Source organism: Mus caroli, unplaced genomic scaffold (assembly GCF_978045245.1).
Source record: "Mus caroli unplaced genomic scaffold, Mus_caroli_1 scaffold_16, whole genome shotgun sequence".
NCBI classification, from domain to species: Eukaryota; Metazoa; Chordata; class Mammalia; order Rodentia; family Muridae; genus Mus; species Mus caroli.
Window position 1 is genome coordinate 67,845,916 of NW_028227271.1, and position 71,750 is coordinate 67,917,665.

General features: G+C 46.4%; 2 protein-coding genes across 3 annotated transcripts in view; both read left to right on the forward strand.

The window, feature by feature from the left end:
* The first annotated feature begins 5,079 nt into the window (after positions 1 to 5,079).
* Snx31 (sorting nexin 31) lies at positions 5,080 to 55,789 on the forward strand. Its single transcript, XM_085831673.1, is given in 14 exon segments — positions 5,080 to 5,215; positions 5,218 to 5,333; positions 13,314 to 13,428; positions 14,634 to 14,698; positions 20,153 to 20,263; positions 21,983 to 22,073; positions 25,226 to 25,313; positions 28,665 to 28,734; positions 32,003 to 32,095; positions 34,012 to 34,215; positions 38,219 to 38,332; positions 43,071 to 43,148; positions 52,774 to 52,830; positions 55,049 to 55,789. Coding segments are annotated over 14 exon segments (1,431 nt in total). The 3' UTR covers positions 55,142 to 55,789.
* Positions 55,790 to 64,103: 8,314 nt separating this feature from the next.
* Positions 64,104 to 71,750, forward strand: part of Ankrd46 (ankyrin repeat domain 46) — a 19,516-nt gene continuing 11,869 nt past the window's right edge. Inside the window, exons 1-2 of one of the 2 annotated variants that reach the window (XM_021183235.3) lie at positions 64,104 to 64,170; positions 64,890 to 65,007. The gene's annotated coding sequence lies outside the window, so the exon portion shown is untranslated. Of the gene's footprint in view, positions 64,171 to 64,197; positions 64,474 to 64,889; positions 65,008 to 71,750 lie in introns of those variants that run through there. The other variant, XM_029470034.2, reaches the window with a different exon arrangement.

Below are 71,750 nucleotides of genomic sequence, written 5' to 3' on the forward strand. Positions count from 1 at the left end.
TGATCTTCCTGTCTCCATTTAATGAAACTCTAGCCAGCAGCTGTCTTAGTTAGGGTTTTACTGCTGTGAAGAGACACCATGACCATGACAACTCTCATGAAGGACAACATTTAATTGGGGCTGGCTTACCATTTTAGAAGTTCAGTCCATTATCATCATGGTGGGAAGCATGGCAGCCTGCAGGCAGACACTGCTGGAGGAGCCAAGAGTTCCACTTCCTGGTCGAAAGGCAGCCAGAAGGAGGAGACTGTCTTCTGCACTGTGAGGAGCTTGAGCCTGTAGTGGGTTGGCTTAATGCTGCTTGTATCTAATGCGAACTTGGGGCCCCTAAGACTAGTTACCCCACACATAGGACACTCAGTGACCCTGCCCCCAGTTCATTGTGATTGGTAAATAAAGCTGCCAACAGCCAATAGCTGGGCAGAAGAGCTGTAGGTGGGGTTGAGGACCATGAGGAGGGGAGGAGGAAGAAGCCAATGCGGGGTAGAAGAAGAAGATGCAGGAGAGGAGAAAAGAGAGGAGAAAGGAGAGCAGCCATGGCATAAGAGAGAGGAGAGTGTGGGTCTGCGTGCTGCCTAATTGGAGCTAAGAGCATCCCAAATGGAACATAGTAAGTAAAACTCAGGTTATCGACAGGGAAGTGGATTCTAACAAAATGGCGGGCAGGCAACTGCCCCGCTATTGTGCTGCCTAAGGCATACTGCAAATACAAAGGCTGAGCGTGTCTTTCTTCGGGGGAACTCAATAACAAGAGGTGGGGTAAAGAAGCCCCAGGCTGGGATTTTTGATATTTTTACTACGGGAGCCCTCAAAGCACCTTCCCACAGTGACACACTTCCTCCAACATGGCTGCACCTCCTGTATAGTGCTGCTTCCCATGGGCCAAACATATTCAAACCACCACAGCAACTAACATAGTACTTCAATTTTCTTATGTATTTTTGAGACAGGGTTTCACTATGTACCCAGTCTGGCCAGGAACTGAAGTTAAGGCTCCTTCCTCAGCCTTCTTAGATAGGATTACAGACATGTCCCATCAGGCCATGTTCGGCTCAGCTCAACTTCAAGTCTTGTCTCTGTTTCTCCAAGGCTCCTCTCACCATCTACATCCCTCTTGTCAGCCAACCTCAGCTCACACTTCTGCTCTGAGTCCCTGACTCTGATAAACTTTCCTGTCCCTAGACTCAACTGTTGTGTCTGCTTCCGTGTAAGACTGTAGATGTTGGGACAATATCTAGCAGGTCCACCGAGGGTCCCACAGCCCAGGCCAGATTCCAGAGACACAGTAGATATATGCGGTATCAGCCACCTCTCCCCTCTTGGCTGAAGGCCAGGCCACCTTCTGAGCTCCTCACTGAGGAGCCAGCCTTCACCTTACCCCACCACTCCCTGCCTGAAGATGCAGAAAGGCCGGTTGTGCCCAGTTTGTGTGTATTTAACCCAAGTCACAAATGCCATAGCTGAATGGTTGCATTGGTTCAGCAGGTTGTCGTCATTTACAATGCACCTGGTATGGCTGAAGATATAATTCCTTGACCCCAGCCCCGACTCTCATTTCTGTTGAAGAATAAAAATCCTCTTCATGGGTGTCCACAGGTGGATAGGAGGTCTGCTCCTCCTGTTTCCCAGGATGCTGTGGAGCATCTGTAATCCAGGAGCATCCTCAGGAGCCAACCAGAAACAGTGACCTCTGCAGCAAGGAAGGCCTTTTGTGAGAGCCCCAGGGCTCAGAAAGAAGTTGCTGTGGTTCCCAGCAATGCTATGGAGGGAGGAGACCTGTCTCTGCTTTTAACCTGGTAACCTGGAAACCTGGATGCTATTCCCCAAAAATTACATGTTCCTGGTTTTCACTAATTTATTTGCAAAAACCAAAAATGTTTCATTTATTATTATTTTTAAAAATTAGGCCAAATGAGCTCTGATCTTCTATTGTTGGAATAGAGACCAAACTCACACCCAAGAACCCTGTCAGCAGCTGGGTGATGTGGAGCAGAGGGACAGAGACAGAGATAGACAGAGAGACAGAGGGACGGCAGGTAGAGTGTAGGGATCACAGACCTATGAGGCATAGTGTCATGCTCCTCATCCCCCACCCCGCTCCCCCCATCCCCGCTCCCCCCAGCCTGCTCCCCCCATCCCTGCATACCTTGCCAAGTGACCTAGTTTGGTATTCCCATTCTCCTCTCAGGGTTTGAGTGTTTGTCCCTTGACAGCTGCAGGTCCTTGTTAGGTTCCTGAAATGCACAGTACCTCAGCTCCCAAGAAGGGGGCAGAAAAGCATCTGTCTGCCATGGCTTTGGCTGGGTGACTAATGACCTAATGTGAAGATGCTAACTTTTTAAAGTTTACAATGGTGGAAAAGCAATATGCATTCAGCAGAAACATACTATAATAAAAAAAAAAGTAATACTTTTTCAGTGTTTTAATCCCCGTCCCCCATTTACTGTGATAAGAATATTTTGAGGAAAGCACCTTAAAGGAGACAGGTCAGTCGGTGATGGTGGAAAAGCCAAGGTCACAGGCGTGTGAAACAGCTCATCGCATCCCACCCACACTCAGGAAACAGAGAATGATGCACATGAGCCTACCTCTGACATCTTCTGCAGCCTCGGATCCTGGCTAGGGAATGGCAACACCCACAGTGGGCAGGCCTTCCCAAATCAACCACTGCAGTCAGGATAACACCCACAGGCATGCTCAGAGGCCCATCTCCCGGATGATTTTAGATCCTGCCAACTTGAGAATTAACACTGACCACCATAACTGGCTGTCAGCACATGGTCCAGCCCTCCCTGAGACTGTGGGCAGTGAAAGCTTGCACTTAGCTGCTGAATCATGACACTACCACATGCTGTCTCTCTAAGCTAAGGAACACACTTTAAATGCACTAACCACTTGCCACTGTGTTCCCAACTTACCTTAGACTTATGAGGACTTAATCTCACCACAAACTGAGTAGTATTCTTCCATAAAGTTGTAAGAAGTATTTAGCCTAAAGTAATACTTGTAAACTATTAATGATAAGCCCCAAACTCACTCTATGTAAGTAATCCAGGTGAGCATATCAGTAGAGCTAGATAAACACTCTGTGACATAGATATGCAGCGGAATACTACTTAGCAATGAAAAAGGATGCAAATTATAAAATGCAACACCACTAAGCAAAAATAAATAAATAAATAATTTAAAAAGAAGTGCAAACTCCGCATATGAACTAGAGGAATCTCTAAATAACTATGCTGTGCAGAGGGAGCTGGGCCACACAGTACACACAGCCTGATTCCACTTATATTCAAAATGGTAAACTAAGCTGCTTGTGCTGAGGGAGGTGGGAGGGATTGGGAGGCCTGAGCCTGGGACTCACAGAGTAGAAGGAGAGAACAGGGCTCTGTGAGTTGTCTTGTGGCCTCAGCACATTCTAGTAAATCCCATACAAATGAGTAAATCTAACTTTAACATAATTTAAAAGTGCCAAAGTCGTGTTGATAAAGTGATGGTACAAATACGATTAGTTTTAATTTTTAAAAAATATTTTTATTATTTTTTGTATATGAGTGTTTTGCCTCAATGGGTGTCTGTGCTGTGCACATGGCCGGTGCCCAAGGAAGGCAAAAATTAACATCAGATCTCCTAGAACTGGGGTTACAGACCGCTGTGAGCTGTCATGTAGGTGCTGGGAATTGAACCCAAGTCCTCTAGAAGAGCAGTGTGCTCTTACACTGGCCCGTTTCTCCAGGTTTCCAAATGTGGTCCTTGAAGAGGAGGTCTCTGGGCATTGGCGAGAGCGTCAGACCACTTCCTTTTTCCCCTGCTTGACCACTTTCAGATTCTGCAGTCAGGAGATCAATAACGCTGGTGCGAAGCTGACTCTTCGTTCCTTCCCGTCCCCTGTCGGAGGTGCCGCTCAGTCTGTTGACAGACAACTCACAGATGTACCCAGAGGTTTAGCTCCTAGGTGATTCTAAATCCCACCAAGTACACAATCAATTTTAACCATATTCACAAGTTAATAGAATTAATCAATAAACAGTGAAAAACCAAGAAGTCGGTGAAAGATCCTGGGAACAAAGATTCCTAAGAACCCAGCCATGGAGAGCGGTATCTACTCAAGAACAGGGCTTCCCCAGGTAAGAGAGACCCAGGCCACATCCATGTTTTAAATTTCCTATAATGAGAGAAGACTTAAAAAACAAGAATAAGACAACAAACCACATCCAATCAAAAATAAATAAATAAAAATCATATGTACAAAAGCAGCAACAATAAACCATCAAAGCAGTGTTACATATGGACTGCACACCATGATACATTTAAAAAAGGTTAAGACAAAGCAAAACAAGAAATAAACAAAACCCTGAGCCTAATGCCCCCGTGATAGGATACTTCCAAGGTATACCTCCTTCCCCCCTTTCTAATCTTAATCCACAGTATACTGTAGCCAGAGTTGGGGTGATGGGAAACTCCCAAATCATCAAGGCACCCTCTGTAGAAAATGCCAGGAGATCCGGTATGAGACCGATCTGAACGCCACCTCATCCCCCTCACTCTGGAAGTGGACATTCTGTTGGTCACAGACACGAGACCTGGCCCCTGAAGCGGCCCCTGGAGAAGCTCTGTTTCCTTAGGCAAGCTGCCTGGCTCTGATGATTTGAGGCAGGGTAAGATCAGTGACTCTCTGGCAGCTGTATAAAATGTTCATGTCGCTAGAGACGGGATTCTTATCTTTTGTGGGCTGAGCCCTTTGTAAAAGAATTCTACACTGTCCCTCCCTCCCTGCCCCACAGAGGCACGTTTTCCTCCTCAAAAAGTCTCTAAAATTCCAGCCTCTGGCCTCCAGGGTGACCCTGGCCTGAGATCTGGCATCCCTGGGGTCCCTCTGAACCCTGATTGTGTGCGCGCACGTCTCTAGTCCAGCCTGAGAATCAGGCTGAGGTTCAGTGGAGGGGGCGGGGCGGGGCGGAACCAGGCGCAGACCCCGCCCACCCTCAGACTCAAGGCAGGAGTAGGAGCTCAGGACCCAGCCCAGACTCTAGGTGGCAGGTCCTGTTCTCCACGCTGTCCCTGGTCATCGCCAGAGCCATGAAGATGCACTTCTGCATCCCGGTGTCCCAGCAGCGGCCAGACGCGCTGGGGGGCCGCTACGTGGTGCGTCTGGGGCCCGGGGTCAGTTGGGTGGGGAGGGGATCGGTGACCCTGCGCACCTCCTCCCCCAGTCCTTATCCTCGCCTAGGGTAACAGGCGGGTGTCTGTGCTTTCAGTTGTACTCCGTGTACTTGGATGGGTTCCTCTTCTGCAAAGTACGCTACAGCCAGCTGCACCGCTGGGATGAACAGGTGAGTCCAAGGGCTTGGATTGTGTTACTCTGAAAGACATTGGACTGTGTGTGTGGGTGTGGTGGTGGTGGTGGTGGTGGTAGTAGTAGTAGTAGAAGAGGAGGAGGGCTGGCTACAGGCTCCTGATTTGTGAACTATAGGCACTCTTTAAATCCCAGAGCTATCTCCTATACCAACATCTTCAACATCAGGTCAGCCTTATAAAATGAACAAGACCATAATGACCAGTTGCAGAGTAATAGCCTTCCTCTAGCCTCTTGTGCTCAGAGCCCTCAGATCTATCCCAGAGTAGAGTCAACTGGGACCAGTGTCCTTTGTACAGCTTCTAGTTCTAACATGGTCTCATCTGGCCCACTTCTCCAAGTCCCTTTGTTAGCAAACCCAAGACTCATGAGCTACATCAATGCAGATTGGCTTGTGGCAGTCAGAAAGTGTCACAAGACTCAAAAGTATCTTATGCAATCTAGGAGGGTTTCTGGGAGACTGACTGGGGCTTGGGAAGAGATTGGTCCAGGAGCTGTCTTCCAAGCAGAGGATGTGACAGTGGCAGATAGGAACAGGGGGTGTAAATAAGCAAAGAGGAAGAAGATAAAAGTCAGACAGGGTGGCACATTCCTGTAGTCCTAGCCCATGGAAGACTGAGGTGGGGGATAGAGAAATGAAGACCAGCCTGGGCTACATAGACTTGTCTCAGACCTAAAAGAAAAGAGTGTGAGGTGGATAGGAAAACCAGATTAGCTCAGAATGATGGGGGAGCTGGGGAGGCCGGCACCTGGCAGGGGGAGCAGGCAATGGTCTGTGAGGCTTTTGGAGTTCCCCTCTTGCTGATGCTCCCTGTGCAACCTGGGGCCCCCACAAGCTGACATTGCCTTCACAGGCTTCTTCAGAGCTGGGGAAAGTATCCCAGGCAAATCACAGGGGCGTCAGTTAAACTGACTGTATTTATCTAAAGGCGGAGAGCTGAGTCAGCCAGAGAGTTCACACAGCAGACGTTACCAGGGTTCAACATCAGAGGGTCAGCTGCAGCCCTTGAGGGGGTTTTGCTGGGGACAGGGCTGCAGCTGATGCTGTCAGAGAGCACAGGTCACATGGCACCTCACAGAGACCCTTCTTTTTGCCAGACTCAGCCTTTTATGAATTATCCTGGCTGACAAGAACTCAGGAATGTGCCACCTGGACAGGAACTCCTTATTCCTACAGGTGTCCAATACGTGGGATAGAAAGTCAATTCTTTAAATTTTTTTTGAAACAGTCTTACTATGTAGTTCTGCCTGTCCTGGACCTCACTATGAGAGATCTGACTCTGCCTCCCAAGGGCTGGGATTAAAGGTGTGTGTGCCTCTGTGCCTGGTTAAATTCAATCCTACAGCCAAATCCCTTGTTAGCAAAGTTATAACCTTTATTTAACATAATACACATATAGTGTCACACAGAGCTTATAAGGAAATAAACTGGCAAGGACTTTTATACCCCCCCTCTTAAGTATACACAGCCTTTCCTTTTTTATGGTACCTTATATTTGGTCAGACTAATAAGAATTTGGGGCTAGCAAGATGGCTCAGCGGCACTTGCTGCAAAGCCTGTTAACTTGAGTTCAATTCCAGGAACTCATGTAGAAAATCACTAACTCTTTCGAGTTGTCCTCTGACCTCACGCATGAGCTCCCACTCCACAATCAAATAAGTGGAATTATAAAAAATTAAAAGGATTTTGGGACCATTCCACTTCCACCAGAAAGAGGAGGAGGGGGAGGGGGGAGGGGGAGGGGGAGGGGAGGAAGCAGGCTGTGGTGGCCCACACCTGTAATTCTAGTACTAGAGAGGCAGAGAGAAATGGGGATTTCTGAGTCCAGCCTAGTCTACAGAGAGTCCCAGGGTAGCCAGGTCTCTACAGAGAAACCCCTGTCTCAGAGCAGAACAAAAGTAAAAGAAAAGAAGAAGAAGAAGAAAAAAAAAAAAACTGGCAGAGAAGGATCTGGAAAAACCCTTGGCAACTTTTGCCAGACTTGGAGAGGACACACACACACACACACAGAGTCACATACACACAGTCACACAACACAGTCACACAGTCACTCACAGTATTCTCTCTCTCTCTCATATAAATATGCACATGCACACGCACGCCCCCCCGCCACACACACACCAGGTTGAGGATGCACCCACTCAGCAGGTAGATCACTTGCCCAGCACATTTGAAGCCCTGGGTTTGATCCCCAGTTTTTGTGAAGCAGGCATAGTTCAAGATCATCCTCAGCTACGTATTGAGTTCTAGGCCAGTCTAGAAAACAAACAAAAACAAAACAAAACCCCTCAAACAGTAACGGAGTAGGGGAACCAAGTTTCCCTTCTGAGGTCTTTCATGGAGGCTTTGATGAGTCTGAGGTGAACTCTCCAAGTCTTGGGATGCTAGTGACTGCAACAGGCAAATCCACCTGAGACCGGTGAGAGGCCTGTGCTGGTAAAATTGGACCATGGAGATGAAGGTTGACTTTTGGCAGAATTTACTCAACTCACTGAATATTTCCCATCCCCCCACCCCTGCCCCAGACTTCCTTCCACAGATTTCTTGAGGAACCTGTCCTTGCTGTAAAACCTGCTGGGTGGTATTCTGCTCCATGTCAGGCCCTAGATTCTCCACCATGCTGACTTTTCCCACCTCCTGACCTCAGGGGGGTGGCGGGGGTGGGTCCCGTAGATTCAGACAGATGGGTGACTCAGGCAGCCCTGTTGTCTGAAGGCTGCTGTGACTAGAGTCGATTAGGGTCTAATGTCTGTGACAGTTATGTACACGATGGAAGATAATTCCATTTTTGGCATCACTTGATGAGCTGTCAACTAACCAAGACACAGTTGCATGCCAAGAAGACAAATTTCTGCTTCAGTGAATGGCAGCAACAGAGGTGCTGAGTCAGTGTCCCGGTTGGTGGAGCAGCTAGCTGATGGCGGCAGTCTTTTGAGTCTTTGGCATGGCAGGGACATTTCCTTGAGTTTAAAGGATACACAATTGCTGTGAGAATATTTGATACCAGGATCAGATGAGAGCTGGGTCTACAGGGGTGAGAGGCAGTGGGGCATGATGGGAGCTGTTATGCTGCCTCTCAATTGATAATTGCCTGAGAATGTGACCCTGTCACTTCAAGATCTTCTCATTTTCTGGAGAGAATCCAGAACATCAGGGTGTTTTTGTTTTTGTTTTGTTTTTTTTTAAATAAGCTTAATTTTTGTAGTAACAGTCTTAGTTTATAAAAAAAAATGTACCACAGTTTCCACACACCAGGCATTCAGTTTCCTCTCTTCTTTAAACCATTTCAAAGCTTTATGTTTTACATGTTTTAAACACATGTGCATGCTTTGCCTGCTGCGTGTGTTTCACGTGTGTGCTCCACCCTCAGGTTTCAGAAAAGGACCTCAGATTCTTTGAAAATGGAGATGTAGACAGTTATAAGCTACCATGTGGGTGATTGGAATCGAACCCAGGCTCTCTGGATGAACAGCCAGTGCTCTGAACTGCTGAGGCATTTCTCCAGCCTGGCATCCTCTATGTTAACACCACCTTTAGTGTGTACACTTGTTAAACTGATCCAGTCAGCAAAGATGCACTGTTATCAACTGCATCCATAACTTATTCTGATTTGTCTAGTTTATATCTGATATCCAGTTTCTGTCCAGGACCAGGGAGCACTCCACCCCGTGGTCATGATCCCTTTAACTCTCTGACGATGGCAGTTCTTTGGATTCTCTGTGTTTTTTTTTTTTTTTTTTTTTTTTTTTTTTTTTCCTGAGACAGGGTTTCTTTGTGTAGCTCTGGCACTCACTCTGTAGACCAGGCTGGCCTCGAACTCAGAAATCCGCCTGCCTCTGCCTCCCGAGTGCTGGGATTAAAGGCGTGAGCCACCACGCCCGGCTCTCTGTGTTTTTAATGACCCTGACAGCTTAGAGGGCTGCTGGTCAGATCTGTGGATGTCCTTCTATTTGGAGACTTTGTTTCCATCTGATAAAGAGTGAGCAGTGGGGTTTGAGAGTGAGGACTCCAGGGGTAACTGAAGCACATTCTACCCACATTGCCTCAGGCGTCTGCCAGGCTAAGGCTCTCACTGCTGATGTTGCCCATCTCATGGCTGAGGAGGCATCCATCTGGTCTTCCCATACAAAGCACCCCCATCCTCCCTGCCCCCCTCCCCTGCTCCCCCAGTACTCTTTGGAAGGATGTCTCTGTGCACAATGTATCCTTAAGTTAAGCAATGGATGTTTATGTTTCCTGGTCACACACATTGTCTGGAATTCTTCTACACAAGACACCTGCCTGTTCTCTCCTATTCATTTATTCAGGGTTTAGTTAGATCATCATGGAATGCAGGCTATTCATGGTTTGGAATATACATCAATGCTGCTTTGTTTTATTGATCCGGTTGTCTGAGCTGTGGCCACAGGAGTGGCTCATGTGGCTTCCATGTCTCTTTTACGCTCAGCTATTGAACACGTCCATACTTTCTGCTCCAAGGTGGTCCAGGCTCTGTCTTAGAACAGGAATTTCTCCATGAATCTGTGGTGGCTTTCAGTGAGGAGTGAAACTCGGATCTGTGTGCAGGTGTGCTCACTGCCGCTACAGTGTTGCTTCCAAGCCTCCCTGCAGAGCTAGGAAGGAGGCACCATGTGCAGTAGCCCAGGCTTTCCTACCCAGGTTTCTACCACTGTCCCTTCCCATTAGCTCCTTCTCTTACTGCTGCCATAAAGTTCAGACAGAAACAACTGAAGCAAGGCAGGGCTTATTATGGCTCCTAGTTTCATAGGGCATAACCCATCATGGAGTGAGGACATTCACGATGATGAGAGCATGCAGCCAAGGCTTTTCACATGAGCCATTGCAGGCCTGAGCCACAGTGTGTCTAACCCTCAGTGCCCATTCCTAGTGACCTACTGCTGCCGACCAGACCCTGCACCCAGATGACATAGAAAATACCACCAGCTCAAGTACAGGTGCCACTGGGGGACATTGCACATCCAATCATGCACCATTTGTATCTTTATTACACTAAACAGGAGTTCATAGTGAAGCGTTTACACTTCTAGCCTCCTGCTCTTATCTATAAATTCACTCCTGCAGCGAGAAACCTGGCCCGGACCCTGCCCCTCACCTATTGCATTGCTTGAGTCCGTATGCTGCACAGTAGCGTGAGAATTAACTCACACGCCCCTGGAGAACAGCTTCATCAACAGTGCAGTGCTTATGTGCAGTGGATTTTTGTGCATTTCTCTTGTGGACCCTACACACTTCTGTCCTGTCTTATGTATTGCTCTCCCCCCACCCCCACTCCTTCCATTGAAGTGGTATGGTGTGTTTGTAGTGCAGCAAGAGTGCTGTGTTCCACCCTGAGATTCTCCAGGCTACCTAAATGGTTCTAGAATATGTGCATATGCCAAGCTCGTGCTATAAAGTTTAGCTTGCCTGGATGAGTGTGGTATGCGCTGCCACAGGATGCGTTTTTTGCTCTAAAACGTGTGCTTTACCTGTTCACTACTCCTCTGTCCCACAGCTCTGGTGACAAGGGACCATTTTATTCTATTGATATTTTTGCCCCTTTCAGATGGCCCCATAATGGAATTCAGACTTTTTCAGACTGGCTTCTTTCATTTGTAACATGCATTGAGGTTCATCTGAGTCTTTTTGTGGCTAGATTACTTCTTTTCATTGATGAGCAATATTCTATTGTAGGAAGGAGATCACCATTTATCCATTCATAGTTTGAAGGGCATCTTTGCAGGGTTCCAGATAAAGCAATTTTGGGGGTTTATTTGTTTGTTTTTTTGAGACACGATTTCTTTGTGTAGCCCTGGCTGTCTTGGCACTTGCTCATACTGTAAACCAGACTGGCCTTGAACTCAGAGATCCACCTGCCTCTGCCTCCTGAGTGCTGGGATTAAAAGTCTATGCCCCACTACCCAGTTACAAGCATATTTTTTTAAAGACGTATTTTCTTGTTTGTGCATGTGTGTGAGTGTGCATTTGTGTGCATGTGCCCTTGGAGGCCAGAAGAGGCCGTCAGAGCCCCTGATACTGGAGGTACAGGAACTTGTGACCTGTCTAATGTGATGCTAGGAAATGAACTCAGTCCTCTGGAAGAACAGCGAGTGTTCTTAACAGCTGAGCACATGTGATTTTTATGTGTATGTAGTCTTTAAATGTGTTGAGTAAATTGTTTCAAGTGTGACTGATGGATTCTATAGTAAGACTATGCTTAACACTGTAAGAAATGACCCAACTGTCTTTTTTTTTTTTTTTTGGTTTTTCGAGACAGGGTTTCTCTGTGTAGCCCTGGCTGTCCTGGAACTCACTTTGTAGACCAGACTGGCCTCGAACTCAGAAACCCACCTTCCTCTGACTCCTGAGTGCTGGGATTAAAGGCGTGCGCCACTATGCCTGGTTCCCAAACTGTCTTCTAACGTGGCAATAATATTGTGTATTCTCTGCAGGATAAACTTTTAAAATTTAAATCACAAAAATAAATGCTGGCATCAAATATGGGTTCTCTAGGAATTGAACAACAGCCAAGCAGTAAGCAGCAGGAAGCCATGATTCGTTCATAGTCAGACAGTTTGTAACCTTTCCATACTCAGACCAACTTTTGGCCGGTAGAAATGTCTGTGCCAATGGAGATGCTGTATACATGCTCTGTCCAATAGCAACTTGCCACATATCCCTGTCCATCAAACACTTGGACTGTGGCTTGTATGACTTAGAAACTAATTTAATTTTTTTAATCTCATTTAAGAAATTTAAGTATAAATTTACTTACATGTCCTTCTCCACAAAAGCCATAGTTATGGAATTGTGGAAACCATCATTTGTAGTAAATTGCACCACACAAGTTCTAGGTCCTTGGAAGGATTCTGCCTTTGACCTGGGTGGTGAGGTGCCATGGAGGATTTTGAGCAAGGCAGTGTGAGGATTCCACTTACATTTTTGAAGTATTACTCGAGATGCTCTGAGTTAGAAATAGATAGGAGGCCACTCAGAGAAGCAGAGAGACAACTTAGAAGGCTGCTCTCATAACCCAGGATCTAGAAGGTGGTAGCTTGTCCCGGCTCAGTGGTTACTGCAGGGGAGAGAAGTGATCAGGTTCTCCATGTGCTTTGAAGTTAGGGATTCCGTGAACTGTCAGATACACACAGTGATCATGGCCAAGGCGACTAAAACGAAATAGAAGTTTAAGGTCTTGTCTGTTTGTGGCCTCTTTTCCCTTGAGCTGGTTTCAGCTGGTTTCAGTCTTTAAGCCAGGGGCTCTGGTCACAGTCAGGTTTCAGCCCCTTTGCCTCCCAGGTGCAGCACTGACACCTGAGTGGTTTCCTTTACTAAAACAATAAATAATTTTTATTTATTTTCTATGAAAGCGATTGTCACTGTAGTGTTCAGGTCTCTAGTCGGAGGAGGAAATGGGGCTGCCTGGACTTTATGCCGGCCTTATAGGACTTCTGTGATTAGCACCACCCCATAGAAATGACACAGAAGGCACAATTTAAGTTTAGGTGCCACCTTAATTAGAGTAAAAGGAGCCAAGAATGGTGGCACACAGCTTTAATCTGACTTAGAAGGCATCTAAGGAGTATCCTTATGAGTTTGAAGCCAGCCTGGTCTAGCAAGTCCCAGAACAGCCAGGAATACAAAGTGAGATAATTCAAAAAATAATCATCTGACTATAATCTCTGATCTTTCCTATATAAAATGTAAGGAAATGCATGTCATGAGTGGCAATCTTTGGCTTCCCCAAAGCAAGACTGGAGTTAGTGCTCTGGGCTGCTGCGGGGCACACACCCTCGAAGACAGTCTTCTGAAAGATGCTCACGGCCTCTTTCCCTTCCTTTGGCTACCCACAAGGTTAATTTTATGTTTTTGTTTAAATAAAGTGCTCTAAGACAGGGCTTTGTGTCTCACCAATTCTGCATTAGTGTCTCACAGTGGCTGTGTCTTGGCACTTTTCAGCTGAGACGGGTGTTTGGAAACTGCCTGCCCCCTTTCCCACCCAAGTACTATCTGGCAATGACTACTGCTATGGCTGAAGAGAGGAGGGACCAGTTGGAACGCTACCTGCAAAATGGTATGTGCTTGAACTCTGTTTTATAGCTTTATTGCAGTGTAAGTTCCTCATCACAAAAGCCGTCAAACCATCACCACTATCTAGTTTTAGAGTTTTTCCATTATCCCGACAGGAGACTTCATGTCCATTGGCAGTAATGTCTGTCTGTGACTTTAAATTTTCAAACCCTATTTTTAATGATGGTTCTTAAATGCTTTAACCTCCCTTCTAGCCCACTACCCACCAGAGGTTGTGGGAAAGAAAGGATACGGGAGAAGTAGACCTGTTCAAAAAGGTTATTTGGAGCAACTCCTGTCTGCGTTGTCTGGAAATTGGCAGTTCAGTTCACAGGTCAGCGACCACGGCTTGATCCACTCGCAAACATTTCACAGATACACCAGCAGTCCAGTTCGGCAGAGTTGGGATAGCAAACACGAATCGGGAGCAGTGGCACTACTTAGCAGAGACAGCCAGGCCTCAGCCTCAGCACAAGTCAGCAGGAGGGACCAGGGCCAAAGGGAAAAGTTCTAGGCTTCTCTCTCAGAGAAGAGAAGGTCAGTGAAGACTTAAGATTAACAAGCGTTTAGCTATGCAAGCAAGCCTAGCTCAGCCTCTGTCACTGTCCGCCGAGTCCTTTTTATACTCCCTCCAAACATCACATGTCCTCCACGAGTCTTGCCTTGCATGTGAGTCTGTCTCAGCTGGCATCACTCTGTCAATCAGCTCGAATCTGCAGAAGCAGCAAGAAACTACGGCACACCACCAGGTTTTTGGTGCATTTCTCTCTATGGAGTTCTGACAAATGGTGCTCAACTATGCAGTGTAAGGTGGACCAATTCTTGTGTTGTTAGCAGAGAGCTCCTACCATGTGATGAAAAACTCAATTGGGTCTTCGGGAAGACTTAAAATGTTCAGATTACCAAATGTCTCATGAAACTGACTCTCTAGAGTCAGCCAGAGATATGTTTTGGCTTCTTGTGATAGTTTCGTTGTTATCCCCGAGGGTAACAAGGTGACTTCTGAGCAGAGTGGGTGGCTGGAGAAGAGTGGGGTTCCTGAGTTGGCTTGATGGGCTCCTATTGCCAAGGCCACCTCAAGGGGGCAGACTGTCAATTGTCTTGCATCCTGGAGGGCCACACTTCTAGGGCAAGATCTCAGAGTTCCTGGGAGATGCAGTGAACAGACCTCAGCCTGTGCTCACCTGGTCTGCTTCCCATATCTTTCAGTAACTGCGGATCCCCGAGTGACAAGGAGTGATGTCTTCTCTGAGTTCTTAACACTGGTGCAGCTGGTAAGCTTGTTTTCCTTACTGAAGCTGTCACCCTCTGCAGTCAGTCTGTTTCCCAGGCGCACATGCATTTCAGAACTTGGGTAAAGTGGTTTCCTTTCTAGTAGTCTGGAGGCTGCTTCCTGTTTGAATCCTACAGGGGAGGTGAAGTGCGTCTCAGATTTTGGTTTACAGCTTAAGCCGATACCTTGTTCTGTAGCCTAAGGGCCTCGGATGCCCACGCTGGTCCCAAGAAAGGAAGAGAATGAGCTGAAGTTTTAGTACTTGGATCCCCGTACTGAGATGAGACCCAACAGCTGTAGCCAAGGTCTCCAAAAGCACTGTGGTGCAGACATGGGGCAACAGGCCATGCGGGCTGCTGCCTGTCTGTCTTTCTAACTTTAATGTTCATGGACAAGATCCAGCCTGAACCATGTGGCCTAAGGCAACCCTTTTCCAGGGACTCTCAAAGGAACCACAAGTCCCTCACGGTGTAGGCTGAAACTTTGGTAAGCCATTTGCTTAGGAAACCTTTCGCTCCTTTGTATGTGTGCAAGCATTTTTGTGCCTGTACTTGGGATCCTAACTGACCAGAAAGAGAATAGAATTACACAGTAAGTAAATCATTATTGGATCAGACTCTGTATTAATCACTTTCACACTGCTATGACCAGAATACCTGACAGAAACAAGGACAAACTGCTTTTATTGGCTCAGGAGAGGGTTTCTGTCCATCGAGGTAGGGAGGGCTCAGCATCAGGAGACTGTGCTGCTCTTACCACTGCAGACAGAGAGCAGAGAGCACAGCAGCGGAACCAGAGCTGGTAGGTAAATTCCTAAAGGGTCCACACCCTCCTGAAACAGGGCCCCCAGGTGGGAAGCAAACGTTTAAACCACGGGCCTGCCAGGGCCTCTTGTCAGCTCCAGACCATAGCATCGATCCCTAAGAGGGAGAGGAATAATAATACCTTGACCAGAATCACAAAGACTTGAGGAAGCTTTACAAACACAAGGATCCACCTCTGTGCATGTGTTAACTGGCCTAGTCAAACAGAGAAACGGCTCGAGGCCCGACCACGGTATAGTGGTTTGATTTTTAAGAACTCTTTTTCTTTCTTCATGATGACCTGTTGGAGCTCACTGTATGTTAGCACGTATAAACATAAACTTGAGGGTACATTACAGCTTTTGCCTTCCTGCATTCAGAAAATATCTCTTATGAGTTATTAGTGTTGTAGAATTTTGTTTTTGTGTTTAGTTCTTCCAGGAACTTTAAAGTTTTTTTTTTTTTCCTGATTCTGGATCTTTAGTACTTTGATTTCCCAAATGTTCTAGGAGAGCTTTGCCCAGCGACTGTCCTTTGTGCTGTCTCTCTTCTGAGCTCTGATGTCTGTCCCGGCTTCGTGCTTGTCTCCCACTGAGCGTTACCAGCTCACATTTATGTTAATTCCCCAACCTCTCAGCCGGAGCCTCTCTCTGCTCTCTGTCTTCATATGGAGACATGTCATCTCCACCACTGTCCTTATGTGCACGGGGCCTCCTGCTTCCTCTGCACGTGTGTGCCATGTGTTGGCCATTCTTTTCCTCCCTTGCATTTCTTTTGATTGGTCACAGCCCAGTTCTTGTCAGCTCATCGGCCCCGTCTCTGCAGCTCGCTGTGCGTGCTGCTAGAAGGAGGCTATCACTGAGTCACTGGAGTGGGTTAATTCTGGATCTTGCTTCTCATTTCTGAGCCTTTTCTCATTAATGCTCTGTCCTAAGATTAGTGCAGTCTGGTCTGTCTAGCAGCAATGCATAAGCCACAGTGTCTCTCAGGGACCCAGCAGCTTCTGTCCACTGCAGTCAGCAGCCCCAGACCCAGCCTGGTGACTGTGAATCTGGCTCAGGAGGCAGGCTCTGATGGTTAGATTTTAATTTCTGTGACTCTGGGCGATACATTTAGACTCTTCTTCTCCCCTTCCCGTTACCCTCCCTCCCCCTTCCCTTTTCCCTCCCTTCTTCTCTTGCTTTCTCCATCCCATTCACTCCACTTCCCAGTCCCCACTCTCCTTTCCTATTCTTTGAGACAGTGCTCACTTGAACTTGCAATCTTCTTGCTTCTGCCCCCCAACTGCTGGGATCACGATGGCAACAACACTGGGTTTGCTTAGCCTCTTTATGTATGGTTTCTGCAGCTGAAACCTGCCTCTTGGGGTTGCTTTGAGGGTTAAACCAAAGCTGTCTGGCATTCACTGGAGGCACAGTGCTCAGTAGGGGGTCAGCACCCTTGTGACTGAAGCCTGGCCCGTTTCCTTTTCCGGATCCTGCTGGAAGGCAGTTTTTAGTGATCACAAAGTGACACTTACCTCTTGTGATGGTCCCTGAGCGGTGCTTGGCTGAACCCTGAGATGGCTTAAGTAGAATGGATTGCATCCTCTGCTTCAGGTATCATGGCTACTACGTACCATTCTACTACGCTGAACACTCTCAGACTGTCCTGGGCTCAGGCCTGGGACTCTTTGACAATTTTCAAAGATGACTTTTCCTTTTGATGTTTTCACCTTAACTCCAGAAGGAGCACGAGGCAGAGGTATCTTCCTCCTAAATGTGCCTGCCCCTACCCCAGCCCTTCCCCTTTTTCAGAGCTGAGGTCTGAACCTAGGTGCTTGCTAGGCAACAGTCTGCCACTGAGCTAAGTCCCCAATGCCTTGAAGTTGTCTTTAAGAGAGGTTTATATTAAAAATTTGGAAAGGAAATTAAGTTTGAGCTGGGAAAGTTGTCCTGTTATGCACCATGTCTTGCTTTATCTCATATCTTCTACATTAAACCAATATGTATTAAGGGGTGGCTGTCCACCAGCCCTTCTCTAGAGACACAGAGGCACCAGTAAAGGATGCTCAGGATGGCTCGTGGACTCTGCTCACTTGGGGTGACAGAAAAATCTCCAGGCTGGCATGGTGCAAGAGGACCTGAGGGTCCTATATCTTCATCCGAAGGCCACTAGCAGAATGCTCACTTTCCGGCAGCTAGGACTAGGGTATTAAAACCCACATCCACAGTGACACACCTACTCCAACAAGGCCACACCTCCTTATAGTGCCTCCTCCTGGGCCAAGCATGTACAAACCATCACAGTTGGGAAGGTGTTCTAAAAAGGTGATGTCTAAGCTGGTCTTGAAGGTTTCCAGAGTGGGCATGAGGGAGAGTATACATTCTCTAGCTACCCCTCTCATCGGGTATAAGAACCACAAACAAAGGTTCTCGAGGATTCTTTGTGGGGCTCAGGGCTGGCACTTAAAAGGAAATCAGTAGTTGGTTCCCATGGAGTGTGGGTCTGAGTCTCACTGTACCCAGTGCTCAGGCTGACCGCCCACAGGAGCCAGGTGATGGTGTGATCTGCAACACACGGATGCCATCAGTGCAGAAAAGGAGGGACTGCTGAGCTCTCGCAACGAGGTTGCCTCACTGAGCTGCTGGGAGACTGAAGAGCCGAGATAAGCAGGAGTGTGGGGTCTGCCAGATGGCGGAGAAGCCCACCATGCAGGCACGAGGCAGTTTTGCTGCCTGGATATTTGATAAGTGTGGTGCCTGCTGCCTCTTGGGTTTAACACCAAGCAGTCACGTGATCCTTTCAGGGCTCAGGAGCAGGGGGAGAGCATGAGAAAGGTTCCATCGAGGGCAAGTTTTGTTCCCCGTCTGCACAAGTAAATTGGATTTGACCCTATGCTTGGTGCGCCAGGCTCTGGGTGCCCTCTTATTTCTCAGTCTGTGAGGAAAGAGGTTCATCTTGGGTTGACCTGCTCCTAGTAAGCAGAAGACCTGGATCCAAACCCACAGAGCCTCTGACCCTTTGTGCTGCTGAGTGTTTCTGGCTTGTGTATCCAGGATTCACTCCCCAACTGACCAAGCCCTGGATTTTTGTTCCATGTGTACGGAATCAAAGGGATTTTGAAAAGGCAAAGCTAGAGTCTATAGACTGAGGACCGCTTCATGTTCCTGCTTGACAAACCTCAGCATGCCTAGGAGCCATGAGAAGTGGGTTAGAGGACAAAGGAGGCCGAGGAGGCGTCTGTGCCCTGGGAACCAAATGCAACTTCCTTATTTAGGCAGTTTGCCCTACTGGGTTATTGTTGGGGACACCAGGAAGCCACAGGGCTCCCTTTTCCAAAAGCCACGGGTCTTCCATTTCCCCAGCAGTGAAATGATAGGGTGCATTGTGGAAGTAGCAGAAATGTGGCAGATGTGAAGTCATGACTGTGCTTTCTTGGATTAACTACCTCAGGAACAGACTTCTCCACTGTACAGTCTCTGAGATGCCGCAGATCAAGCCTGGAGCTTTGTGCCTTCCAGATAAGAACGATACCAACTGAGATGCCGGAGCTTTCGTGACTCCTTTATTTAATATCTGTCACCACTAAGTGAAACCAATGTGACTTTCTCCTCAGTCCTACCTCTAACAACAGAAACGCAATAATTGTGGCAACTGAGTGTCTGTGATGATTTTCTCCAGCATCTCCTCCTGAGCCCTTACCATATCCTCTGAGGTGGATGGCATTATTCTCCTTACTGTAGAGCTGAAGGAATGAGGTATAGAGAGGGAAGCGATCAGGCCAGATTTACACAAGGTCACATGATAGCTAGGGATAGACGAATCACCACAAGACACCCCAAAACAGTGGAGTTGAGAGAACTTCCAGGACAATGAAGACATGGAGGTGCTGAGATGACAGAGACCCCACAAACCTTGCCCTAAGTGTCTCTTCCATCTAGCTCTTTCCTGGACATCTCCTTTATAATATGCTGGCAATAGTAAGGAGAGTGTTTCCTCAGACTCCTCAACTCCTTCAAGCAAACTGTGGAGACCGAGTGTGAGTCGTGAGAGCCTCCAGAATTTGTAATAAGCTGAGAAGAAAGATGGGCAGCCTGAACTTCCCAGGTGCCTGCAGTAGGGCAAGCTTGTTGTGCTGAGACTTAACTCATAGTGTCTTATATGAATGCAAGGCAAATCATCCCAGCATTGAGCTGAATTTCCGAGTGCCCATCTGGTGTTCAGGTGCTGGAAAATTCAGCTAGGTAACATGGTGCGTGCCTTTAGTCATATTCTGGAGGCAGGTAGATCTCTGTGAGTTCCAAGCCAGCCTGGTCTACAGAGAAAGTTCCAGGACAGCTAGAGCTATATAGCGAGACCCTGTCTTGCGGAGTGAGGTGAGGTGAGGTGGTGTGGGGTGAGGATGGAGTTGGTTGCTGTGGGGACAAGCCCCACCCAAATGCTCTATTGTTTATTTGGAAGCAATTCAGACCTCACACTATTGCTCTGCCTTGATGCCTTTCCAGAGCCCCCTTCACCTCTTCTCAGTCCTACAAAGGACTTCCAAAACCTCTGCACTGGGTGCTGGTTCACTTCAGGCATCATGGACCTGCACACGATGGGGACAGGCAGGGAGTGCTAGGCCTCTCCATAATGAGTGTGGAAACTGACGTCTGTGGTTTTATTTATAGCACACATTGAATATCACCATCCAGAATGCCGAGCTGGCTGTATTCCTGCCTGATGGAAGGAGCATTAAAGTAGAAGGTCTAACATCAGATACGGCTGAAAGGGTCCTGGAGGTAAACTTTGCTTAGCCCCAGCTCCTAGAAATGCAGAAACAGGTCTTATGAGGCAGAGACTTGGATGTGGTGAGATTACCTTCCAGGAGTTCCTTGCCAATTATTTTACTCTGTGGACGATATATCTGCAGAGGTGCTGTATATAAATCACCCCCAAAGGGAAAACTGACTGAGGAAGCCAAGGTATAGCCCATCCTCAGGAGCCTGTTCGATTTTATTTTTCCTAAAACCTCTGAGGGTTTTCCTAAGGCTGTGGCTACCTCCCTGGGATCCAGCAGGCGGGACCCTGGCCATATACAGAAGATTCTGTCTCAGGATACCGCACGTGTGGGACTGGGAAGGAGGGCAGTGCCTGGCAGAGTCTGGAACAGCCATACTCAAGAGGGCAGGGGCAGGTCTTGCCTGGTGGAGAGTGGCAGGGGGTTTCTTGAAGACTTTTCTCTCACACACAGGAAGCCCTAGAAGCCATGTCCAGGGGTCTAATGCCATGCTCCAATGCCTGACTCGAGTTTGAGTCAGTTTGAGGATGACAGAGATAAGACCCTAGAGCATCCTCTCTGCTTCAGATGTGGCCGTCAGCAGCTCTGCCTTGCAAGGCCTTGTCCCTCTGCTCAGCTGCACTCCAGGGGCAATGCCTTCTCCCCAAGCCAAGCCTTGAGTGTGGAGGCTAGGTGGGGGAGGACAGAGGATCCTGTGATCCCTACTGAGGAAAAGTGAATGGAGGTACATTGGTGGGTTTTCTTTTTAAAATTTTTTTGTGAGACCACATTTTAGTAGTAAGCATAAAACCACAGATGTTGAAATGAAAGCGGCTGAAATGAAACGATTTCAAAGAGGAACATCCTGGACCTGGAATTGGAGGTTCCATGGAGTCATGGTTGCAGTAAGCTACAGTTAATGGTTTACACTGGACCAAACTCACAGCCAATCACACTTGACCATGGCAGGAAGCATCACAGAGAAGCAGGCCTGGGTGTCAAAACGACACCAGCATGGGCAATCTTATACACCACTGAGTCGTGGGAGATGCCTTTTGCTTGGTGCATACAGGAAGGCAAACCTCAGGGCTAGAGTCTAGAAAACAGTTGTTTGTGGAGAATGCTGCTGTCCCCCATCAGAAAATAAACTCTAGGACAGTTCAGGACACATGTCCATACCCAAGGAGGGACAGCCAGCCTCAGTGGGGCTCAGGTGGCACTGACTTTGCCTCTATTCACTTTGACTTTCTATTTTCCTAAGATTTCTAGAACCAATGTTTCGTTAGCTACTTCTCTCAATGGCCCAACAGAAACAGGTTCAGGGAGGATGGCTTTGCTTTAGTTCATGGTTCGGAAGGGTACCTCCATCATGGTGAAGCTCATGATGACAGGGATGTACAGCCGGGAAGCAGAGAATATTGGGCCAGAAGTGAAACTGGCCTAGAACCTTCAAGTCCCAGCCCTGCGAATTTACAATAGCATCATGGCCAAAAGTGTCCATAATCTCCAAATTCAGTGTTTCCTGCTGGCTACTGAGAGTTCATGACCCCGCAGAGGCCATTTCAGATTCAAACTGTAAGAAGTATTGAGCCATTTTTAGATTCCAAAACATTTCCTTGCATGTCTGCTGGCCTGCAAAAGCATTCGCTGTTGGTGTGCACCAGGCCCTTCCAGCCTGCCGTCACAGCCTGCAAGTATGGCTATTAACCCAATATTCCCCCTTTGCTTGTTCCTGGTTAAGGTGATGGCCCATAAACTTGGATTGCAGCCAGAGCTGGTGGGCTACTTTGGCCTTTTTCTTATCCGGTGTTTCCCAGAGGGCAAGCTCTCTGGTAAGTTGGAAAAGAGGAGCCCAGGAATTGGACAGGTATGAGCAGGAGCTTGGCACTGAGATGGACAACACAATGTGGAAAGTATCACAGAGGGACTGGCTGCCCTCCAGCTTGTGGTCTCTACTATGGTCTTCAGCTCCAGATCAAAGATTTGGAGAATGTAGCCAGGTGTAGTGGTGCTCACTGTTAATTCCAGCATTTGGAGGTAGAGGCAGATAGATCACTGTGAGTTCAAGGACAGCTGGGGCATATACAAGGACATAATGAACTCCAGGACAGCCAGAGCTACACACTGAGGCCCTGTCTTAAATGAACAAACTATTTGGAGAATAAAAGACCGAGTCATTGTTCAGAGACCGTGTATCCCCAGATAGGTAGCATGTCATTTCAACTTCATGTTATGGTGATATAATGCCTGATAGAAACAACATAAGGAATTACTCATTTTTCCCCCCCATGATAGGGAAAGCAACAGGGGGCAAGGCAGAGCAGTTCATATCATGGCAGATAGGGGGCAGAGCAGAGCAGAGCAGTTCATATCATGGCAGATAGAGGGCAGAGCAGAGCAGTTCATATCATGGCAGATAGAGGGCAGAGCAGAGCAGTTCATATCATGGCAAATAGGGGGCAGAGCAGAGCAGTTCACACCATGGAGGATAGGGAGTAGAGTAAAAAACTAGGGAGAGAAAAACAAAACAAAGACACAAGGCAGGAGTCCACTTCCTCCAACTATTCCATCAAGGACGGAAGTAATGCATTAGGCTAGACCCTTTATGATGTAATTGTGTCTGGAAATTCTCTCTCTCTCTCTCTCTCGCACACACACACACACACACACACACACACACACACACACACGTTGCATTGCTACAATCTCCTAGGCTTTTTTAATGTAATCAAACTGATGAGATTACTCCTCCCCTACCTAAACACATACACACATGGGGGGGGGGGGAGGAAGAAGAAGGGGGGGGGAGAGGGAGAGAAACAGAGAGAGATCAACTATCACACATGGTGTGGTACCTGCACTTGTGGAGTCTACTGGAGTTCACTGTGGTCCTAACCTCTGTGCCCTGTCATCTTCATCCTGGTTTAGTGGCTAGCTATACCACAGCCTCCTGGTTGATGGGATGCTAGACTCTTGGCACCAAGACAGACATCTCACAACAACACAATGCCTCTTTGTTAGGGACTATTCGCTATAATATGTGGATAATGAGGGAGTCCTTAGATTCTTTTTAAGAATTCCAACAGTACAGTGAAAGATGGCAGCCTCATGTGACTTTTGCTTTCTTTCCACTGCAGTCTAGATGGCGCAAGGCCTTCAAAGCTGTGAAGTCGGATTGGTTACTTTACAACTGTGGGAGATGGTTTGCAGGTAGACATCAAAGGACTTGGGCTAGGCTTGGCTCTAAGGGCTCACAGGTCCTGGCATGGCTCTGGGCACCTCTAGACCTATCTATTTATCTGAACCCCAGGGTAAAATACCCTGCCCGATAGGCTGGGATTTGATGAAAATAAAATATTAAATTTTGGGGGGATGAATTTCAGAAAGTTAAAAATACACACACATGCAAGAGAATATTTTTGCTCCTCCCTGCCACCAATAACATTGCCTGACCTTCTCGCTTGAAAGCTGTCTGTAAACTGTGAATGCTAATTAATCAGTTAAGACGGCCTGTCCTGAGCACGCTATTCCAGAACACACATTTGTGCCTTTTACAGTGTCAGAGTTTATGGAATGACACTCAGTTCACTCAGTTTGCTGGACTATCCTGCCTCCTTGGGTCTTAATTACTAATTTTTATTCTGTATCTTAATTACAAATATTAATGGTCACACCATACATCAGAGGACACAGTTAATACATCTCTGCATTTGTCTATATGTGGTTTCCATCCATAATGAATACAAGGTAAAGAGAATGTATCAGAGGTTGCAGAAGCTGGTAATAGAAATGCTGTAGAGTCAGCATTGTCAAGATGGGACACCCAGGCTGGTAGCGGGGAAGAAGCTGCTGCTGCAGAGATCAAGCCTCAGGAGAGACGGGGTTTTCAGTAAAGATGCATTGGGCTGCAGAGGAGGAAGGGTAGAACCAGCTCCAGACCAGAAACAGAAGTTCCAGGTCCAAGTGGGCCAACAGGAAGGCGTGGCCAGGTAGACAGCAGCCTCGTGTGGGCTCCATCCGCATGGGGAACCAAGGTGTGCCGAAGGCTTACGACAGTTAGCTGGGGATTCCTGGGAGTTCCTTGCTGCACACACAGGGTATCAGCTGACAGGTTACCATCACAGAGAAAGGAAGCATTAATCACTTGATGGGATCCAGGTGAGGGAGTTAACCTTTCCTTGGTCTGGAGTGGACAAGAAGTTTTGGAGCCTTGTTTTCCCAGTGTAATTTTAATGAACCCGTGTGTCTCTACAGCCTCAGCTCATCCTACTATGAAGAATAAGTCATTTATCAGTCTGTGCTGGGAAGCTGATGAAGACAGATGGCGGCGTGTGTGTGTGTGTGTGTGTGTGTGCACGCGCGTGTGCATGCGCGTGTGTATGTGCATGTCTGTGTGTGTGTACGTGTGTGCATGTGTGTGTCTGTGTGCGTGTATGTATGTGTGTGTATATGTGTGTGTACATGTGTGTATGTGTACATGTGTGTGTATGTGTGTGCATGTGTGTGTACATGTGTGTGCATGTGTGTGTATGTGTATGTACATGTGTGTGTGTTTGTGCATGTGTGTATGTGTGTGTGCGCACGTGTGTGTATATGTGTGTACATGTGTGTGTATGTGTGTGTGCGCATGTGTGTATGTGTGTGCATGTGTGTATGTGCATGTCTGTGTGTGTGTACATGTGTGTGTATGTGTGCATATGTGTGTATGTGTGTGTGTCTGTGTGCATGTGTGTATGTGTGTGCATGTGTGTATGTGTGTGCATGTGTGTGTGTACATGTGTGTATGTGTGTGCGTGTGTGTATGTGTGTGTGTGCCGCCACCCTGACTTGCATCCTCAAAAGGAAGAAAAAACCACCAGCAGAAGGCTGTACAGTGGAGTTCCCAAGGGCACAGTGCAGCTGAAAGGACAGTGTTACACAGTGTGGGGTCAGGCAAAGCAGAGCCAGCCTGGTCTTCACCCTGCCTTCTCCCTCCTCCTTCTAGTGGTGAAGAAGCTGGCCGACTTTGAGCTGCCTTACACTAGTCTGCAGAGTTCTGAAATGGAAAACTGTAAGATCGGACTCAGAAAGTGGTAAGTTCCTCTAGCATGAGAAGCCACTGTGGGTCAGAACCTGCCAGTCTCACCACAGCTCGAGAAACCAGTGTGTGTGTGTGTGTGTGTAGGGGTTGGGGGTTGGAAATAAAAACTGGCTTTGCTCTGGGCTGTAGTAGCTGAAGGAGTTGTTGATAATTACAAGCAGGTCTGATGGCTGTTGGACTGGGCTGTGCCTGGAAGGCAGAGGGGGTGACTCCAACAGTTCACACTGAATTTGACCCCTCATGTGTGTGGCTCACATTCCTAAGGCTTATGTACTGGGGCCACCACGTTAAACGGACACAAGTGTCCCTGCAGAAAATGCTGTTATTTTCCTGGGGAGGGGAGTCCTACTAAGAACAAGTACACAGAAAATCACAGGGCAAGGCAGCTTGCTTTCCTAGCCCCGCCCCCACAGGCTCAGCCCCCAGGCGCAGCCCCCAGTTATTACTGTGACTGTGTTGAACTGCTACTCAAGTTGGCTCTGTCCAGCTCAGTTTTTCTGTAATCTGAGGATACAAGCTTAAAAAAAAAAAAGACATCTTGCTATCTAGGGATAGTGATTTACCTGACCCAGTGCTATTTTGTTGGGTCTAGTTTGTGGCTTTGAATTTTGAAGGGCTAGTCCAAGCTACTCAGAAACTTTTGAGAAATCATTAAAACCTGTGGCTTGAGTACTTGAGAAGGGGAAAAGGACCCTGCTTCCATTTAAGGGTTTAGACAATAACTCTTCTAGTGTTGCTTCCAATACTGTGTGTCTGTGTGTGGCCTTTTCTAGAAGCTAAATTTCAGCTTGCCAAGTTTTGCGAGCTCCCTAAGCTTCAGTTTACATGCTTGTAAAATGGAAGAATATTATTGTGAAGATTAAAGCAATCCCAAATACTCAATAAAATCTGCTTGTTACTGTCATTGGTAAGAACAGCAACAATAACAGAAAGTCCCTGGGTGGGAGACTTCTCAAGTTCACACTTTCCTGAGGGCTGGAGAGCAAAAGAGTGTGGCCAGGCTGCTTCCCCACACCTGAATTTGTTCACGAATAGGAAGAAAAAAAGGCACACTGCTGGAGCTGAAGCTGAGGGTCAGATTTCCACAAGGGAACAACAGGATATAACACTCTGGGTGGAGTGTCTAGCCCCCTCTCCAGAGGATATAACTCCCTGGGGTGTCTAGCCCCTCTCCAGAGGATATAACACCCTGGGGTGGCTAGCCCCTCTCTAGAGGGTATAACACTCTAAGGTGTCTAGCCCCCTCTCCAGGGGATATAACACCCTGGCGTGTCCATCCCCCGGTCCAGAGGGTATAACACTCTGGCATGTCTAGCCCCCTGTCCAGAGGGGGCCTTTCCAGTGGCAACAGGGAGGCCAGCTCCAAGCTGCATGATTCTGGGCCTGGTTGGTGTTTAAAGGATTTGTCTTCACCCAGAACTTCTTTGAATGTATCTCTCTAGTGATTATATGGTTCCCTCTAGATCAGAGGGTGTTGGCCCTGGTAGCTCAGAGCCCCACTGCGAAAGGTATCTTGGGGCTGTCCAACTGTGATGCAATTCTAAGCCACACAGGAGCCTCCGAGGTGTGTGAACACTAGCTAAGGGGACAGTTAGTCAGAATATTTCAGTTGCTTCTCTCCGTCAGAGTGAGCTGGACCTTCAGATCCTGTTTTCATCCATTCCTGGGTCTGACCCACTTCTTGGTATGGTCACGCTGTTCTTCATGCAGTAGCTGCTCACCTCTGTCTTCTCAGCTGTACATCACCCACATCTCCTCTTTCCGTTTCTGTCCATTTTCAGAGCACCAGTGTGCTTGCACACCACGAGTCTGTTTATCTCGGTGGCTCTGATCTGACAGATAGACATGGACTCCCGATATGTGCCAGTCACTCTCCTGAGCCCAGAAGGGCGTCTCATAGGCTTCAGGGCTGGAGTCTTCACATCTGGTGTCAAAGCAAGTTGATCAAAGCAGCAATTGGGATACATTGAAGACTCTGACGAAGCACAGAGGAAGAGTGTTAGCACAGGATGGGGAGCAGCGCACAGGGAAGAGGGATCTGCAGTGCAGGCTTTCAGAGAAAGAATGTCTGGGAAGGAGGGTGTTGAGGCAGTGACCTTGTAGGAAAGAGGAGAGGAGGAGAAAGGGGAGGGAAGCATGGGTGGAATGTAGAGTTGATGTGGTGGTGGCAAGTCCCCATAACCTGAGAGCTGAGGGCTGCTCAGGAAAAGTCTCACTGGGAGGAACATGAAGCAGGAGGAAGGATCAGAAGCCTGGGGTGCAGATGCCTCCTGAGTATCTCCAGAGGCAGAAGGCAGTGGCCAGGTACAGGATGCTGAGTCTGGATGGGCAGGTGCAGGGCAAGTGCAGAGCAGGTGCAGCACAGGTGGTCAGGGCAGGTGGACAGGGCAGATGGGCAGGGCAGGTGGACAGGGCAGATGGGCAGGGCAGGTGGATAGGGCAGGCGGAAAGGGCAGGTGGACAGGGCAGGTGGGCAGGGCAGGTGGACAGGGCAGATGGGCAGGGCAGGTGGACAGGGCAGATGGGCAGGGCAGGTGGATAGGGCAGGCGGACAGGGCAGGTGGACAGGGCAGGTGGACAGGGCAGGTGGGCAGGGGAGGTGGGCAGGGCAGGCGGACAGGGCAGGTGGACAGGGCTGGTGGACAGGGCAGGCGGACAGGGCAGGTGGACAGGGCAGGTGGGCAGGGCTGGTGGACAGGGAGGGTGGGCAGGGCAGGTGGACAGGGCAGGTGGGCAGGGCAGGTGGACAGGGCAGGTGGACAGGGCAGGTGGACAGGGCAGGTGGGCAGGGCAGGTGGACAGGGCAGGTGGATAGGGCAGGTGGGCAGGGCAGGTGGGCAGGGCAGGTGGATAGGGCAGGTGGGCAGGGCAGGTGGGCAGGGCAGGTGGACAGGGCAGGTGGACAGGGCAGGTGGACAGGGCAGGTGGATAGGGCAGGTGGGCAGGGCAGGTGGGCAGGGCAGGTGGATAGGGCAGGTGGGCAGGGCAGGTGGGCAGGGCAGGTGGACAGGGCAGGTGGACAGGGCAGGTGGACAGGGCAGGTGGGCAGGGATGGTGGACAGGGCAGGTGTTAATGCAGTGGGGAACAGGAATGCACATTATTTTCCTAAAGCTTTGTGTGTGTGTGTGTGTGTCCTTTACTCTAGAGCCCACCAGGCAAAAGTTCACCATGTGGAGAAAACAGGACACAGAAGGATGAAAGGAAGAAATCAAAGGCTAGGCAAGTAGAGTGGTACAGTTTTACCAGAGAAGGGAACCCAGTTTCTCGAGCGGAAGGCCATTGCTTTCCAGAACATCTGACTGTGTCCCTAGGCCTATGTAATCAAGTCTTGTAATTGTGCAGGTACCTGGACCCAGCTCTGGACACCATGTTGATGGACTGCAGAGCAGCTGGAGACTTGCTGTACATGCAGGTGAGGTCGCCTGGAACTCTATGTATTTCCCTAGTAGTTGAGAATCTATATAGCTCCAGAGGCAGAAGGCAAGTCACGAGACAATCTAGAGAAGTTTCCAGGGACTGGGATGGGAGTGGAAGGACAACGTTGTTTAATGGGGAGGCAGGGTTTTGTTTTTGTTTTCTTTTGTGTTGTTGTTATTTTGTTTTGTTTGTATTGCTTGTAATAGGACCTCACTATGAAGCCTAGGCTAGCCTTGAACTCTTGATTCATCTGATCTAGTCTCCCAAGTGCTGGAGTTAATAGACATGAGTCACTATGGTGACTCCAGTTTGGAGTGTTTGTTGGGAACTATGAAAGGTTTGGGCGTAGACGGTGGTAATGGTTGTACAACATTACCGTGTATATGAAACCACTCGATTGTGTACTAAGGATGGTTAGCGTGCAGCTGGAGAGAAGTCTCGGGGTCAGGAGTACTTTCTACTGCTGCAGAGGACCCATGCTGCTCCCAGAACCCACATGGCACCTCATAACCGTAATTTTAGATCCAGGGATTTGACATCCTCTTTTGGTCTCCATGGGCACCAGGCACACACTGGATGTGCACACACACAAACAAGGCAGGTGTGGTAGGGAGATAGAGGCTGGGGGATTAGGAACTCAGAGTTCATGCCTGAAATGCATGAGACCAGTTATTTCAATTGGAGTCTGTTGCTACACTTGTTATAGCTTAGCATTTTTCATGTATAAATAGCATAAGACTTTTCCTCATGGTGTTAATTTTCCTAGATGACTTTGAAAACTAGAATAACCTAATATTTGATTATACACCAACTTGGTTTCCTGTTTCAGGTATCTTATAATGCACTACCTCACAGAGTAGTTGTAGGTCTGGAGTTGAAAGCACAAGGATATCCATCCCCTGACACATTCTCAGTGCTGCACAGAGGATGCTGCCGTCTCTCACCAACAGAGACCAAACTCCAGAAACGTTCAGGACCCTCCTATAAAATGGGACAGCATTCCCACATAATGTGCACACCTACTCCTGTGGACTTTCAACCTCTCCATTACTGACAATACTGAATACAATGAAAACGTCACATAAGTAGTTATAACGCATTGTCTAGGAAGCTGTGACGGGAAGCACATTGAGAGTCACGTGACGAATCTGTGCACACCCAGTGCCAGTGTGCTTCGTTCCTGAGACCCTTTTACCCATGTTCACTTAATGCTGGGATACGGAGCCTGCGGGTTCAGAGTGCAGACTTTGTATGTGTTTGCTACCAGTCATAAACAAATTATCTTTTTTTTTTTTTTTTGGTAAATAATAGCAGTAATAGCTTTGGCAATATCTACACTTTTTTTTTTTTTTTAAAGTCAGGGTCTCACTATGTAGCTTTGGCTGGCCTGGAAGGTTCTCTGTAGACCAGGCTGGCTTTAAATTGACAGAGACCCACCTGCCTCTGCCTCCTGAGTTCTGGAGTCAAAGTCAGGCATCGTTGTGCTGGGGCTTCTTATACTTACTTTTTTTTTTTTTTTTTGGTTTTTTGAGACAGGGTTTCTCTGTGTAGCCCTGGCTGTCCTGGAACTCACTCTGTAGACCAGGTTGGCCTCGAACTCAGAAATCCGCCTGTCTCTCTCTGCCTCCCAAGTGCTGGGATTAAAGGTGTGTGTCACCACTGCCCAGCATACTTACTATTCTTTTTTTTTTCTTTTTTTCTGAGTTTCTTTTTTTTTTAATTTATTTATTAGGTATTTTCTTCATTTACATCTCCAATGCTATCCCAAAAGTCCCCCATTACTCCCCCAACTCCCCTACCCGCCTACTCCCACTTCTTGGCCCTGGTGTTCCCCTGTACTGAGGCATATAAAGTCTGCAAGACCAATGGGCCTCTCTTTCTGCCGGGGCCTAGCAAACACAGAAGTGGATGCTCACAGTCAGCTATTGGATGGATCACAGGGCCCCTAATGGAGGAGCTAGAGAAAGTATCAAAGGAGCTAAAGGGAACTGCAACCCTATAGGTGGAACATACTTACTATTCTTATATGTGGTTTGTAGATTTGTATTGTCAAGTTGCCTCTAGAACGTTATATGAATTGAATCCACCCCTCCTTTACAGACCACTGTCTGTCTCTGATTACTAGTGAGGCTACACGTGTATATGTGTGCATTTGCCACTTGGAAGTCCTTTTGGTCAATGGTCAATATTGATTTGAGGGTCTGCTTTTGGTAATTTTACACTTGTCTCACTGTTTTCTGTAAATGTTAACACTTTGTCTGGTTTGACATCTTTTTAGTTTTGTTTCTGGTGTTTTGTGTGCAGAAAGTTGCATTTCCATATAATTACATATAATTATTTCTACATTCATATTCTGCCATCATCCCTTAAAAAGATAGTCTTTCCATCAAGATAAACATATTCATGTTTAATTTTCTACTTTAAAAAGACTCATTTCTTTTTTTTTTTAGAGACCCACAGGGAGGAGGATTTGGGTCTCTACGGGCTGTTTTTTTTTTTTTTTAAGATTTATTTATTTATTATATGTAAGTACACTGTAGCTGTCTTCAGACACTCCAGAAGAGGGCACCAGATCTTGTTACGGATGGTTGTGAGCCACCATGTGGTTGCTGGGATTTGAACTCTGGACCTTCGGAAGAGCAGTCGGGTGCTCTTACCCACTGAGCCATCTCACCAGCCCCAAAAAGACTCATTTCTTAAAATCATATGTGTATATGCATGTCTGTCTGTGGGCTTGTGCAGGGAAGTTCAGGTGCCTGTGATGGCCAGAGGCATGGGACCCCCTGGAGCTGCTGTCATGGGTGCCTGTAAGCCATCTCACATGAATGTTTGGAGCTGACTTCGGTCCTGTACAGGCCGATCTAAGTCCTAAGCTATCTCTCCCACCCCTTCCCTGCTTTTCAGCATGGTTTTAGACTGTGAACTCTTAGGAAGTTGTTTGACCGGATGTCATGACTTTCTTTGCCAAGTATTCTAATTGTCCCAAACTGTGGAGCACTCTTTTCTGACTCGGTAATTTGATTGACCCTAAACCAGCTGTGGTGGCACTTTCTGTTAACCAGGCACTTAGAAGGCTGGGACCAGAAAATCATGAGTTTGAGGCCAGCCTGACCTACATAAATAGCGCCCAATACTGAGACCCTGTCTCAGAATAAAGCAACAACAACAAAAAGCAGTCTTTATAATCTGTCAGATCATTATGTATATCCACGTGTTACAGATTAATTTATTTCTACTAAGGTTGATAATTATGTTGTCTTAAGGCAGTGCAGGACATTGAAAAAGAATGGATGAAACCCACTCAGGCTCAGAGGGAGGAACTAAAGGCGCTGCAGAAGAAAGAGAATCAAACAAAGGTGAGTTAAGCTTGGCACCGAGAGGGTTCCTTATGGTGAACTCTAGACACACCCTAGCATCAGCTGTTACTATTGTTCACAACCCACCAGCACTGAAGTGAGAGAGGCTCTGCCCGCCTCACTGACTGTAATCAGTAAGAGCTTACTGTGTAAGGATTTATATGTATGTGTATGTATACACACACACACACACACACACACACACACACACACACACACACGGAGTCTTTGGCCACATTAATTAATTTAGATCGTCCACATTATTGTATAACCGTGGAGTATTCTCCTTTATGATTATGTTGCCATTTAGCCAGCCAGTTTTCTTTTATTGGAAGTCAAGTTGCTAACAGCCTTGCTGAATCACATTCCAGGACTCTAATTTATACTTCCTCTTCTTGTGTGAGCTTCAGGTTTTGGAGCAAACATGCTAGCTGGCACCACCTCATCTTATGCACACATGCAAGGAGACTGAACAGAGATGGATGAAATAACTCAAAGCAATTTGACCTAAATCGGAGATGAGCTCACTATGGCTCATGAGCCACTGTCGTTACAAATAAAATTTTATTGGCACACAGAGGCACTTATTTATGTGTGTCTAGAGTAGTCGCTTTTGTGCTACAGTGAAAGAGGTATGGCATTGTAGAGACAGTAGACTCCTAAAGCCATTGCTGGAGAGTACATCCAGGACCTCACACATGTAGGCAAGCACTCACACTGAGCCCCAACCCTTAGCCTCTGTTATATGTTTCTTTAAAATCTCTAAATGAAAATACGTAAACATGCTATCCATGGCTATATGTGTTGAGTTGACTTTTCAAGGTAATTTGTTTTACATTAATGATTTGTTTTGTGTGTGTGTGTGTCTGTGTGTGTGTGATTGGTGGGGGTGTTCATGGAGGCCAGAAGAGGGCAGCAGATTCTTTGGAGCTGGAGTTTCAGACAGCTGTGAGCTGCCTGACCTGGTGCTGGAAACTGAACTCCAGTCCTCCTGGCAAGAGCATCAAGTACTCTTACCCACTGAGCCATCTCTCAGCCCCAGGTACAATGTTCTCAAGAGAATGGAGTTGTCAAGTGGATAATCCTTGCAGTTTTCTGTCCTCTGGTTTCTATGTGTTAGTACCTCTTCATGAATGGCAAATGCCAAGAACATTTGAGTAAATTGCTTACTCATTAACAAGCAGCATGTAGCTCTACCTTTAATTAAATCCCTCCACCTCTCTAGTCCACCACATCTAAGAGGTTATTGAATGTTTAAAATATTCCCCTTCCTCCTTGCTTTTGTTCCTTCAGTGCTGGGGATTGAGCTCAGGCCTCATGCACACTGGCCAGTGCTCAGCCTCTGAACTATTCCCAGCCCTCATCTCAAATAAAAAGGAGGCAAGAGTTGTGCTCAAAGATGGCTCAGTGGCGAGGAGAACCTGCTGCTACTGCAGAGGACCCAGCTTTGGCTCTTAGCACCCACACATTGGTTCACTATAGTCCATAGCTCCCCCAGGAGATCTGATGTCTTCTTCTGACCTCCACAGGGACACACATGATACATGTGACACACATGATACCTGCAGGCAAATCTCTCTGATGAGTTAGAATCACGTCCACTCTTTGGTTTTCTCAACTCGACTCTTCGTTCATTGCTTGAGTATTTTGGCTCCAAGTTCTCAACAGGATCAGGGTCAGAAGTCAGAGTGGGAACTAGGAAGGACTAGCTCCTGCATGGCAGAGCACAGTGACCCGCCTAGGGCTTGTTGTTTACACAGGGGGCCTCATTTGTATGCTCTAGAAGCCAGGGGTTTGCTGTGAGCCCATTCTATGGGGTTCACCAGCACAGCACAGCAGCCTCCTCCCCACTGTGAGCTCCATAACTGTGAAAACTGATCTCTTGCTTCCTTCTGCCCCCACCCACCTTGGAGCAGTTTTTGGAGCTGTCGCAGGAGGTCCGACACTATGGGTATGTTCAGCTGGATCCCTGCACCTGCAACCACCCGGAACCTGGCTGTGGGGCCCAGCTTTCCATCGGCAATAATGAGATCAGCTGCTGTATAACTTTGCCTAATGGCCAGATCCAGGACATTGCATTCCAGATGAGCAGAGTGAAGTGCTGGCAGGTCACTTTCCTTGTGAGTATCTGGCACCTTGCTTTGTCTATAATTTAAAGTCTCCTCCTGTGGCAGGTGGAGGCACAAGCCTTTAATCCCAACACTCAGGAAACAGTGCAGGCAGATCTCTGAGTTCAAGGCCAGCCTAGCCTATGAGCAAGTTCCAGGACAGCCAGGGCTACACAGAGAAACCCTGTTTCAATAAAATAAAATAAAATAAAATAAAATAAAATAAAATAAAATAAAATAAAATAAAATAAAGTCTCCTCTTGTGATCTGAAAATTCTGTCACTTTGAATGTCACAGCTGGTGCTGGGCAGACAGACTTGCAGGAGAATCAGTAGCTAGGGTGGACAGGCATCTCATTGTGGTGGTAGGACATGCCTATGGTCAGTGCAGACTCCCTGACAGAGCAAGAGAGACACATATCAGTCTTTTTACCTTCTCACAGGCTTTCTTGTGGCTTGGAAGTTAGAGTCACAGCATACAGGTAACAACAGTAACCGCATATTGAGCACCTACTGTGTGCTTAGTGTCATCAAGAAATGGGACACTGCCCAGTAGAGCCCTTCTGAAGGAGTCCTTGCTTGAGCTTATACAACTACTTCCTTATACGACGAATCTTTAGCATCAGATTTCTTGATGTATCAGCTACTGTACTGAGAATGGCCACATCTGTTAGTTGAAATTTGTTAAGTGTTCAATGAGCAGACTGTGTTTGTCAGACTGTGTGTGTGTGTGGTGTGTGTGTGCACAGAACACTGTTAGAGGACAAAAGCTGCTACATCAGGAGAGCTACAGCAGCACGCCCTGGGTCTAATGCTCACTCTCTGTCCTCGACACTGCCAAACATTTCTTCCTTTAAAAATTGTTAAGTACTGTGTGCGTGCATGTGAGATGGATGGATGTATTGGGTGGCTAAATGGTTGGGTGGATGGGTGGATGGATAGATGGATGTATGGTTGGGTGGATGGATGCATAAATGAATAGATAGATAGATATATAGGTATATGAATATATAGATAGATTGATGAGATGAGATGATGAGATGAGATGTTGTGGGGGTTTCCTGTGTGCCATAGCTCACATGTGGAGGTCAGGGACAACATCGTGAAGTCCATTTTCTCCTGCATTTACATGGGTTCCAGAGATGGAACTCAGCACCTTTCCCCACTGAACCATCTCTGTGGTCTATATTTTTTCCTTCCCTATTTATTGGCTTTCTGAAACCTGGTATGTCCCAGGTTCTATTCCAGCATCTTTATATGATCTCTGAAGTCAGGACAGATATTAAGATCTCTCCACTGCCCAGTGTCTCCCTCCTCCCACTGCTGGCCACCTCCCTCTGGGTCTCAGGGACATTGCAGCCTCATTTTTCCCACAGCAGACCTGTCCCTTGTCCTTAAGTTCATCTGCACTTCTTCTTGCTGTGTTTGTGGTCTTGGCGGATGGGACTCCATGCTTCCGGCTGCCACACCTCGAATGCAGAAATTTCTCAGCCTTTTCTCTCCACTCTCCTTTCTTGCTTCATTGCTTATGAAGAACCGTCTCATCAACCGTCTCACTGTCCCTCATAACTCTCTCCCTCCCCATCTCATGACTGCTTCTCCACCTCCCCACACAATGGGTGGGACCAACTCTTAACACCGGCCCCCCTCCAGTCTTTTGGCCCTCCTTTAGGATCAAAGAAGATAAATTATGTGATTTTTATTACTTTCAAACTTGTGGAAATTTACTTTGTGGCTCCAAATTTGATGAACTTTGGCCAGTGTTGCAAATGTGTCTGAGAGGACTGTCTTCTGTGGGGTGGGGGTCTATCCGGGCGTTTCTTATCTCTCTCTTATCTATCATAGTGTAATTCTTTGAAAACTCAGTCGTGCTCTGTACATATCAACCATTTGTTTCTTTCTGAGTGGCGATCTCTGGTGTGATGGACTGGCGTTTTCTATGCCTCTCCTGCAGACACCTTGTTTTCGGGTTTTAGCTATGACTGTGGTTGATATCAATGCTGGCTTTGTCAGAGCACATGTCTCCATTCCTGTGCAGTATCTAGGATATTCTCAGTTGTGCAGCCGCTGCCACCATCAACTCCAGAAAACTTTTATCACTTACAAACGAGCCTCATCCCTTTTAGCGTGCCCCTCCCACACCCAGTCTCCAGCAGCCTTCAGCAACCAAGTGCATATTTTCTATCTCTATGGATGGTCTTCGCCTATTCTAGAAACTTCCTATTAAAAATAGTACATGGAATCACAATATGACCCTGTGACTAGCGTTTGCTTAGCACTGAGGTCTGAGGTCACCCTTACTGGAGCAGGTGTCATTAGCTGACTGCCCTTTAGCTGAATGCTCCACTCTGTGGAGGTTCACACGTGACCCCTTTATGTCTAGATGGGCATCTGGGTTGTTTCTGGGTTGAGCTGTGCTGCTGTGAACATCTGTGTACTGACTCTGGGAGCTGTTTCCAGTTGTCTTGGGTGTGATGTAGGAGCAGAATTACTGGGTCAGATGGTAATTCTCTGTTTAACTTTTAGAGTATGTGGCAGTCTACTTGCCAAAGCAAGTTTATGTCTCTGCTAGGTGTGTCTGAAGGCCCTGCTTTCTCCTCAGCCTTGCCAGCACTTGGTTATAAACTGACTTTAAGAACTGTACCATCATCCTAACACATGTGCAGTGTCATCTCATGTGTTTCTTTATTCCAGTCTCCTCCTCCCCCTCCTCCCCCTCCACTCTTCCTCCCCCTCCACTCTTCCTCCCCCTCCACTCCTCCTCCTCCCCCTCCTCCCCCTCCTCCCTCTCCCCCTCCTCCCTCCCCCTCCCCCTCCCCCTCCCTCTCCCCCTCCTTCTCTGGGTGCTTCATCTTGGAGATGCAGGACTAATGTCAGAGTTTCACACTGCATATTCACAGATCACAGCTCAGCCAAACACTTTATAGCCCTCAGGGTGTTCTGCCCACAAACTCTAAGCTCACATTCATACTTTGTGTTTCCTTTCACCTCAGCATGGTCCTGTCTTCTTTTGGGTTCTCCCACCCTGGGCTATGTATAGAGACTTCTCTGGGACAGGGTAACTGTGGGGCCCACTCATTTATTCCTTTTCTTTGCAGTATTATCTGTTAGAGCATCTAAAAACAGCTACTGTTAGTTTGTTCTTTGCATAGATGCTGTGAGAGTCATATTCCTATATAAATCAAACCACGTCATGATCTGGCTTCCCCAAATATCTTATTGGGTGCCCACTGTCCTCAGGATGAAGTCTGCAGACCTTAGTATGGTTATAAAGCCATGGGAGTCAGGCTCTTTGTTAACAGGCACTAGAAGCCTACACATCCAATTTTAGTAAGCCAGCGGCCTCTGGAAGGATGAGTGTTGATTACTTACATGACCAAAGGAAAAGGGAAGCAGATGCTTAAATTCAGGACCCAAGGAGCTTGGGTTTCCAGGCAACACGAACTCTGTGAGGACCTTCTACTAGGGCATCTCACTTCTGGAGTCAAACGAAGGCACAGAGTGTTTGTCACTTGGCCTAAGGGTTACCATGTGTTTCCTTTGATGTAATTCTCTGAGGGTTCTACATGGTTAGCTACGGAGGAAGAGGGTGGCTTTCTAAGGGAACTTGAGTCTTCATTACTAGGAGAAACGAATAGATGCTGTATACAAACCCCACAGCCTTAGGATCTCCTCTCTCCTGACTCTCTAGGCCTCCTCTTCACTGGCCTCTTTGCTTGGAGCTGCCACAGACACATTAGTTCCCTCACAGTGTCTCCAACCCACCAACAAAGAGCAAAGCCCCCTGGATGGCCTCTCTTCCTGCTCATGCCCCTCCTTCCAGGAAGCCTTCCTCTGTGCTCCTACCCTCCCAGACCTGTACCTGCCCCCTTAATAGCATTTTCTGTGCTGTGCTGTGCTGTGCTGGGTTACTGCCACGGCTCCTGGGAGACCGACAGCCTTTGGGGAATTGTTGCTGTGTTGATATCACAAGCACTATATTCGAAGGCATGTTCATGGTGTCTTTTCTTCTGTAGGGAACTCTGCTGGATACCGATGGGCCCCAGCGAACTCTTAACCAGAACCTAGAGCTGAGATTTCAGTATAGTGAAGATAGTTGCCAGCAGTGGTTTGTTATTTACACCAAACAGGTGAGTTCTCAGGATAGAGCATGGCTTGCGGGCTGATGGGAACAGAACACAGTACTTCACCTCACACGCGCGCGCGTGTGTGTGTGTGTGTGTGTGTGTGTGTGTGTGTATGCCCTTCACTGGCATGGAACTGAAATACTTTGCTCTTTGCTCTTATATTTGCTTTATTTTCCTGGTCACCATGGTCATAATTTAGAGAATTTAGTTAGTTTAGCCAACTCTGAGAGAAGAGAAAATCATTTCAAAGGAGGTTTATTGTAACTCTCAAGTCCAATGGCTTCAGACTTCAGACAATGCGTTGGCTTGGTCCCATGACCTGTGGCAAGGCAAAACATCATGGTGGAAACACGTAGTGGATCAAACTGTCCCAGTGTGAAAGTAGACAGAGGGAAGGGGTGGGGTCCTAATGTTCCCTTGAAGGTCACGCCTCCAATGATCTACTTTCTCCCAGTTATCACCTACTTCTGCCTGAAGCCAGCCTGACCCAAAGAGAAATCCAGGAAAGCAAACGTCCGTGGGGTGGGACGTTTTCTCTGACTCCAGGCTTAGACCACAGAGCGTCTGTTAGCTTAGTAAGAGGGCTGAGTGCGCACCTGACATCTCCAATACTCCTTTGGCTTGACTCGAGAAGATAAGCGTTTGCCTCTTAGCTGATAAGTAAACTCCTCCCAGGAGGCTTTGCCTTTGTCTCACTCACAGCTCAGAGGAGTCTAGGAATCAAGCAGCTAGCCAGGGAAGAACAGAATTCATGACCAGGTTAGAGCCAGACACTTAGACCCCAAACAAAACCAGAATCTCTTAGCAGAGAACATCCAGATCACAAGTGTCTAACTAAACTGAAGAGAAACCCCCAAAAGGAAAAGAAACAATCACAACAGACCCCCATCTTAGCTATTTCAAGTTGGAGTCAAAACTCCAGGTGAAAAAAATTTTTAATTAAAAAATAATAAAGGGGCACTCAGGAGGCAGAGGCAGATGGATCTCTGAGTTCAAGGCCAACCTGGTCTACAGAGTGAGTTCCAGGACAGCTAGAGTTACATAGAGAAACCCTGTCTTGAAAAACTAAAATGCTGCTGCTGCTGGTAATGATGGTGATGGTGATGGTGATGGTGGTAATGTTAGTGTTGGTGATGGTGGTGATGATGGTGATGATGATGATGATGAAGCTGGAGTGATGACTCAGCAGGTAAGAATACTTAATGCTTTTGGAAAGGACCTGGGTTCCATTTCCAGAATCCACACAGTGGCTCATTTGGTTATCAGTACTGCAGTTCTAGTATTCAACACCCTCTTCTGGCCTTTGAGGGCACTAGCATTCAGGCCAAAGGTCATACCATAAATAAAAATAATAAATCTTAAAATTAATAAATAGTTTTAGGTTCTAAATTCTAATAAAAATACTGCGGTAAACTTTACATTAATGTTGTATTCGACGTGAGTCCTGCTTAGTTCCACAGAGAATTTTGGTTTCTGGTCAACAAAGCCCTCTTTCAACCACCAGCGGTTTTCACATCAGTGTCCTCTGAAAAGCAGAAAGAACTGCAGTCCTAGGGAGAGAACGGCTCCTGAGACAGCTTAGCCTGGATTACTGTTGCTGTGATAAAACACCATGACCAAAGTAACGTGGGAAGGAAAGGGTTAATTTGCCTTCCAGTTTGATACCACTGTTCCTCATCAAAGGAAGCCAGGACAGGAACTCAAGCAGGGCAGGAACCTGGAGGCAGGGGCTGATGCAGAGGTACAGTGGAGGGGTGCTAGTTACTGACTTGTTTCATGTGGCTTCCTCAGCCTGCTATCTTATAGAACCCAGGACCACCAGCCTGGGAATGACACCACCCACTGTGGGTTGGACCCTTCCCACATCAATCACAAAGAAAATGTCCTACCAGTTTTCCTACAGCCTGGTCTTTTTCTTAGTTGAGGCTCCCTCCTCTCTGATGACTCTAGCTTGTGTCAAGTTGACATAAAACTAGCCACAAAGTAGGTTTCCTTCAGCATGAAGCATTCTTAGGAAGAAAATAGGAAGTTTTGTGCAATTTGCAGGTCTTTGGGAAGACAGAGAGACTTGAAACCACCTTTCCTTCACTCTCTCCTCAGAATACTGTGCTGTTAAATTTTGTTAGTCTTTTAATCTAAACAGCCGCAAATGAGGTTAAGCCACCACAGAGAAGCACAATAAACAGTTTAAAAACGGATTTCTAGCGAGATTGTGCTTTCTTTGGAGGATGAATGGTGTTGACGGATACCCAAGGGCTTCTTGTTACAGAAGCCACGAATGTGACTGCATTCCAAATACAGAGGAGGATGGAGGACAAGCTCTCTCCCTGCTCCTTAAACACAAGCTCAGGGGTGTTTTGTGTTTTGTTTTATTTGTACCTAGCTAGCCTAATCTGGTTGATAGAGACCCTAGCCTACATGCTTGCATGAACAGCATAGGAAAATAATGGAATCAATTCATTTCTTGTGGAACGCCATTTAAATATCCAAACCACCTACATGTGGAAGTTACATTTATGTGCAGGACTAGTTATTATAAATTAGGCTTGAACATACCTATGGTGTGGTGGACCATGAGAGGAAGCCTGGTAAGGTCAAGCCAGGGCTTGAAGCCCCAGAGACCCAGAAGAGACGGTAGGAGCTTTGCTTGTTCCCGACTCCACGTAGCCACAGCTCTCCATAGAGAGAATCGTGGCCATCAGTCACGTAGGGGCAGTGCCCACAAGCCCCTTCTCTTGTAGATGAGGCATCTCAGGCCTAGTCAGTAGGAAGCACCTGCTGTCAGACCCACCCACCCCAAACTGTATATAAGATCCTATGCAGAAGGAATAGAGTTGTGTGAGAATGACTCCATCCTCTGAGAGCATCCGTCACAAGAGCTGTAGCACTGCCTGGGAAGAGAACGCTCTCCTGAAAATTTTATCACCATACGCTCCCCTGTACTCTTCTTGCCAGCCCACTGCCCCCATCCCCTCCCTCCTGCTGGCTCAGCTCAGCTCTGCTCAGCCAGTGCAGCATCTCAGAGCAACAGAGGCGGCTGGGTCACCAGGCCAGAGCAGTGGTGGTGGAAGCGCTTCCCCCTCTCTGCTTGCCCCCTTCTCCCTTCCTCGAACCCTTCCCCTGCGTGGGACCAGAGATCTCCCTGGATAGCCTCTGGTAAGCAGACCGAGACATACTGCAGATGTTACTCTTATTTAAGCACCTTTTCTCTCTTCCCTCATCCTTCCCCTGGGAGCAGTCTCCTTCTTCTTATGTTCTGTAACCATTCAGGCTGTTAGTCAGGTCACCCAGTCATTCTCGTGTCTCTGTGGGACCCTGAGCACCCTTGGCCATCACTCTAGCCTGGTTGTCTCTTATCTCTCCCCCATCATCTGTCCCAGCAAAATGGCGAGCGCTGAACTCAGGGTAGGAATAAAGTCTAGCAGCTGCAGCCTTTGGCTTCCGTGCCTCGGACCTTAACAGAGCCAAACCAAGATTAAGAAAGAAACCAGGACAATAAAGAGAAGGGTTGTGTGGGAGAGAGCGTATGGTGAGTCCTAGGGACCTTACATCGGGCACACAGGGTACAGCAAAAGGATCCCTTGCTTCTCTGGAAGATGTACAGCTCACCTACTGTGACTGACACTGAAGACTAAGCCATGGGGAGGCTGTGGCAGCAGCAGTTAAAGATCCCGGAGAAAACAAGTGAACATGAACAGCGAGTTTTAAAATTTTCAGTAAGCCAGGCACATAGCACATGCGCTTAGGAAGCAAAGGCAGGCAGATCTCTGAGTTCAAGGCTGGCCTGGTCTGCAGAGAAACCCTGCCTTAACCTCCCCACTCCCCAAATCAAAAGGTTTAATTTCTTCTTCCAAATAGACAAGTTAGTAGTTTTGCCTAACGAAAGGCCTCTCGATAATTATTGTATCATTAAATGGGAGATTTGCTTATGTGATGACGTAGTGTGTAAGTAGTGTGTTGCTTATTGCGTATGAAACACAAGCTGCTCATTGAGTAACAGAAACATGGGACAGAAACAGGGTCAACAAGGGAATGGCTAGGAGTGAGGTTCTGGCCATTTATTCATCTGTCTTAAAATATACTCTCAGTACATTGCTGTGATTGAGAAAACTTATGCTTGCCTGCTAATAGCACTTGAAGCAAATTTCTGAAAGTTAAAGACAAAATGCTTTAAAATGTGCTGGTGAGTTTTAGCTTCTATTATGCAGAGGGAGGAGGAGGAGAGGGAAGGAGGAAGAGGAGGGGAGGAAGGGGGGAGGAGGAGGAGGAGGAGGAGGAAGACCTCTTGAGCTGAGGACAGGTTTCGTTGTTTTGAAGATTTGTTTGTTTTTATTTTTGTTTTATTTTTTATGTGTAAGAATGTTTCATCTGACTGTGTAGTGTGCACAAAGGACCCAAGGAGGCCAGAAGAGGGCAGCAGATCCCTTGGAACGGACAGGCGGTTATGTGCCACCATGTGGATGTTGAGATTCAAACCTGAGTCCTCCCAAAGAGCAGGCAGTGCTCTTAACTGCTGAACCATCTCTCCTGGTCCTGGTGTTTGTTTGTTTGTTTATTTATGTGCTTGTATGTTGATTGAGACTGGGTCTTATAACGCTCTGGCTGGTCTGGAACTCAGTGTGTAGACCAGGCTCGCCTCAAACTCACAGAAATGTTCCTGTCTCTGCCTCCCAAGTGCTGAGATCAAAGGCGAGCACCACCATCCTGGCCTAAGAGCGATCTCTATTTCTGGGTTTCTTAGGCTTTTTTCCTGAGCAGCTGCCTGAAGAAGATGATCTCAGAGAGGATGACAAAGCTCACTGAGCAGAGCCCAGAGATGGTAAGAACTCTGAGATCTTCTTGTGTGTGCTGACACATGGAGACCAAATTCACCCCTGAAGTCCCAGGGTTTGCGGGCCTTGTCCTCTAGGGAGGCAGCCACAGCTCGCAGCAGGTAACTCCGACTTTGTTACCAGAGTTGTAAGTGTGAGAGCCTGGGTCTTGGCCCCTCTTACAAACACCTGTCTCCAACAGGCTAATTAGATTGACAGGCTGTGGGGAAAAGCAGAGAAGGAAGACATTATTATTTCCCCAGACTTCCTGTCTACTGAATATGGACATTTGTATTGGTAAATTTAATATTTTTTAGAAGGTTACATTGATCCTTAAAAAAGATTTATTCATGTTATTCTATGTGTGAGAGTTGTTTGCCTGCATGTTTGTATATACGTCATGTGCCTGCCTGGTTTCCCTAGAGCCAAAAGAGGGCATCACATCACATAGGATTGGAGTTACAGTTTCTGCACCACCACGTGGGTACTGGGGACTGAAGCTCAGTCCTCTGCAAGACAACAAGTACTTCTAACCACTGAGCCATCTCAGGCCCATACATCGATCTTTAAAATTAAAACAGAAAACATTTGAACACTTTCCATAATGTCTTTTATTTAAACCCAATTCTTTATATGTGGCAGGTGGCATCTTTACTTTAACATTAATCTTTATGGCTCTTCTTCTAAGAAACAAATTGTCTTTTGGACTTAATTTCTTTTTCTTCTAGATCTAAAAGTATCTTTCCAGGGAGAATAAATTCTCTGCCTCCTAGTGACTTAACAGTTTAGGTTGTACCAGAGAGCATCGATCTTTTAAACTAGAGTAATACAATCCGCCCTCTTAGACACAGTAGTCTCTCGTAGGCTTTGATTATTATATATTTATAACAGGGGAAAGAAAAGCAATTAACTAAAGGAGGCTTTATAAAAAGAAAGACGTGCCCTCAGACACAGAGGAAACAAAGCAGTGGCCACTTGATGCAGGAAGTACTTGGGCAGTGAACAGCTAAGGAGCCTCACCTGTCCCAGCACATCACTTCAAACTTAACATTTATCTCAGTGAACAACAGAATCAGCACTTTAGCCAGGAGACATGGATTTGTTCATCAAAACATTCAACTATTTTCATTTCTACAAATTCTTCATTTATTTTATTTTTTCTTATGATTTATTTTGATTCTTGGAGAGAAACTGCCTTCCAAGAGAAAACACATTCATTGCTGAATTTCCCCCACAAAACGTTCAGTAAAAGGTGCCCCAGTGGCAGCTAACCTCTGTCTAGCCTTTCGAGCTCAGTGCCAGGCCTCTGCACAGAGGACAGTGGACTAAAGTCACTTTTGACTTAAAGTGGCCGTATAAATGTTTGCTTGTTTTCTAGACAAATACACTCTTGGAAGGACGCATATTATAGAACTCCTCTGCTGTCTAAGGCACACACACAGGTCTCTATTTAGTGAGGGGATCCTGAGTCTAAGGTTTTGATAATCTTGAAGAATTTGGGGCAAAGAGGAAAACACTGGGGAACTTTAACCAAATGAGCCCCATGATTAAACTACCCAGTACCCCAAAATACTGGGATTTCCCATTCAGAGGGGACAAGAGCATAAAGACATTTGGTATCAAATTTTGATTTGATAAATCCATTAATGGCTTGTTGGTTTGTGCAATGATTTCAAAAGAACAGCTTGAAATAGGACAGTGACTCAGAGAGTTCAGGCAGACAGGCCATCAGGCCCCATGGAAGCCCGTTGGTCGTGGCAGCCCTCCTGTAACCCCAACACAGAAGGTGGAGGCATGGATCCTCAGAGCGAGCTGGCTAGCCAGACTAGCTGAACCAGCAAGCTCCAAGTTCGGAGAGAGACCCTGCCTCCATATATAAAGTGGAGAGGTATTAAGGAAGACTGGGTGTCAACCTTGGGCCTCCACAGGCAGGCACACACATCTGCATTTGTGTGCAAAGACAACACACAAACACAAAAACAAAACAAAACAAAAGTGAGCCTTAAAATGTTTATGAGGCTTGTTGTTGTTGTTGTTTTGTTTGTTTTTTAGCAGAGTCCTGCTATATACTCCAGGCTAGACTTGTACTTACAGCTATTTGCCTGTTTCAACTTCCCAAATGCTAGGGTTATAGATATGCACCACCACAGACATCATTAAAATTTGAGCCAAACTGTTGCAGTGAAGAATAACATAAACACACACTACAAAAAATAATTAGAAAATTAAATCATTTATTTGTTTTGTTTTGTGTGTCTGAGTGTTCTGCCTGTATGCATGTATGTGTGCCTGTGGAGGTCAGGAAAGAGCACTGGACACCCTGGCACTGGAGTTACGGGTGCTTGTAAGCCACCATATGGGTGATGGGAATTGAACTCAAGTCCTCTGCAAGAGCCATAGATGCTTTCAACCTTCTTTCCAGCCCCAAATATTTAGAATTTTAAGGCAATATTAATCATGAGCCAGAGAGGTTGTGTGTGTGTGTGTGTGTGTGTTAGGGTGGAGGCAGATTAGAGCATTTTAAAGCTCTTCTCCCACACACAGACCTAAGTGAGTTTCTCTAACACTTTCTGCTTTTTATTTATAAGCACAGCGTGAAGACTTGGGAGGGAGGAGAGCAAGAGCAGAACTATAAAGATATTTTATTTTAAAAGAAAGTGTATTGGTGAGGATTAAATCTAGCTGCATATAACAGAAAACAAAGTAAGCATCTTAGTTGAGTTTCTGTTGCTGTGATAAAAACACCGACTAAAAACAGCCTGAGGAGGCAAGGGTTAACATCATCATACAGTTTACAGTCCATCCTGCAAGGAAGTTGAGGCAGGAGTCTGGTGGGGCAGGAACTAAAGCGGAGACCATACTGGCTTGCTCCCATGGCTTCCTCAGTTTGCTTTCCTATACACCCTGGGACCACTTGTCTGTGGTGGGTGGCCCTGCCCACAATGGTCTGAACCTGGTCTGATAGAAACATTCCTCAGCTGAAAATTTCTTTTTCAGATATGTCTTGGTTTGTGCCACGTTGACAGATACAAAAAAAAAAAAAAAAAAAAAACCAAAACAAACCCAAACCCAACCAGGACAGCAAATGTCCTAAACAAAACAGAAGCGCATTTCTCTCTCATCCTAGAGATAGGCTTAGTCCAGGGCTGGCCTGTGGCACTGCAGTGTAATTAGAGACCTTTCTGTTCTATCCTCAGTGTGAACTCTCACCTCTTGTGGGCTCATGTCTCCACATCCTTGACAGGGTGTACACAGTCTCTGCTTGTTTAATAGTTCTTTTCTTTCTCCTGAGGCCACATCCAGAAGCCCACCCCCAGCTCCTGACTAGCTGGTTACATCCACTAGAGGTGCCAGGCCCTTCTTCACCCTGCTTTGTGCCTGCCCATAACCTCTGGGTGCCCTGTCACTCTGCTTCCCATGAGCCACCAAGTGGGAAAAGAGGTTGCATATGTATGCCTCCAGTCTCTCCTTGCCTGCCTTCTGTGCCTTCATATCTCCCTGATGAAGACTACAGTTGTCATACACCCCCCTTTCTGCAGCCACCGCAGCCTCCTTCACCTCAGTTCCTTCATTTGCCTCCCCTCCATCAAATGCTATGCAGATAGTTCTAGAAAAACCCTACAGTGCCAAGTGTGGTGGTACAGAGATGCGATCTCAGGGTTCAGTAATCTCAGGCAGGGCGGTGGAGAGGTTCAGGATGACCTGAACTACACAGAGTACAAGACCAGCCCAAGTTAACAGTAAGACCCTGACTTGCTTAAGGAATTTTTAGGCTAGCAAGATGGCTCAGTGGTTAAAGGTGCTTGCTGCTAAGCCTTGAGTCCCATGCCTAGGACCCATATGTTGGAAAGAGAGAACTGATTCCTTGGGGCTATCCTCTGATGGCCATATGCATAGCATCACGCACACACACACACAGAAAACAAACAAACAGGATCACACACAAAACAATGAAAAAACCCAAATCACACACAAAACAACAACCAACCAACCAAACAAACAAACAAATAAAATTATAAATAACAGTTCACTGTTGTAGTAATTTCCAAACCCAATAAGGCTGCAAAAAAACCACACAATCTAGTTATTACATTTATAAGTTATGTTCCTAGATTGGGCAGATCTAGCACTATACTGACTTATTCCCCAACTATGAGACCCTTTGCTGTTTGCAGTTTCTCCTGGTCATGTGGTTCTGCTCCATCTTGGCTTCCTCCTCCTCTTCCCCACCCCCAATGCCCCCATTTCTCTCCTCATTCTCCTTTCTACTTGCCCCCACTCTCAAAGACCTCTATCCAATCTTTCCCCTCCACTGCCCAATCACAGGCTTTAGCCTTTATTGACCAGTTAAAATAGGGAGAAGTTTCACATGAGATCACTTGTGTATGTGATGACTGGCTATCAGGGGCAACCCCTCTTGAAGCAGAATTAACATCAGAATTCAAACAGCATCAGAACAACCCACAACACTTCCCCCTTTTGTCCAGTTAAAAAGGCTCTTTCATGTAAGTTATAAATTATGATATATAATTAATATCCAGTCTATCATATTTGTCAACTTAGATAAAGTACTCTATCATCTATCCTAACTTAGGGAGTTTACAATTCTGTGCCTGATTTATGTTGGTTTTAATTTTTATTGCCATCTGAAATCTGTCCTTTCAAATCTGGAACACCTTCTTTAATGCTAAACAATGTAAGTTCAATTATGAGACTATAACTAGTCTTCAACCCTGCCAGAGATCTGAGAAGGAATTAAATATTAACTGAATATGTAGAAAGCACAAACACGTAGCTTCCAAAACTATACAATTTGTAGAGACAGCTGACTGTCTGGACAGTCCCCTAACTTCTTAGAATGTTGGAGCATCTGTCTTCAGTCTTCTGGCCCAGCACCATCTAAGTAAAGCAGAAACTACGAAGGACTTACTAACTCTGTATTGGCAGAGCTTAGCAGTTGACTGTCCCACATCTGTGTGTCCTTTTGGAACAGTATTTTTGTCTGTAGATGAATTAGGCAATTCTTGCCCAGTGGTTACCTTGCCCTGATTGAAGCTACTTCACCTGGAGGTAATGATGCACAGTATCGTCCTTGAAGTGGAATGGGGACACTGTCAGGAGCACACATGTCTCATAGTCAATTGATCTTTAGTAATGACATAATATTAGATATCATATTCTGTGGATCTCTGATGCTTTTGAAGATTACATATAAAGCGTAACTGAATTATCAAACACTAATTATTCTTAGCTATTTACTATTTGAATAATCTTGAAAACATTTGTAATTAACTAAATTAGAATCTAATATGATCATGAGTTTCACTATCTGACTATTAACTTGCATTAGTTAATCATCCTAGACAGCTTATAATAGCAGCCATTAGAAAGATTGGGTCTAATCCTTTGAATTCTTAAATAAGTTACATAGGCATAATGCCTATCTAAGAGTAACAATAGTAATTTTAAATTTTGTATAAATATACAAAATTTTATCCCAATGAAAACCTTAAACCAACATAAGAAATTATAACTTTAATTTTGTATCCAATATACATATTTCTATCAATGTAGGATTATGGCTATACAATATTTTGCTTAAGAGTAAATTTAATAACCTCTTCCTATTTGTCTATTTCTTTAATTTTATAATACTACATATCCACCTTTCTTTTCCACCCCTATCCTTCATCTAAGAAAGAAGGAAAGAGAAGAGGAAAGAAAAGGCAGAAATCCCAGAGTCTAAGCTCTCTAGTTTCCTCTCTGTCCAAAGCTACAACATTGTAAAGTATCCCTTAAATGGCAACATATCTATAATTCCTAAATAACCAGAACCATCCACCTCAACTTAAGGAACTGGGAAGATGCTCTTCTTTTATTTGCTTCTAGCGGAATTGGGGCAAAGAATTCCCTTCTGGGGGCCCAGAGGGAAATAGGAAAATTGACTTTGTTAAAGGAAGGCTAGCTGGCATCTTTTGCCATCCAGTCTCTATGTGCTGAGAAAGTTCATGGCTTAGCTGATGTCCTCCTGACTATAACTGTCTGAAAGGCTGGATGGTCAAGATGTTCTGGAACTGTTCTGGAAGCAAGTCTTTAGAGGAAACAGCTTTGATGTGGTTGAGGTAGAGTCAAGCAAGGAGCTGGAATGGAAGGTCCCAGAATCTCAGCATCCCAGAGTGTGAATCTTGTCAGGGCTGTCTTCCTCCTCTTCCATTCTGCAACATATAAGCAACACATAGTTCTGTAAAGACATTCATATGGAATGTGCAAGGTGCACAGATCAGTTAAGGAAGATCAACAAAAAGATAACTGCCTTTCTTTAAAGGTTAGTTTGGTCACATAATCAAACTACAATATAATTTTCCATTTATGCTGTCTTAAAGGATGGTATGTAATAATAAGTCATGAGAATTTTGTGCCAAATAAGAGTTGTTGGCTGTGTATAGACATTTAAGTGCCATCTGGTCCCAGAGCTGTCCCTGTGAATAGAGACATGTATATCACCTATCTTGTAATCTTGTCAATCTTCTTGTCCATAGCTAAGGTCTTCAGTGGGTCTCCATTTGTCATGCCTGATTTTTATCAACTTAGAAGGAACCCATAGCTTTTCTTTTCCAGTGGAAATATAGGCATAACCCCTTCCCCAGCATAGCACATTTCCTGTTTTCCATCCTTAAAATAAACAGGCTGGTTTAGTTCAGCAGTTTTTTCTACAATCATCGGACGTAGTTTTTTGTTCATTAGCACCTTAAAAATTTAAGGTTAATGAAGCACTATGTAATCTATCTCTGGGGGCCTTTGCTGTATATGAACTGGATAAACTAAAGTTTGTTTTCTAACAACCTTTGGTTGGCTTTCTCTAATTTTACCTTCTGTTTCTACCTGAATATTTTCCCTAATTAATATTTTAAGTTCCTCCCTTAAGTCTGTGCCCATGCTTCATAGCTCCTTTTGTTGCTCTCCCTGTTCCATAAGTTTCTGTATTCTCTGTTTAAGGTTCTGCTTCCATATTTTAATTTGTTTTTAATATTGTAATTCTGACGTTCTGCTGTTTATTTTATTTTGATTGATTAATTTTAAAAGGTTCTCCTTTTAAATTCCTCTACCTTTAGTTCTAGTGTTTCCTCTAGGACATGTTGCTAAGTCTTAGATTTCTCATTCTGTTGTTCATATAAATTCCTATATCGTTTGTTATAAGCCCTGCTTCCATGATTTTAATTTTTCTTTATGCTGTAATTTTGATATTGTCGTATCTGCCTTATGTTCATTTACTAGCCTTAGTAAATCATCCTCTAGGCTCTGCTTCCAAATTTTATCACTATCTCCTTGCTGTTCAGTCTGATCTATGAAATTCTTCACCTTTTGTTAAAGCATCTTTTCCAGCTCTTGTTTCTAATCTTCATTTATCTCTCTCTGTCACTTATCATGACCTATAAATTCCTGTTCCTTTAGTTCCAGTGTTTCCTCTAATCCCTTTTCTAAGGCTCATCACTTTTTATCTAGGGCCCTGACTTAAAAAAAAAATAGTACCAAGATACTTAACATTGTAATAATAACTGGGAAGGCGTCAATTTCCTTTAAATTCATCCCTGTTGAACCATCCAAAATATCTTCCCATAAAACCATAAAGAGGTATTTATTGTGGTTTTCATCTTTAAGTATCTAATATATAGATAGATATATAGCTATATCCGTATATAATCAATTTATACTTCTTATTACTTGATCTGGAGCTTCTTGTACCTTTGTCTCTCTTTCTATTGTTCAGCTTGGGACACTGCAGTTTGCTTCTAGGCTGTCCTGTCTTTATTTGGGTTGTGGCCAGCAGCATTTCCGCTGATCTCAGACAATCTGTAGTGCTAGATGTTGGTAGAGCAGGTCTGGCTGTCTTGTGTCCTCTTTAGATGTGGGGCATATGGGAAAGTGAGCACGGAAAGGCTTGCTCAGGTGCAGATGCCTGGGTCAGCCCGCTGTGCCTATGATAAGGCTTTTGAAGGCTCACAGCTGTGTCTTCACAGGCAGTCACATCCCAGGGTCCTTAGTCCTTCTTTAGGCTCAAAGATTCCTAACCATGTTGTAGCACTGTCTAAGTCCCAGCTCTGGGCTGGATTGCTACCTCTGGTTGTAGCAGTTTGCTTTGGGCTTGGGGTAGGAGCCTCTCAGTTAGTTATCTGAAGACCCCTTAGCCCTATTTGATGTTTAATTTCTACCCTGATGCAGATTTAGAGCTTATATTGGAGGTGGGGGAGCTTTTATCTTAGGTTAGTTCAGTTCTAAGACCCACATTGGGCGCCAAATAGTGTAGATTTCTAACCCCAATAAGGCTGTATAAAAATACACAATCTAGTTATTATATTTATAAGTTTGTTTCTAGATTGGGCAGATCTATCACTGTGCTGACTTATTCCTCAGCTATGAGACCCTTGCTACTTGCAGTTTCTCCTGGCCACGTGGTTCTGCTCCATCTTGGCTTCCCTCTCCTCTTTTCCACTTCCCCCATCTCCGTCCTCTCTCTCCCCTACCTGCCATCTCAAAGACCTCCTGCCCCACCATTCCCCTTCACTGCCCAATCACAGATTTTAGCCTTTATTGACCAGTTAAAATGGTGAGAAGGGTCATATGAGATCACCTGAGTATGGGGGTCAACTGCTTGTCAGGGGCAATCCCTCTTGAGAAAGAAGAATTAACATCAGAATTCAAACAACATAAGGACATTTCACAACAGTTCAGGATTTAAGCCCTTTGTTGAGTATATGCCTTGCCCAGGATCCTGAGTGATATTTACAAACAACAATGCGATACTATGGCTATCTATCTATCTATTATTATTATTATTACTTTAAACCCTGCCCTCAGCCCAGGTTATCACTTCCCTCCTCTGGGTCCCTAACTGCTGCACCTTATTCACTCAAGGCCCAGCCCAAACCTTTACTCTGGTTCTGGTTTGATTAATTTTGCCTTTTGACTGCCCGAAGCCCTACCTGGTTTTGTTTCAGTGAATTCATCAGAGCTGCATAGATGATTTCAGGACCTAGAAGGACATTTTGTTTCCTTTGAAATCCTTTTAAAGGCTGTGTTCAATTATAGGATCCACAGACAGCCACCAGTGTTAAATAGAAGTTTCCTGTCACTTTGGTGACTTCAATTCTGCCACAGGAACAGCAGGCAAGCAGATGTAAAGCAGACATATATGCAGATGTGAGGCAGGTGTGCAGATGTGAGACAGGTGTGCAGATGTGAGGCAGGTGTGCAGATGTGAGGCAGGTGTGCAGATGTGAGACAGGTGTGCAGATGTGAGGCAGGTGTGCAGATGTGAGACAGGTGTGCAGATGTGAGGCAGGTGTGCAGATGTGAGGCAGGTGTGCAGATGTGAGACAGGTGTGCAGATGTGAGGCAGGTGTGCAGATGTGAGACAGGTGTGCAGATGTGAGGCAGGTGTGCAGATGTGAGACAGGTGTGGAGATGCCAGGCAGGAGTGAAGATGCCAGGCAGGTGTGGCGGTGTCAGGATACTCCATGACTGGTGGCTGCAGTGTCATTAGGAATATGACTGTGGAGAGGGAGACATGCCAATTAATGATTATTCATGTGCTTGCTTCTCTGAGCTGTGCTGACATTTTGCTAACCTATTTAGCAGATCGAGGTTCCAGAACAAGGCAGAAGTAAAAAGCACCCAGGCAAACCCAGCCAGGTCTGTGAGTAAAGTGACATCATTGATATGCTATAATTATTATATTAAATATAATTAAATATTATTATATAACATTCCCCCCACTCTACTTTAAGCAAAGTCACTGGCATCCAAGCCTAAGTTAGATAGTTGCCTGCTTCTTAGCAGTCCTTATGTGGATGGGGTGAGAGAGGGACAGGCCCAGACTGCCTGTTTCTACTGCTGCTTCAGCTGGGCTCAGGACAAGGGACACAAAATTCCTCTGTGATTGTCTTCATCTTGAGCACTCATGGAAAATCCTCTTTCTATTTAAAAGATTTTGATTTATCACTGTATTTTAGTCTCATGAGTTTTCTGCAACGTGAAGCCACTTTTACATTTGTAAGTTCTCTTGCACATTAGTTCTGTGGTGCAGGAAAGACTCTTGGTAGGGAACACTATTAAAAATCAGCCAAGCCTCATGTGCACTTTTCTGTAAGTTAATACTCTCATCCTCTTGCAAGTTGCAAATCCACTGAGAAAACTTCACACAGAGAGATCAAGTGCCCAAACAAAAGTTGAACAGTAATCGACAGTGGAAGAAAACACAGTCTCTGCCCCCAGAACCGTTCTCTTAATTACCCTGCCAACCCTTCTTTCTATGTCTAAATTCCAGCACAGGCGAATGAGACAAAGGCACCCTATAAGTAGCATTGTAATGGGATTGCTATTGAGCCCGCACCTGGTGCAGGGTCTGGTAGATGTATACATGTGCCTATACAGAAAGAGACCCTTAAAATAGGTTAAATAGAGAAGACACTTTTCTTTAATAAATGAGCTCAGGAAACAGCACGGTGCTGGTGGTGACGTGGTCCCAGATAAGAGTGCCTGCTGCTCCAGCCTCACACCCTGGGTTCAATCCCTGGGTCCCACAGTTGAAGAAGAAAACTGATGGGTGAAAGATGTCCTTTGACTTCCACTTGTGTGCACACATAGAGAAATTATTAGTAATAACAACGGTAACAAGAATAACAACAATAAACAACTAGGCCAGCTATAGGAGGCAGAAAGATGGCTTAAGTCAGTGATCCCAGGGAAAAGCTGCTGTAGTGGCCCCAGCATTCACCGTGAGATAGGAGGCAGAGACTGGAGAACTGCCCGGAAACCTGAGGCCACCCTGCCCGGAGCACACAAAGAGGGAGAAACGAGGTGGAAGCAGAGAACTGACTCCCCCAAATTGTCCCCCGACTTTCACATGTGCATCTGGCGGCCTGCACGCACACATACACTAACAATAAATAATTAAATCTTTATACACAAACTTTCTCTTTCATAATAGCTAACCTGTCACATCTGCTCTGTTCAGACAGACCCAAACCCTAAGTATGTGCCAGGTAATCCTTGGGTGTGGCCGACAAGGCTGATTCTTGGTATTTACCATAAGGCCAGGTGTAGCAGAATTGGGGTGAAAGCCTTGAAAGCCAGCTTTATCACAAATGCCCTAGCAAGACTCAGCGCAAGCCTTTAGTTTCTTTATCTGCAAACGGTAGGTGATTATCAGCCCGGCCTTTAAGTTCATGCATTTCACAGCATGTTGATAGCCAGCCTCTAGGATCTCAGCCTTGGCTGCACATCAGCATCAACCTTCTGTAGAATTCTGAAAGCCAGTGACGGCTGGCTCACCGCTGAGTCTGGTTCAGCTGGAGCTGAGGGGTTAGCTTAGTCCATAAGCACTCGCTGTGCAAATCTAAGGTCTGTGTAAAGGCTGGGAGTGGGAGCGTGCACACAGGATCCCAGCATTGGGGAGTCAGACCCTCCAGGGATCCCAGGGACTTGTGAGAGATGCTGACTTGTAAAACAATGCTTTGAGAGCTCATTAAGTCCTGAAGGCAGATACAGTCTTAAGATGCTTTACACGATACTTTAAAAAGTTTGTGTTTCTGTGCACAAGAAAATGAAGTGAAGAACTGAAATTCACAGGACTGTGAAAGGATAGCGAGGAACAAGGCAAGCAGGAGTTAGTTAATGCAGCCTGGATGGCACCCCAGAGCCTAGAGAGCTTCCTGAGCAAGCCAGCAGGAGGCGCTGTCCTCAGTCTCCCCCAGTGCAGGATAAAAGTGCCTTTTAAAGTCATCCTTGCTTAAACAGATAGAACCTTTTCCTTCTCTTTTGATAGTATTTCAAACTCCTTGAGCATTTTCTTGTTGTTACTGTGGAAATTTCTCCCTCTAGTTTACATTTCTACCTATTTATTTTCCAGCAGAAAGACTATTTTAATTTTCTGAGAAAAGGCAAGATGAAGAGATCCGAAGGTGACTATGTTTGGGATACCCTGACAGAAGAAGGTCTCTGAAGGAGTCTCATCTTTACGGCTGTCTTAAGACAGTGCCAGCGTGTGGGTGTGAGAGATGGGCTTCCCACCATCCAGGCATTTATCGACTTCTCTCTTTCTTTGACATTGAGGTCTCCTGTGTCAGTCTAACTTCAGCACTCCATAACTCTCGGGGCTAACATGGTGTAGGAACCAAAGCTATAGAGTTGACTTAAGTGGCAGGTGGGCAGGTTCACATCAACCAATGGGAGGTTTGTTCTATTTTCCCTCTAAGATAGATGTACCTGGCTCCATGAAGCCCTTTGTATGTTCTGGTATTGCAGGGATAAAAAGCTTGTTCTAAATTATAGGAATATGTTTGGCACCAAAGTAGATTCACCAGCTTGGGAAAGTATGGCTTCTTTGACCTGTCCAGAGAGCAAAAGGAGCTAAGATTCCAATCCCCACCTTCACTCACTCCTTAGTCTACTAAAACGATGACCACAAAGTCCCGGGCTGCCCTGGCCTGCATCCCTCATTGTATGGTTCTGTTCCACTATTAGAAGACTGGACTCTGGGCTGGAGAAATGGCTCAGTGGTTAAGTGCACTTGCTGCATTTACAGAGGACTAAATTCCCTTAACCCACGTGGTACTTACAACCAGCTGTAACTTCAGCTCCAGAGGACCCAGCGCCCTCTTCTGGCCTCCTCTGGCACCCACACATACACATAATAAAAATAAATAAAATTGAATTCTGTCCAATAATCATCTTGCCAATTTGAATATTTTTCTTTTGGAAACCAATAGTCCTGCACTGATAGCAAATCTCTTAGCTTTACAATTGTGTATTTCTTTTTTCCACAATAGTTTTCTTTAAACAGCTTCAGGTGTACCATACTAATGTGATTAGGTATGGAATTAAGAGCAAAATAGAGAGGGGAAGATAAGTATGCAAAAATAACTAATGTTCTTTTCTGAGTTAGCTAACTATGAAATAAATATAAAATCTGATGAATACAGAGTTTGCTAGTGAAAATTTGTGCCTTTTTTGAAATGTGGAATCTACGAGTCCTCTAATATCTATAAATCAATGCCTGTGAGTTTGAGTTTTAGGCTGTCGTAGGATTGCTGCAGAGATATCTGTGTCACCCAGGTCAGTATGCTGGCGTCACCATCAGAGTCAATGGAAGCTTATTAACTATCACACCAACTTAAGACTAGTGAGGGTCCATCTAACCCTGATAACACAGCACAGGGGCCATCTCAGACAGCAGGAACACAGAAAGTCAGGATCCATCTAACCCTGATAGCATGGCACAGGGGCCGTCTCAGACAGCAGGAACACAGAAAGTCAGGATCCATCTAACCCTGATAGCATGGCACAGGGGCCGTCTCAGACAGCAGGAACACAGAATCTGTATTGGGATTAGAAGGTTGAACAGTATGTGACTGCAGCTTTTGTAGATTAAAAAAAAAAAATCTGATGCCCATTTTGTGTTTCAATTTGACGTATGAGAGTAAGTCAGCTCAGAGAATATGTAATTGATGTCAAAAGTAAAAGTTGAGCTGTGCACCGAGGACAGTTGTGAGCCATCAGGTAGGCTCCAAGAAGAGAGATCCCAAAGTTAGAGTAGAGAGCGGGCAGGGGAGGGGACCCACTAGCAATAGGGAAGGACCGTCAGCGATGGGGAAGAGAATGGTGCTTAGGACGTGAGCCAAGCCGCTCTCCCCTGGAGCTTCAGGTTAAGGCTAGGTGTGTGGTGCTTGTCTGAAACTTCAGCACGCAGGAGGCTGAGGCAGGAAGGCCACAAGTTCAAGGCCAGCCTGGGCTACACAGCAAGTCCCTGTCCAAAACAAAGCACTTATAATTTTAAGTTAAAATTACTGGAGTCCATACAGGATAAAAGAAAATAGTGCGTGCCACACCAGGCAGCAACTTCCCAGCAGTTAATAGAGCCTTTGTCTGCAGTTTCTACCCTGAGCCCCCATGCTTATCTGCATGCAGCACTTGCCCCTTGCTGAGGAGGGATCAAATCCCCAGCATCTCGGAGTTTGGAAGTTTGACTTACTTCAGAATCAAACTAGTCGTTATCAGCTGCTGAGCCTGAATCTCACCTGCTGGGGTGGCCAGCCCTGCTGCAGGCCCGAGTGCTATGAGCCCCCACAGGTCCTGGAACTAACAGGACCTATGGGGGACTCTCTATGGAGACTCCCTGCCACCACAGGGCCACCTTAGCCCTGGAGAAGTCACCAGTCAGTGCACAGTCTTTATAAGGTAGGCTACAAGCAGCTCTCAAGGGGTACCCTGTGGCTTTGGGCCCGGCATAAGCCCGCTGTCCTTTCATGCAGTCTGGATTTACATACTGTGCGGATTCTGCTGCCCTTCCACCTTCATCCACTGAGGCTGAACAGGTCCTGAACAGGTACGGACTTCGCTTTTTCAGCACTGTTCCCTAAATACAGTGCAGTGGGCTTTTCAGTTGGGCTTGCTTTGTATTGGGTATCCTGTGTGATCCAGAGGGGGTTTAATGTATGGGATGCTACATGAAGGTTTCATGCAATGGCATGTGATCTCCACAAAGGATGTGACCGTCCGTGGATTTTAGGCCTCATGGATCCTGAGGGCTAGTTGTACCTGTCAAAAAATGTTCCCATCAGTCAGCTGTACTTTCTCCTACATAACTACATTCCAACATTATCCCATAGAACTTCTAGAGGTAGGGTGGTTGTTGTTTGGTTGTTGTTGTTGTTTTGTTGTTGCTGCTGCTGCTGTTGTTATTTTAATTTTAGACTGCGTCTCTCTATGTAGCCCTGACTGACCTGGAACTCGCTGTACAGATCATTCTGGCCTTGTGCTCACAGATGTCCACCTGCCTCTGCCTCTCAGTGCTGAAACTCGACGTGTGTACCACCACACCCAGCTGCGCTCTTTAAAACTGCGGTCTACATTCCAAAATAACTACCATAAGTAAACTTGAATTTGAAATTTCACAAAGGCATAATTGCAGTAGAAGGAAAGGGAAGCTGATTACCTGTGGCCAGCTGTTGTCTGAGCCGTGGACTCCTGTGGAGGAGGCAGGGAATGCGTTGTTTGCGAGGTGGGCATCTCCCATGCATCTCCCACTGCTACACTGTGGTCCTGTCCGACTAGTGAGCTCTAGGAACTCACTGCCTGGGAGCATCCTCTTGTGAGCAATTAGGCAAAATTTATGTTACTCATTCCAGTTAGAGATGAAGTTAAGATCATCCCCAAAGTTAGTTTAAGAAAACGTATGATCTAAATTTGTGGAAAACCAAACAGGTTTCAGGCTTTGGTGAGAAAGCCCTGAAGTGAAGGATTCTACCTTACAAAAATGGAAGACTCCCATACAAACCTCAGTGCGGGGGCACCTGGACTTTCCCGGCTGCTTTTTAGTTATCCCCCTGCCTCAGGAGCAGTGTGTGCAGTGCCAACCAGGCGGGCAGAGATTGGCTATGGGAGACACAGTGGAGAGTGCCTGTTCTTCTGGGATAACCTCGTTCCTGTCCTTGCAAGCCAAAAAAGTGTCAGGGCAAAGGTGTTCTGTGCTGCCTGCCACACAGGATTAAAATGTGTTGCAGTGACTTAGAAAAACTATGACCAGTTATTCCACAAATGTGCTTTTGAGTCTCACATGTGCCCCAACTTTTATTGAGGTACAATTGTACTTTGCTAAGAAGTTTCTTTTTAATATAAGAAAATCCCTGAGGCAGAATAATTTATAAAACAAACAAAGGAACACACACATATCTTTCTCACAGATCTGGAGGCTGGGAGGACTGATACCATCTAGTTCAGGATGTTCTCTGTTCCCCATCTGCATACTGCTGGATGCTGCCTGCAGGAAGAAGGAACTTGCCCCCCAAGTTCTTCTTCGAGGTAACCATTTAATCCAGGGGCCTCTGCCTCCGTAACTTGATCGTTCCCTAAATGCCTGACCTTTTGATATCATCTCACTGGTGACTGAATGTCAACATGTGGATTTGGGGACAATACAAACAAAACCGTGCTGGTTTTTGCCCATTTCCTAATCCTTCCTTGTGAGCTAGAGGATGTACCCAGGGTACATCTTTGGGGTTCTTAAAAAAATCTGCAGTCACTGTTAAGGGTCACAGTTTGGATGTGAGCAACAGGTTGGGGCAAAAAATATATAGGCTAAGAGTTGCCTCTCAGTCTTGCCCCATCTTCCCCTATAAACCAGTCAGAGGTTCCATTCTTCCTGGTCAGGAACATGGGCTTTGAGGATGTCTCGGGCTGCTTGTGCAGAAAAGGTCTGTGCTTCTGACTCTCAGGTGAACAGACCTCGGCTTCACCCTGTCAGTGAGGTCACAGTATTATCAAAGTGGAAATGCAGCAGAGGACCAGCGTTTTGAAAGGACTGCATGGTGGAGGCCAGCTCCGGCAGGACTAAAGGATGCCTTTGCGTCTGTGTAACGGTCACTGGGAGTGTGTGTTGAGATTACGGGGAGAGTTAAGGCTGCTCTGCAGTAAATCTTCAGTTCTGTTGGAGTCCCTGGGGTGAGCTCAGCTTCACACTTGGGCTGAAGTGAGCCCTCTGACAACCTAGAGGACTGGAATATTCTGAGCTGCTCACTGAGCAGACGTCCCCAGGCTTTGGGAATCTTTAGCTTTTTCTGTGCCCAGACTTAACAAGCATCGGGGAATAAACTCAGGCCAGCAGGTTTAGTGGCAAAAGAACTTTTGGCAGCCAGCTGTTGGTTATTGATCCTCCAACACTCCTTTCTAATCCATCCCTGAGCAGCTGGTACAGTTGCATAAGGCAGCTCCCAGAACAGACCCTTTATCTGATCAACACGCACAGTAGTTCTGCACTCCCACAGCCTGGCAGCACAGTCGCCTGAGCAGGATTTGCAGCAGGGTGTTGGCTGTTGAGCAGCTGTGGGAGGGAAGGAAATTACTGCTGGACACTATCTGTGTTTCTGTGGAGTGCTCATTTCCTCTGAGTGAAAGCCGGGATGGCTTTGGGTGGCTCTGGGTGGTTCTGGCATGGCGAAGAAAAACAACCGTCTCCTTTCCAGGCTTTCGGCTTCATCATTCTTAAAATAAACAAACAAACAAACAAACACACACAAAAAAAACGATCAAGTTGCAAGATGTTTATTTTGTAATTAACAAGGAAAAGGACTCTTACTTTGAAAGTTTGGCTTGCGACACTTTCTAGTTGTGTTGGTTCTTGGAAGAAAATGTTCTTGTGTTGGTTCTTGGCTTTGAATTTTTCCTCAGTTTTGAAAAAGAAAACTGATGTTGCCTGGCACATATACTTTCTTGTGGTTTAAGTGTTTCAGACTGTTAGGGGATGGAGATTGATCCAGCCTAGTGCCAATGAATGCATGCTATAGTATGGCGTTCTGTCTGCTCAGTCTGTGGTTCTGTCTGAGAACCCAGGGACCTTTGCACCTAATTCACTGTTAGTCACCAGACCTGAGACTTGTGGGAGCCACACTTTTCAGGAGCATATCGCCCTCTCCTGGTCAATATATAGTACTACAAGAAACAACAACAAAAAAGACCTGGAACACGACTGCAGGGTCTCTTCATGTAGCCTTGGCTGTCATACAACTCCGTAGACCAGGCTGGCGTCAAACTCACAGGGGTCCTTCAGCCTTTGCCTCCTGAGAGCTGGGATTAAAGGCATGCACTGTTAACCCTGCATTAGGAGGGACCTCTTTCTTTACGAGTCCTGAGTGTTTTAAAAAAACACTTCAGCATTCTGAACACATCTCTTTCTGCACAGAGAACTGGTTCTGACTAGAGGATTGTATTCTTCAGATTAGGGTCCCCATTTGTATTTTTAAAAGTCTTGTGCATTTTCTGAGACCATGTAGGAAGGCTTAATCAGCACAGCCTAGACTTTCATTTCCTGCCCTGAGCAATCTTCTGTCTTTGCCTTGCTTGGATCTAACTCAGCCTTCTCCACCCAGCCCCGTTACACATTTGGATTCCTGGAGCAGCAGAAACACAGCCGCCCCCACTCTGCTCTTGTACAACTTTGAATCGGTCTTGACTAGGCGCAGGTGATTTTAAAGTTCCTGGGGCGATTTGACTGTGCCACTCGGGTGGAGACCCACTAAGCAAATAATCCCCAGTGTAGCCTATGTGTCCACCCTCTTGTGGAGGTGCTGAGAACTCAAGGGTAAAGGTGTGACTCTATAACACAGATGGATCCTTCGCTATCACCACAGGAGCCACACGCGTGGTGCCCTCTAACTCCAAAGAATATATATGGAGTCTCAGAATAAACGTTTACCCAAACACATCACTGCTGTCTTTTCCTCAATGGAAAAGGCTCCTTTATTTCATTATCTTATCCCAGTTGGAACTTGCAACCAAATGTATCTGTGGTGACGAAGACAAAGAGGGACATTTTCCTGATTAAACTCTAAGATCAGACACAGATGGTAGCCTTTAAATGTCCACTTCCCCACAGTCTCCAGAACCTACACACTTGCATCTCTGCATAGTGTCTTAGTTTCTTTTTCTGTTTCTGTGATAAAGTAAGGTGACAAAGAAAGCTTGTGGAGTGAAAAGCTTAGTTTTGGCTCATAGTTCAGGGCACAGTCCATCTCTTCAGAGAAGCTGTGGCCATAAACGCTTGAGACAGCTGGTCAGAGTGCATCCACAGTCAGGAAGTGGACAACAACAGGTGCCTGCTTCTGCTCAGTTCCCTTCTCTGTTGACACAGGCCAAGGTCACAGCCAGGGAATGGTGTTGCCCGCAAAGGATGGGTCTTCCTACTTCAGTTAATGTAATCGAGATAATGCTCTCCAGGCCCACCCAGGGCACCTCCTGGGTGACTCTAGACGCCATGTAGATAGTGTCACTCCAGAGAAAGGGGACTTTGCGAGAGTGATCATCCAAACGAGGGTCCTGAGATGAGGAGATCATTCTGGGGCATCTAAGAGTCTCCCACAAAGCACAGGAGTGTGATAAGAAAGTTAAGAGAAGATGCTGGCATGGAGGCGAAATCCAGGGAAGAGAAAAGGCATCGAATGGAGGAATGGCCACAGCAGGGGGACAGAGGTGGCTTTAGAAGCTGAGTAAGGTAGGGAGTTTCTGAAGAGCCTCGAAAAGCAATGTAGCACTTGGATTTTAGCAGGGTGACAACACTGTGAGCCTTCCTGGCACGTAAAATGACTAATGCAATCGCTTACACAATTAGATTTGTGGTGGTTTGTTGCCATGACAACATTGAACTGAGGTTTAGCCTCTCCTGTTTAGACTCCTTGCAAACCTCTGGAGCGATCCTAGAAGTGAGTTCACACAAGTCTGTGAAGTTGTTTCAGCCCCCACTGATTAAGATTGCTGCCACTTTCTCTTCAGATTTCCTCAGGAACTCTTCCTGGGGAGTCAGCACCGGGGTGGGGATGGGGGGGGGACTGGGGATGGGGGGCATTGTGGGGCTCAAGTAAGCAAAAGGTACAGTAAGAGACTCTTTACTTTGCATTTAGGAGAATATAATCTTTTGATTTGTGGTCACTCCCATTAAGTATCAAGATATTGCTGGGATATAAAAGTATCATCTATGAAGATGTTCAGTCTTCACTGTGCCAAGTCCCCAGGCATGGGGACAAGGATTCAGAGAGCACAGGCAACTCACAGTCCATTTCCTTAATCTCCTCAGAGGAAGAAAAAGAGCTGCCTTCACAGTCCTTACATTTTCCCCGTTGAACAGAAGCCATAATTCATGAAGAAGAAAAGATAAATTAGAATACAATCAATAAGCTCTCAAGTTGTTTGATACACCAACCGGGGAAGAATAAATTGTAAGAATAGAATTATCATTTAAATTACCCAATGATTTGACACAGTGCATGGGCACATATGAAGAGATTATGGATTTAGCCACTGACAAATTGATGAATGTATCCCCAATTTACAGAATATTTATGATCAGTCACTGCACAAGTAAATGTTAAATAGCTGAAGATGATTGGCAGCCCTGGGGATGGCTGAGCTCACCCTGCCCTGGTGTGTGTCCTGTGTATTTATATGTGCACGGGCACATGCATTCACAAACATGAGTGTGCAAACAATTAACATGCACTTGCACATGGAGACCAGAGGTCAGCCTCAAGTGACATACCTTAAGAGCCAATCATCTTGATTTTTTTGAGAGGACTCTCATTGAGGCCCATGAATAGCCCAGGCTGGCAGACTGGTCTGGGGGACCACTGAGACCCAGTTATCTCTCACTAGCCAGAACTGGGATTACCACATAGCCAGCATGCTTGGCTTTTTATGTGGGTTCTGGGGTGACCTCAGGACCTTATGCTTGCAATGCAGGTCCTTTACCAACGGAGTTATCTCTCCAACCTTCTTATAATTCTTTCTTAAATGAGATTTCCTCAAGCCAGGCAATAATCCTAAACATCTATTTGACATTGCCGGGGGCTGGTGGCGGGATGACGACTTAGATGTAATTCTTGAACAGACAACATCCTACAGGGTCATCTGGTGGGTTGGATGCTACTAGAATTCGCAGAACAGTGTTTAAAAGAAGTCACCTTGGCTATATGACTGGAGTTGAGAGAGAGAGAGAGAGAGAGAGAGAGAAGCTCTGTGAAAGAATGTTCCATATATGGGTGTATCATCATTTTCACATGTCATGATAAGTCAAGGAACCCTTATAAGTGGGTGTAAGCATTCACTCTGAATAATAACTTGGCAGGATTATAGCTTAGAGTAGACTTGTCAGCCATTATTTGCTAACTTGTGGATTCAGATTTTAAACACCTCCCCTGCAGCCCGAAACTAATAAATTAATGCGCGTGGCACTTAATATATTTGTTTCTGCCTTTTAAATTTCTACTTAGTTGAGGGAATGGGATGTATGTTTTTAAAAGGGGGTGAATGTGCGCGATGCTGGCTAGAGGCCGAACCGCCATGCGAGCCTCCCGCCTGCAGGGGGCGCGCCGCCGCGGGGTGCGAGGCCGCTCTGCCCTCGCGAGCTCCACCTCTGTGGTCGTCCGCGCCCCGCCTGTCGCCGCTGGAGAGGAGGAGCTGCTGCCATCACCGCTGCCGCGGGCGCAGGTACCAGGGCCGGGGCCGTGGGCAGCAGCTGGGCGGGAGCCGGTGACAGCTCCTCTGAGGGCCGTGGAGCCCGGCGCGGGTCCGAGCGGCTTCCGCGCGGGCGATGCTGGCAGGAGGGCCCGGGTCAGGCCTGGGAGGTTGCACGGATGATGCCCGCGGGTATTCGCGGGTCTCAGGCAGCCCACACCCCAGCCCGATGGCGACGTCCTTCCCAGGCAGGGATGCAAAGCTTAGTTAGGAATTGTCAACACCTTAGCGGGTCACGAGGAGACCGAAGCCTGGGCGTGCGTGGGCGCTGTGGAGGTGCGTGTGATCTGTCGGAACTGTCACACTGCCCAGGGTATCCCCGGAGAGAAAAGATTTGCACACTTTGCGCTTAGGCCTTAGGTGATCATGAACTTTCACACTTGACACGCGTGGTTAAAACGCAGTTGCTTCCTCTCCGGATTTCCCAACAACTGTCTTAGAGAGAAGACATTAATTTTAACAGCGTTCCACAGACTCTAGAATTGGCTGAGGAATGTTATAAGTGTGTGCTATTGAAGAGTACATAACACTGCCCACTCTTCAGAACGTGGCGCTTTCCAAGGCGCCATCAGTGGTATGGTGGTTTTTCATGTTACAGTAACAGCTGGCCATCTTCATGTCAGATATTGTGCCTAATGTTCCTTTTTAAAACCTTTGCAACAACCCTGACAAGTACCATCTCTGATTTGCAGATAAAGAAGCTGAGGCACAGAGTCTTAAGTCAACCTGTCCAAGTCCAGACAGTTGGCAGACTTAAGTGGGACCGGAGACGCCCAAGACTTCACGCCAGCATCCCTTTACCTTGCAAAGGTAGTAGTGTTCCTTAAGATTTTTGTTTATTGATAGAATTCGCAGCCTGAACTGGTTTCTCTTAGACTTATGCTTATGGAGCCTGTACCACTGTCCTTTTAGTTTCAAGGGAGTTTAATGAGGAATGCATTTGTTCTTTAAGCTTCGTAGTGATAATAAAGTTAAATGTCCTGGATTCTTACTGTTTCAGCCTAGGTTGATTTGATGGAGGAGTGCGTCTGTGATTGTCTCCCCACATTAGCTGTGTGTTGGTTAGTTATATTTTCACAGCAGTTCTAGTGAGTGTACCTTGCACACATAGCATTCTGCCAAGCAGAAAGATTCCCCCACTCCTAATATCTCACAGGACACCAGAAAGACGTGGGAGAGAACTGCTACGTGGTGAGGAATGAAGGATACACAGCACAACCTGTAAGCAAACTGAGTTAGTGACTGCAGGATCAAGGGTTTGCACTGTGAGACTGGGGATGTGATTTCCCAGTCCCAGACTGGGGCAATAGAGTCTAAGTTCCTTTACTATTGCGGAGACAAAGACAGAGGACTCCAGTCTGTCACTGCGGAGAAGTGATGGTGGCAGGGACTTGAGGCAGCTAGTCGGATTGCAGCTTTGCAGGTCACACATCCCCCGTAGGCGTGTCCATAGGCCAACCTAACCTAGGCACTTCCTCAGACACTCCCTTCCCAGGGCTTGCTCCTTGTGTCAAGCTGATAACCAAAGCTAACCACCACTGCATCCCAATTTGCTTAGCTGTATTAGGATTTAACGTGTTAGGATTTAATACACTAGGATTTAATTCATTAGGATTTAAGAGTTGTGTTGTCTAGAGATGCATGAGATGTGTCAGCACAAGCCTTTAATCCTAGTACTCGGGAGGTAGAGGCAGGCAGATCTCTGAAACTTAGAGGTTAGCCTGGTCTACATAGAGGACAGCCAGAGCTTTTACACAGAGAAACCCTGTCTCATACTGCCCCTCCCATCCCATAAAGAGTTGCGTTGCCAGGGTTCATGCAGCTGACCCACAGCCTGTTTTTCATGGTGGGGCAATTCTAAGAACCAGGGGTAACCTAAGTCTTTGATCTAATAGAGTTAATGTCCCCTGCAGGAAGATGGGGATAATAAAGTGATCCGCTTAAAAGTGGAAATAAATCCAGCTAGATGGTAACAATGACTAAGAAGAGCAAAGCAGGGCAGGGGAAGGCCGTGCTGGGAGAGGAACTTAGACAGCTTTACAGTAGGAAATCATGTCCAAGAGAATGCGCTGAAGTGATAGTGATGGTGCAGGCAGGGGCAAGGGTCAACAAACAAGGCGCACGGCAGACACAGAAACCTAGAGAACACCAGCCTGTTGGAGGACTCACAAGGAGCCTCTGGGTTTGAGCAGAGTGTGTCAGGGAGGAATGGAGCTAGAAGCCTGGTGGATGCAAGTAAAGACGGGGCGTCTCCGCAGGCAGGAGGAGGTGGTCAGAGTGCTCGGATCAGAAGAGCAGCAGGACCTGACTTAACGTGTTCAGGCTGACTGTAAGACCAAAGACGGAGTCAGAGAGACGGAAGCACCATAGCTCTTCATTATTCCCAGGGATATAATCCAAGACCTTCATGAACACCTGGAGCCTTGGAGCCTAGTACCAGGTCCTCTATATAGAGTGCTATTTTTCCTTTATATAAGTGTACATGATAAAATTACCTAACAAAGTAGGCACTGTAAGAGGTTATTAACAGTAACAAAATAGGACAATAAATAGCATTATGCTATAATAAGTTACATGAATTGGTCTCTGCCTATTTAAGAATATATATTGTATGTCCATCTCCTTAAGGGGTTTGAGGTGACAAGATGTCTGCATGGTGAGATGAAGCGAGGTGAATGGTAGAGGCATTTCCACACGAGCCAGAAGCATTGCATTGCCAGTGCTGTGGCAACTGACCTGATAGTCTGGATGGTGGCTAAATGCCTGTGGTAAACGCAGGGCCTGCTACACAGAGAGTGATACATGCCCAGGCTGGGACAGAGCTGGAAGGCCTGAGAACTGATAAATTCTTCCTGCAGTTTCCCATCTACGTCCCAGACTATGATTGACCGTGGGTTGTTGAAAGCAACAAAAGTAAAGCCATGAATAAGGGCCCTGTGTAGTAAGAGCAGTCATGTTCGAGAAAACGATGTGCTGACTACTGAAAGCAGATGTGGGGGTAGGTGGCACACGAAGCAGAAGTTGGCTTTAGTCATAGTTGAGATGCCTGCTCAAATACATCAGGACAGACTAGGATTCAAGACAGAGGTAGTTATCAGGGAGATGGGGCATTGGCCAGTTGAGGAGAGGAAAGGTGTATTTTTCTTGTAACTTAGAGATTGTAGTGTATAGTCCTTGTTCTGCTGCTTTTAGAGCTACTGTGAAGCAGAACACCACGGGGCTGGGGACAGGTGGCAGGGCTGCTCACCTCATGGTGACAAGAAGCAGAGAGAGTCACATGCTTGCAGTGGTCACTTCCTCCAGCTGGACCCACAGCTGAAAATGTCACAGTCTCTCTCAGTAACCCCAGCCGCTGGGAACCAGGCCTCCAGTACCTGAGCCTTTGGGGGACACTTTGTATCCAAACCATAGTAGGTATGGTTAAAGGCAGGAGACTAAGGAACTGAGCACTGAGCCATGGAACCTTTATGCTCAGTCATTGAAGGACATGGGGAGAAACTGTGGAATCGTTGAGGGCAAGGAGTGCAGGGAGAAAAGGACCGGCTGAGTCACCCGCTCACTGGATGAGCCCCGTGACAGACATAAAAGTGGCAGATGACAAGATGGTTGTACGAACAATGTTGGGATGTTTGCTATACAAGAAATGAAGAACTCTGTTATGGAACAGAGGCAGGTAAGACTTTGTGGCATCGCAACCCTGCTTGAATGGAGTAGAGAGTGGGAACAGACTCGAACAGCAACGTGTTATGTGCTGGAGCTACGCTGCCTGTAACAGCTGAGACCATATGTCTGTTTGCATATTAAATATAACATCCCTGGCTGTACTAAGTATATTCTATAGTTGTCAGCATTCCTTCAGAATTTATAAATAATCATTAAAATCTTTCATCTAATTTACCACTTTAGTAAACCAGAGTGATATCTGAAGTAAGGAGAAGGAGAGAATTAGGGCAGAAGCCTGTGGTATTGGAGTAGGAAGTCAGTAACCGGGGATCAGAGTGTGTTCTGAGTAAGACCAGCAGGGACGGTGCCAGCGGCTGGCTTGAAGCTGGCTGGAGCCTTAGCAGCAGGTGTGCCAGAGATTTCTCCCCATTTGGTCCCTAGAGGGGGCTCAGGCAGAGACTGAAGGGTATAAAAGAAATATCCATAAAGTGAGGGAGTGGGGGCTCTAGACGGTCAGAGGTCCCTGTGCATTACAATCAGGAGTGGCAGCTGAGAGGGTGGTGAGGCCTCCCGGGCGTATCTGTTTCTGAAGTGGTGGTAACACCTATAATCACCTGATAAACCATAGCTACAAACCAAGATCAGCTCAGTCCAGACAGAAGAAAGGATGAGTACTGCTGGAGAGACAGGCTGAAGGCCAGAGTCATATTTACAAGCTGTCTTGAACCTGAAGCCTGGCTTTAATTTGTCTCTGTCTCTTCTCAGGCCTCTGTAGCTTAAGATACAAAACATTTCTGATTCATTTCACTTTCCAGAATCCAAAACCTGTGCCTTCTGGGGTATAATTTGTCCCATGAGCTCAACAGTAAGAAACTTGTTAAAGCATCTGGAACCTGTGAGGTCATCGTCTTCTAAAAGCCTCTTCAAGAACAATTCTCATGTCACCATGACCTTTCTGAACAGTGTGGTCCTCTTGAGTGCCAGAACAGGGCTCAGAGTAGCAGTTATTCAGACTTTAAATAAAGAATTGTTAAGAATTAGTTTGTCACGTCTCTACTGACAGGTCATACGGAACATTTTAAAAAGTGAGAACATTTACTTACCATCATCGCCAGTCTCCTTAGTATTAGTCATAGTGTGAATGACAAAATGTGGTTTTAAGAGGTAGTGAATAAGAACTGGAAGAAAACTCAGGCGTGTATGTAAACTAGCAAGGAGCTTTAACTCCTGGGGTCTGAGTCTCCACTGGATGATCCGCCCAGGCAGGAGATATTATTCACAGTTGAGGCCAGTGGGTCTGAGTGTGGCTGTGTAGGGAGCGCTCTGCGTTCAGGGAGCTCGTTCTCCCTGTGCTGCCACACTGACCTTTGAGCTTCTGAACAGTCTGTACAGATAGCCTGAGTGGAGGCAGCAGAGACGGCTCCGTGGCTAAGAGAGTAGTGTGCTCTTCCAGAGGACCCACTATGTGCGGTGGCTCAAAGCCTCCCGAAACTCCACTTCCAGGGGAGCCTGTGCCTCTGACCTCTCTACACATGCACAGCGCTACCCCCACCACATATCCATAATTCCTGGATCCTGACGTGGGACCTGCCAGACTCTGTCCGTGTCTCTGAAAGACTCCCCAGAGCTCTGAGAGACTGCACCCGCCTGCCTGTGTGACACCTTGCTGGGAGAGGCTGTGCGCAGGCTGGCTTAGTGGAATAGAGACTTGCTTTGATTCGTTCCTCTTCTACTTGAAAGTATTCTGTTGGAGGAACTCCAGGACTTGCTGGATTTGCTCTGCCTCAGTTATAGGCATTCCCCACTTTCCACCCCACCACGGTTTCCTAAGTGACAGCACGATTCAGCTACAACCTGATGCCTGCCTGGGATCCCTTACGTACTCTTAGCCCATTATCTGGGCTTGGCATTGTGAGAAGGAGAAAACTCCACATTTTCTTATTACATCCTGGTCCTTGAACTATTCCTACCTCACTAGGTCTCAAAAGATGACCCCTGCATGTCATCGCCAAGAGAGGAGCGAGCCAGAGCTCCCTGTAACGCTGAGATGCTTCCTGACCATCAGAGAGGTTTCAGCTTTAGACATCCAACACCTGTGTGGCAAGGCCTTCTCCCAATTCAGGGTCATTTAGCAACAATGCTATTTTAACAGCTGTTGGGAAGGAAAGCTGGCTGCTTGTTCCTCTGCAGTTATGCGTTAGGTCCAACCGAGGCCTCCGGGGTAGCATACCAACTTGGTAAGAGTGGCTGGGTTTTAAGGGTCTATAAAGGTCACTTGGCGTAATAGAAAAGTACTATGATGTGTGTAGCCTCATGGCAGTCAGACAGCCCAGAGATGTGTACTAGACCCTCTTCAAGGCTGTGTGAAGGAAGAAGTTGCTCCCCGTGTTGTTCAGATAGAGGCTTTGCATGAAGGATGCAGTACCTGCCAGCCACTGTGCATAATTCTATTTTCACGTACAGGGCAAGGCTGTCTCTAAAACTAAACCAGGCTGAAGACTGGATGCCTCACAAGGTGTCACTGTTGGATATGAGAAATGCTGTTAAATCAGCCGTTGTCCATCAGCAACACGGGGGCAGAACATAGAAGGCTCCACCTCCCAGGGCTTTAATGTCCAGGCAGTTCAGTATAGATCATAGACTGAAAAGGACCGCATGCAGTAAGAGTTTCAAACACTGCAGACTTACATAGCAGAGAATCTAGAAAACAAAAGTATTAACCTATCTAAACTAGCAATGATTACTTTTATGGAGATTTATTTAGATTAATTTAAATCTATTATCTTTTCTAAAAAAGTTGAGTTGTGACTAAACTCTAGTTAATAAAGCAATAAATAATCTAAATATTGCCAGAATTCAGCAGATGTCCCTGTTTTAGTGATTTTAGTTTCCTCTTGGTGGAGAAAAAAATTTGGGTGAAGGTTTGCTTGTTATCTCAGACAGTGAGAAATGCTTAGGCACAGCAAGTCCAGGAATTCAGTCACGTCCTGTCCACTAGAGGACATTGTCAAAGACTTTGTTATTGTTGTTCCACAAAAACTTACTTGTATTCAGTGACGACGGGATTGCTTCAGAACACTGTGCCGGCTGCTTCCTGTGGAGCAGTGGCCCTGCAGAGCTGGATTGTTCTTGGGATGAGGGAGTCCATTTGGAATGTGAACACGTGTGCCTGTCCCCTTGCTCGAGATCTGTGGTGTGTGTCCACTTGGGTTATGAGCAGTCGCTGCTCCCTGGGAGATCTAGGAGTGCGCACGGGCATGGGTGGTTGCTTTCTATCTGGAAGCCACTGGACTCCTTCACAGGGATAAGAATAACCAAGAGCACGGAGACTCCAGGTTGGGCTCCCTCTCCCACACACTGCTTCCCTCTGCTGCTTTCTGTGATGTTAGGCAGGGTATGCACTGAGATCTCACAGTCCTCCCTGCAGCCCTCCCCTCGGTCCTCCCCTCGGTCCTCCCCACAGCCCTCCCTGCCTTGTGCACTGAGATCTCATGGCCCCCTTCCCCAACATGCCAGTTTTGTATACATTTTGCTCCGGCATCTTAGCTTTAATACCTGCTTCTAATTGTTCCTCCATAGGTGTGATGTCACCAGTGCATCTGAACCAGGATTGTAGCACTTATTCATGCTTTCCCAGTGACTTTCAAAATGAAAATCAAATCCATACTGTATGTACTTGATTCTCCTTAATTGTTATTTAGGTTTCGGTCACAGCTGAGGCCTGAAGGACAGTGAGGGTAGGGTGAGTGATGGTATCGGTGCCGCACGCAGGGCAAGAGTTCTAACTGAGGCTGCACTACCTCTCACACCTGACCACAAGTCTGCCTGTGTGCCTGTCTGTGGGCAGGCCTCATGCACACTGCCCTTACAAACCAGGGCCTCCGTGACAG